The sequence below is a fragment of the Eutrema salsugineum genome, unplaced genomic scaffold (genome assembly GCF_000478725.1).
Source record: "Eutrema salsugineum unplaced genomic scaffold, Eutsalg1_0 scaffold_23, whole genome shotgun sequence".
Classification (NCBI taxonomy): Eukaryota; Viridiplantae; Streptophyta; class Magnoliopsida; order Brassicales; family Brassicaceae; genus Eutrema; species Eutrema salsugineum.
Window position 1 is genome coordinate 1370855 of NW_006256805.1, and position 72089 is coordinate 1442943.

Genomic DNA, 72089 nt, shown 5'->3' on the forward strand with positions numbered 1-72089 from the left:
CTTGTCTCCCACTAGAACTTGTAGATCATGAATTCCCCCTTCAGTATCTTTTTGAGATGGATCTCCAAAGATAAACTTAACCGTCGATGTCCTTAAGGTTTTTATGCCCAATTTTTTGGCAAATGTCTTTGACATGATGTTGACATTGGCTCCGGAATCGCACAGGCAGTCTGTGAACTTGATTCCTGAAATGAAACATTGGAAAACAAAACGCCCCGGATCGTCGGCTTTTGTAAGCCTTTGAAACGGTGATCGTTGAGGTACGTTGAATGGTGGCTGCTTGGCATCGACATCCTTGTAAACTGGTACAAAGATTGGGGTTTCTTCTTTCTTTCCATCGGTTCTGGCCTCTTCTTCGGGCAATGTGGTTATGGCATTGCAAAACCTCTTAGGGTATTCCTCAACTCTTCCTGGAAGAACTCCACTTTGCCTCTTCATAGAGTCGGCTGTTTGGGCAACTTGTACGTCTAGCTTTTTGACGTGCAAAGATAAAGCTTCAAACTTCCCGTTCAGGACATTGTACATGCAGTCAACCTTCATGCTCATGTCTTTAGATGCTTTTTCGTTCTTCATAACGAGCTGTTGGGTGGACTGTTCAAGTCTACCGATTTGTGAAGCTAGCTGGTTCGTCGTGACTCCTTGCTGTTGTTTAAATTGATTGTTAAAACCCGTACCTTGGTAGTTATATGGCTGTCGCGGTTGATAAGCTCCTGTCCCTTCGAAGTTTCCACCTTGGAACTTGTTTTGGAAGGATTTTTGCATTGGTGGGTAGTACTGATCTTGAGGATTCTCCACATTTGGATTGCGGTAAGAGAGATTGTTGTAATTTGCATTCCGGAAGTTGTTGTTGAAGCCATTGTTGAAGCGATTTGGATATGGTGCTTCTGCTCCTACATAGTTCACCTCTTCTTCTTGAAAGGCTTGATTAATGTGATCGATATCACTAGGCCCTTCATCTTCTGCGCCATTGTTGGTCTCACAAGCATGGATTGGGCGATTGTTGCTCTTCAAAAGCTGGCTCATCATCTTCTTCAACTCGGTTATCTCCTTGTTGTCTGTTCCGGTTTGCTTCGTCGAGCGATTGTATTCAGGACAATCATTGCTATTGGCTTGAGCCAAATTCTCGATGAGGGCTCTTCCTTGTGCTATCGTCTTTTGTCCAAAATCTCCATTGCTAGCGAAAGTTTGTATTTTGGTTGCAAACCTCGGTAAAAGGTGCTCAGCAGGCTTGATCCAGGAAATCCATGGTGGGGGCAATCACTTTCATACTCCTTAAAACGTTCCCAGGCATCATAGAAAGTGATAACTTAGAGTTTTCAAGGCTCTAAATGAGGGGTTATCAATCCCTTTTGTCACTTTGCAGTACAAAGGGTATCAATCCATCATGTGTAGACACTAAGATGCAGTATCAGTTCTTAATTCAAGCCAAATGAGTGAGGTTTTGATGATTAATTACAACTAAGAACTCAAAACAAGGGTTAAAGCTAATGACCAACTTAAACAAGCAAGTAAATAAGCTAAATGAGATGAGAATGTATGTATGATGATGAGAAAGGTCTTAGACATGATAGTGGATTAGGGTGCCTTTAGTGTTAAACTAGTGAGCTAATGAATCATGTGATCAAGCAAACCATTCAACTTAAACATCATTAATTAAGCTAATGCTCTCATGAAGGTATTAACTTCTATGCTAAAACAGTTTCTAACCTAATCATCATTAGTGAGACATGAATCAACAAGCATTAAGAACCAGTTTAATCTGTCATTTAAGCATATAAACAATCATTCCCATGATGAACAATACTTAAACCTTTAACAACCTTGGTTTAGACATTTCATCAAACACTCTTGGTGCATGAAATGCCCAGAATCTAGACCACATATGATGTGTATGGATAGCATTAAGAACAGGTTGTAGAGAATGGAATATGAATTATCTAACCCCTAAGCTCACTAATCTACCACTTAAGCATCCTAATCTACATATCTAAGACCTTAATATGGGGATTACTCACTAATCATGCTAATCTCTCTTAAACCTTTGCAAGTTGAGAAAATTGGTATGATTAATGATGAGAAATGTAGATGGAGAAGATAGATAATGATGGATTTGCAGCTTTTAAACACAAGATCTCTCAAACTCTCTTGATTAAAACGCCCAAAATCAGATATTTCTCTTCAAAAGGAGTTTTCTTACACAAAAGAGGCAAAGAGATTATGGAATAAAGCTTAAGTCCTTGGGATAAAACCCTAAAAACTATATATAGGTCTTTAAAACGGACCGGGTCAGCCCGGAACAAACCGGGTCCTGACCCGGCTTTAATGGGTGAAATGACGACTGTGCGAGTTGGTCAGGAGCTTCCCAAGTCGCATGCCCGAGTCGCACAGCCAGAGAAGCAGTTTTTTGAGCCTTAATGTGTCAGCCGCATGCCCATCTAGGTGTGTTTTGCGAGTCTTTGTGCGATTCAGTCTTCTTCCTCTTCAACTCGCATGACCAAGACAAAATCTGGGGAGAATATGTGTGCGACTTGGTCCTCCTTTTGTCCCATGTTGCATGCCTAACTCGCACAGCCAAAGAAAGAAGCTTGAACGAGATAGAACCCATGTAAGCCCGGCCGCATTACTCTCTCGGTGTGATTTGCGAACCTTCATGGGGCTCAGTTCTCTTTGCTCCTTAACTCGCACGACCATGTGCGGGATGGTGCCCATCACTCCCAATTCGCATGCTCAAGTCGGTGTAAATTGCGAGTCTTCATGCGGCTCAGTTCCAAGCTTGGCCTACTCGCATGCTCAAGTCTCACGGTTGTGGACTTAGTATTCTTCTTGCTCGGGAACCTTAGACCTTACCCAGTGATACCTTACTCGCACATCTCAACATGCAGCTCAACCCCCAGGCATTAATCTCCAGGAATTACGAGTTAACCAAGTCGCAAGACCATCTCGCAGGCTTCGGATCTCCTTGGACCACTTCACATTCGTGGGAGAGTAACTCCCAGGATACTGATCCAAATGGTGCGATTCCAACTTCAGTGGACAGAACACTTAGACATATTCAACTTTTGTGAAGGAACCTTCGGCCCCTGGGAAGTGGAAGGTTCCCTGGAGGGCTCATCTTCGCAGTGCATTGACACGGTCAGAAAGAAGCTCCTAGACATGCGTCCATTCCAGAAACGTTATCTTCTTGCTCATAGCTCCAAATTAAATGATCTCAAACGTTCTGGAAAGAGGACTCAAATATCTCGGATCGTTATGAAGGCCTTGTAGACTGAATCGGTCTGGAAGTGCATCGTCCTTCGCATTCTTTGGAGCTCATTGGGTCGGTCCAAAACGGCAGCGAGATGGGCGTGCCTTCCAACGAGCTTTACTCTCTGCTCACGGCTCCAAATCATATGATTCTACCTGCTCTGGAACCATGATGTAATCCTCTCCAACTTTGATGAAGTACCCAACAACTGAATTGACCGGAAAGACCTTCGGGTAACGCGATTTCTGAGATGTGTCTTTACCCGGAAATTTTGGCCGAGAAACCTTAGCAGCGGTACGCGTTTTGGCCGAGGGGCTCACTCGCGGTACATGAAAATCGCCGATAAAAGTTGCCTGCGGTACGTGAGAATCGCCGAGAACCTCCAAAAACCCATTTTCACCATCTTTCAAGTCCTGATCGCCATTCCTCTTCCTGGATCCACCTTTTCAACTCCAAATAGCTCCAAATACACCTGATAAACACTCCAAACATGCAAAGACTCATTGGGACCTAATGCAACTCCTAAGTCCTAAAACAAACCCTAAAGACCTAAAATGCATGAAATAAGATATGATTTGAAATGAAATATACAACCTAAATGATGCAAATTATGAACATATCAACTCCCCCACACTTGTCCTTTGCTTGTCCTCAAGCAAAAAGAGCAAATGAGAGAAAGAGGTTGGATGCACTGGGAGTTCATATTCCTTAATGAGAGAGTGTATCACTAAAAGAATTCAAGGCTCACTGTCCTAGTTGCTAATTCTAAGATGCATTGCAACCAAGATTACTCATAAAACTTTAGCCATATTTATCAATAAATGAATCAAGCTCAAGCTTACGTTTTCACAAACAGCCATAGTTCCAACCTTTTGACATTCATTAAAGCTCATGTGAATCATGCATATGCAAAACATGTGAACTCACTTGTCTTGGGACAGGGTCGTGAGACAAAGATGATCTCATTTAATGTTTATGGTCCATGCAGCTCAAGGGATCACTCAAGAAGGAATAAACTTTAACAGAATGCTAAGGGTAAAAGGCAACTGGTGCATACAAGAGCAGAATCCCATCTACCCAATGCCCCAAATCGGTCTTTCACCTTAACTATACTCCCATGAAGATCACATCCTAGCTACTCCTCTCTTAAGACATTCATTGCCTTATCAAGCCTCTCCTCACTTCACTCTCATTCTTTTTCTCACCAGGGGATTCATCTTTTCATTTCTAAACTCAGGCTTTGGGGTCTGAATCTTCCACTTAGCTCTTTCTCACATAACACTATCTAGCCTCTTTTCTTTTCTTTTCAAACACTTGAGCCTTTTGGCTTCTTTTCTTTTCTTTTTACTTAGAGGCTAGACTTTTCTTTTCAAAACACAAGAGCTTTTCTTTCTTTACACAGCAGACCCCAAACTGCTTTCTTTTCTTTTCCATCCCCTGGTTCTCATCTCAAACTTTCTCTTTTCCACTCAGTGTCTCTCAAGATCTCTTCCTAGCCTACTCTAGACTCATGATGCTGAGCCAGATCTACATGAGACCCTACTCTTGTCACCCTAAACCCAACACTTTCTGTCAAGTTTATTCAGAAAAAGGCCTCACATCTCTCACTATAGTGTTTCAGGCTTCAAGGAAGGTTTGGTTCAAGGCAGGGAACTGTCTCAAGGTGAGAGAACAGCTATTTGAGCTAGAAAAGAGTGGTAAAAGGGATACGAGAGCTCAAATATTTTAAGAGTACCCATGAGTTCACAATGACATGCACAAACAATGATAATTAGATTGTCAAATTATGGTTCTCACTTAGATAAGGCTGGAACTAATCCAAGCTTGATCCACTCAACAAGTTCAAAGCATGGATCAGTCTTGATTTCTTTCTTGTTTACATGCATCAAAGAACTAGAAACTATGGCAGTGAACCGAATTCTTAAAGTGATATTCTCTCAAGGAAAAACCTATCATCACTCCCTTGCATTTATGCAGCCTACATGAATATGCAACTAGACTCAATCCTAAAAATGAGAATGCAACTACATGAACATTTTTTTGTGAAAATTTTTTGATTTTTCAACTTTTTTTTTTTTTTTTGGTTTTTTGTATATGTACTTAGATAAAACTACATGAATGCATGCAAGAATGTGAGTCAAGACTCAAAGTATAAAATAAGAACAGAGAAAACATGATTAGTGAAAGATGAAACTCCTCCCCCACACTTAAATAACACAGTCCCTTGTGTTATAAAAGCATAAAGGAGAAGTGCAAAGCAAAATCACAAAATGCAAAGAGAAAACAAGCTAACTACATGCATATATACAGAGATGGAGTGTTACCTAAGAGCTGTGGAAGTCTGACCTCAAAGAATAAGAGGGGTTTCAAGTGTGACCGGATGGTGTCTCCCAGGAGTGATGGCTTGCCTCATCAGAACCGTCTTCAAGATCCACCCATGCTGTGCCATATGGGACCAGGGCCGTGCAGTTGATGTAACTCTCTCCAACCTCTTCTCTGTTCCTTGGTGAAACCGGTGTTGGAGATCCACCTTTGCAATGGTTCTCAAGCTTCTTGATCCTCTTGTTTATCTTCTTGATGCACTTTGCCATCTTGTGGATTGTTTTATCCTGGTACTTGCACCATTGTTGGAGAACACCAATCTTTTGTTGAGTTCTAAACCCTGAAGTGCCTGGCTCCTCCCAGTTGTAATCATCAAAGTGATATATGTTTCCACCATAACGTTTTTGAGGTGGAGGCAGACCATCATCTCCAGCATCAGCAGCACTTGTGGTAGCATCTTCAGCGGTTGCTTTTCTTTCCTTGGAGGCTTCTTCTCTGCAAGCTTTCTTGTACTTGAGGATTGGTGGATCAGTTTGGACATTGTACAGCTCTTCCTTCAGCAAGTAGAAGTGAATGTTCCTCTGTACTTGGACTGTGGTGATGGATGTATTGGGCAGGAGAGTTTGGACTGGCTTATCAATGAAGGACTTGAAGTTGTAAACCAGCTTGGCTCCAACTCTTCCTTGAAAGAAACCGATCTTACACAAATGGGCTTCATTAATCAGGTCAAACCTTGCCTTGTTCTCCTTGAACCTGTAACCCCTTGCCTTCAAGATCCTTGTTACAACCCATCCATGGGCCAGCTCTGCATCCTTCTTTGTTGAACCCCAAATGCACTTTTTGTAGAACATCAAAGACCTTGCTAATTGAGAGGCAAGGCAAGGTGTGTAAGCATATCCTTCATATGGCTTCCCATCTTCATAAGTTGGCATCAACTGTTTCAGCCCCACACCAAGGAGATTCAGATCACCCTTATGAACTCTCCCAACATCAAGTTTGAAGAAGAAGCTGTGAGAGAGGATCTTGTGGACATATCTCAGCACTGGATTCCTTATCCAAGAGGACTTAGCTGCTCCAGCTGTGTACTTCCCAGAAGCTATTGATCTCCATAGAGCCTGAATATCTTCCTTTCTAAGACCAATCTGGTTGGAGAGAGGAACGTTTTTAGGCACAGAAAATCCAAATATCTCATTCAATTCCCTGAATGACACTCTGTAGTCCTTTCCTTTCACCGTAAACTCCATGTGTCCAAGACCATCCCCATGAAGAATCCTTGAATCCCTTGGGTAGTACATAAAAGCATCAAAAGAAGCGAAGAACTCTTGAGACTCCTCTTCATATGCGGTCTCCCACATCTCCAAGAGTGATTCAATGCCCATGTTCCCAAGCAAAGTTTTGACATCTTCATAGATGCCAATCTTCTTCAGAAAGTCCACATCAGGGAACCTCCCTTGCTGGATCCCCATCTATTGAAACTTGGCCAGATAATCAGGTGTTTCTGGTTCAGTTTTCTTGATCCTCTTTGATGCCTCTTCAATGGTGCCTTGGGAACCTCCAGCTGAGCTGCTTGAGCCACTCTCAGTCTTTTCATCATCAGATACCACAGCCAATTGTTTCCCTTTCTTATTGGAACCAGAAGCAACCACCAATGCTTTCTCTTCATGCCTTGTCCTTTTCGGCGCTTGTTCACCTTTCCCTTGCTTTGTGCTTTTCTTGGTGCCTTGGCCTTTTCCTTTTGGCTGTGAAGACCTTGAGACTAAACCCTTGTCCTTGGATGCAGTGCCCTTCTTTCAGTCATCTTCCAATAAATTTCTCAAAAACAAGATGAGCACAAGATCAAGTTTCACAAAGTTCTCAAAAAATGTTGCAAAAAGTGATTTCTAAAGTACATGAACAAGTTTCTCAAGCCAAACATCAGTCCAATGAATTCATAGCAATGCAAAACAAAAGTGCAAAGCAGAAACTCAGCAAGAAACATGTTCATCACTTTTTTTTTTTGTCAAGAAGAATCGATTTTTCCATGAATTACTTTGCAACAAATTTCAAAATTAAAAAACAGTGAATCACCAAGAAGGAGCTCTGTTTTCCATGATAATCTAGCACTCTAATATTTATCAAAATAATCCCAAGGTCTAAAACAACCTATCAAATTCGATTCCACACTTTGAAGTTCAAAAATCACCATTTGAGAACATGGAAAAAGATGAATTTTAACAGAGCGAATACCTTGGTATTATGATGCAAACGAGTTCGAAATGCTATCAGGATGATGTTAAGAACTCAAAAACGAGCTCAGAGCACTTTGAATCAACGAATTTGGTGGAGAAATGAGAGAGTTATGATGAAAACAATGGAGAGAAATGGGGTAAGAGAGCAAACTCGTGGTTTTGGTGAGGAAGAGAGAGTGTGGGACGAGGTTCAGCCTCTGGACTGGTGGTAATTTGATCCACTTTGACCAGTCTAGGCTTTGACCTGTCCTTTTTGTTTTTGACCAGACTCATTTTTCTTCCTTTTTGCGCCTTGGACCCGACCTTTCTTATCCCGCATGACCGACTTGGTGTAAAACGCGAACTTGTGTGCGCCTTGGGGCCTTCTTCTTCCTGTCCCGCACGCCCAAGTCACACACAAAACCCTCCTGAGTGCTTTGGCTTCCACGGCTGTCCTGCGACCTGGGGTGACCTTTTGATGACCCGCAAGCCCGTCTCGGCTTAAAACGCGAGTTCTTGTGCGACCTGGTACCTGGTGTTGACTGTCTCGCATGCCCAGGTCGCACTAAATCCTCTTCTGCACGGCCTAGTATCTTCTCTCATGCTGCGACCTGGCCCATCCTTCAGCTCACCCACACATCCAAGCCGGTGTAATTTGCGAGTTAACGTGCGACTTGGCCTTACGTGCGTCCAAGTCGCATGACCAGGTCGCACGTTCTGAACCTTAGACAATATCCTTGTTCCTGCTCAATGTGCGGCTTGGTTCTTCTTCTGAACCCACTCGCATTCCCAGGTCGGTGCGATTTGTGAACGTTCATGCGACCTGGGACCTCCTCGGTTTAAGCCGCACGCCTGACTCGCAGGCTTTGACACTTAGACGTTTCCGGGTCCTTCTTTTGGTGTGCGACCTGGGGTTCTTTTGCATCAGCTCGTAGGCCTGTCCCGGTGTGATTTGCGAATGTTCCTGCAGCTTGGTCCTTCCATTCTTCAAGCCGCACTCCTAAGTCGCAGGTCTGGCCACTTAAACGATTTCGCGTCCAGTTCTTCATGTGCGACCTGGGATTCTTTGGACTGTCTCGCAGCACCAGGCCAGTGTAAAACCCAAATCTTCGTGCGACCTGGTCCTCTTTTTATCCAGGCCGCACGCCTATGTTGCACATTTTCTCACTTGAACACCTCGGTCATTTCTCCTGGTGTGCGGCTTGGTCTTCTCTTGATCTTTCCCGCACGCCTAAACAGGTGTAAAACCCGAATCTTCGTGCGACCTGTTCCTCCTTTTATCCGGACCGCACGCCTAACCCGCAGGTTTTGACACTTAGGCGTTTTCTTGCTCAAATCTCTTGTTGCCAGGTAAATAACCCACAGATCCAAGTAGGACTAAATTGCGAGTTCTGCTGCAAGTTGGTCCATGGCTTGACTGAGCAGCACGCCCAGGTCGCAGGTTCTGACACTTAGGCGTCCTTCAAGTTTTCATGCCTTAACTCCTCTCTCAGCCTTCTCACATGCTCCATTCCACTTTGTCCCTGAGCCACAGCCTCTAAAACTCACCTAGAACCTGAGATCAACTCACAAAACCCATCAAAAAAGTTCTAAAACATAAAAAGAAAGAAAAGAAAAGATCAAAAGCATATTTACAAAGGATAAGCTTGGGATGTCTCCCAAGAGCACTTTGTTTAAAGTCTCTAAGTTTGACTTTGAAAATCTGTTTAACAGGCTGGTGGTGGATCAAGAAAGGGAACTGATGTAGCTTCCTCCTTCCTTTGTGAAACTAGGTAGTGCTTGATCCTTTGGCCATTGACCACAAACTCTTGACCATCCTTGTCCTCTAATACAACAGCTCCATATGGCCTGACTTCAACAACCTTAAAGGGACCAGACCATCTAGACTTAAGTTTTCCAGGAAACAACTTAAGCCTAGAGTTGAACAGCAACACCAGATCACCTTCCTTGAACTCCATTTTCAGAATCTTTTGATCATATAGAGCCTTGGTCTTTTCTTTATAGATCTTGGAGCTCTCAAAAGCCCCCAGCCTGATCTCTTCAAGTTCATGGAGTTGAGTGATCCTTTTCTCTTGAGCTGTCTTGATATCAAAGTTCAGCAACTTCACAGCCCATAAAGCCTTGTACTCCAGCTCAACAGGAAGGTGGCAGCTCTTCCCATATAGCAGATTGAAAGGAGATGTCCCAATTGGAGTCTTAAAGGCTGTTCTATAAGCCCACAATGCATCATCCAGCCTTTTGCTCCAATCTTTTCTGCTTGAGCTAACAGTCCTCTCAAGAATGGCTTTAATCTGTCTATTAGATACTTCAACCTGGTCACTAGTTTGAGGATGATAAGGAGTAGTTACCTTGTGTTTCACTCCATGCTTTCTCAGCAATCCCTCCAAGGTCTTGTTCACAAAATGAGATCCTCCATCAGAAATAACAACCCTGGGTACTCCATATCTTGGGAAGATAATGTTCTTGAACAACTTGACCACTACCTTGGAATCATTGGTAGGGGAAGCAATAGCCTCAACCCACTTGGACACATAGTCCACAACTACTAGTATGCACTGATTCCCATAAGATGAGATGAAAGGCCCCATAAAGTCCACTCCCCAGAAATCGAAGATTTCAACCTCTAGTATTGGATTTTGAGGCATCTCACTCCTCTTTGAAATATTCCCATGCCTCTGACAGGCATCACATGCTGAAACAACCATCTGAGCATCCTTGAACATTGTGGGCCACCAAAACCCACTCTGAAGAACCTTGCCCAGAGTCTTGAATGCTCCCATGTGACCCCCAAAAGCTGAACCATGGCACTCTTGCAACACAGGTTGCATCTCCTCTTCAGCAAGACACCTTCTATACAGCTGATCTTTATTCAGGACATACAGGTAGGGTTCATCCCAATAGTATCTTTGGACATCTCTGAAGAACTTCTTTCTGTGGTATGCATCAAGTTCAGGTGGTTCCACTCCACAAGCAAGAAAGTTCACAATATCAGCAAACCAGGGCATTCTCTTCTCTTGGATGCTATCCACTTCCTCAAACTCTAAATAAGAGTTGAGCACCATCAATGATTCCTCAGGAAGACTGTCATTAAGAGGGACGTCAGAGTCCGCTCTTAACCTAGAGAGATGGTCTGCAGCTCCATTCTCTATACCCTTCTTGTCTTGTACTTCCATATCAAACTCTTGAAGTAAGAGGACCCATCTCAATAGTCTAGGCTTGGCATCTTTCTTGGTCATCAGATACCTGAGGGCTGCATGATCAGTATATACAATTACTTTTGATCCCACCAGGTAGCTTCTGAATTTATCAAAAGCAAAGACTATTGCCAACATTTCCTTCTCAGTGGTAGCATACTTCTCTTGGGCAGAATCAAGGGTTTTACTGGCATAGTAGATGACATGAAGCTTACTGTCCTTCCTGTGGCCAAGCACAGCTCCAACTGCATAATCTGATGCATCAGTCATAACCTCAAAAGGAAGGGACCAGTCTGGAGCCTGGACAATGGTTGCACTGACTAAAGCATCCTTGATCATCTTGAAGGCTTCTTCACACTCAACATCAAAGACAAAGTCAACCTCTTTACACAACAGCCTTGTCAAAGGTCTGGCTATTCTTGAGAAATCGTTGATGAATCTTCTGTAAAACCATGCATGCCCAAGGAAACTCCTTATCCCTTTCACTGAAGTGGGAGCTTGCAGATTCACCATCACTTCCACCTTTGCTCTGTCAACCTCTATGCCCTTCTCAGAGATTTTATGCCCAAGTACAATCCCTTCCTGCACCATGAAGTGGCATTTCTCCCAGTTTAACACCAGGTTATGCTGCTCACATCTCTCCAAGACCTGTGACAAATTAGAGAGACAATCGGAGAAGGAGGAGCCATAGACAGAAAAATCGTCCATGAACCCCTCCACATTCTCTTCAATGATGTCAGAGAATATATGTATCATGCAACGCTGGAATGTGGCAGGGGCGTTACAAAGACCAAAAGGCATGAGCCTGTATGCAAATGTCCCATAAGGGCAAGTAAATGTTGTCTTCTCTTGGTCTCTTGGATCTATGGGGATTTGAAAGAATCCAGAGTACCCATCTAGAAAACAAAACAAGGGATGGTTTGCAAGCCTCTCTAGCATCTGATCAATAAAAGGCAAAGGAAAATGATCCTTCCTAGAGGCTGCATTGAGCTTTCTATAGTCTATACACATTCTGTGTCCGGTTATAGTCCTAGTAGCTATCAGCTCATCCTTCTCATTTCTTATTACTGTCATTCCCCCCTTTTTGGGCACCACATGGACTGGTGAAACCCATAGAGTCTGAGATTGGGTAAATTATCCCAGCCTCTAGGAGTTGAGAATCTCTTTCTTCACTACCTCTTTTAAGTTGGGATTGAGGCGCCTTTGGTGCTCTATGGATGACATTGCTTCTTCTTCTAAGTGAATCCTATGAGTGCATAGGGAGGGTGAGATACCCTTAATGTCATCCAGAGAGTAGCCAATGGCTCCTCTATGTTTTCTCAACTCTCCTAACAACCTATGCTCTTGGTCCTCTAACAGCATATCATTGATAATGACAGGATAGGTGATAAATAAGGTTTTCAAGGCCTTAATAAGGGTTATCAATCACTTAGCTGTTGCAGCATAAAGGGTATCAATCCATAAGTGTGGTTGCCAGACACTAGTTTATGTGATAAAATCTTAAGTCAAGTGATCAAAGATGAGTTTTGGTGTGAACAAAGTAACAAGAAAGCATAAAACAAGGAACAAGAAAAGCAATGATTAATGAACTAAACAAGGCAACAAAACAAGATGATGGTGCTTAAGCAAATGATGGAAGATAAGCCTCTAGGTGTGATCGTTGATTAGGGTGCTTTCAATGCAAACTAATGATGCTAAACAACAATGCAACACTTGCTAATCTTTAGTCTAGGCTTCTTAATCAGATTAATCCACTATCATGACAGAAATCTCTTTGCAAATCACTTAATCAAGACTAATTCCCATTAATTAATAAGAAGTTAACAAGCATAAGGTTCCAAGTCTAACATGACCAAACAGCCTCTTTGTGCATCAAAATAAGAGCTAAGAAAGACTGAATCTTATACAGAAAGATAAAGCAAGCATCACATGATCTCAAATTCCAATCAACTTAGAACTCAAAGCAAAACCATTTCATCCCAATACAATGATCACTATTCTAATCAGCATTCAAACCTAACTCTCATTAGTAGTAATGATGATCAATATGCATTAATAAACAGTTCTAATATGTCATTTGTGCTTCAAACAAACATTCCCATGACATTTAAAACATAAACCCTTAAGTTAGCTCATTCAAGCATTTCATCAAACACCTTGTGGATGGAGAAATGCATAAGTTCTAGATCAAGCTTATAATGAGAGATCTAGCATTAAGAGCAGCTAACTAAGGAAAGGAAATGAGAATCTAGAACCTAAACATCATAAATCAAACATCAAAGCACCCTAATCTACACATCTAGAAGCTTAAAAGAAGACTACTCACTAATCATGCTTAACACACCTAATCTTTTGCAAGAGATGATGTTAAACATGATTAGGAGCAAAGATAAGAAGATAAGATGATAAATTGATAAGAAACAGTTTTAAGATGATTAAATCTGCTAGATATCTCTTGATCAAACTCGTTTTTACACTGAAAAGGAAAGAAAACAAGAGAGAAAACTAAGAGAGAAGATAACATTTAGGGTTTTTCTCCCAAAAAACTATTTATATTAAGGGTCTTGGACCGGGTCAACCCAGGAAAAACTGGGTACTGACCCGGCTCAGTTGGGTCTGGTGGCTGGTGTGCGAAATGGTCACGTCCATGGCTGACCCGCACACCCATCTCGCACCAAAAGAAGCTCAAGAATCCTAGATGGTCAAGTCCTTTCTCAGCCGCACATCCATATAGCACTTCATCTTGCATGTTCTTGTGCGGCTCAGTTCGGCTCCTTCCCCACTCGCAAGACCAGGTCGCACACTCCAGAATGTATATGTGCAAGATGGTCACTTCCTTGCCCAACTCACAGGCCAAGTCGGTGTAATTTGCGAACACATGTGCTACATGGTTTCACTTCACTTTCTGGAAGTCTCTACCTTTCTCAGAGTCTCCTTACACTCATATCTAAATTCTAAACTTGTTTCCAGAGCGTTGAAAATTCATGGGTGCTAGTTAATCAAGTGGCAGTACCGTATCGCACAACCTAAGCCTTCTCGGACCACTTTGCATTTAGGGGAGAGTAACTTCCAGGATATGGATCCAAATGGCATGATTTCAACTAAATTGGAAAGAGACCTCAAATATATCGAACATTGGTGAAGGAACTCTCAGCACTTGGGAAGTGAGGTTCCCCGGAGGGCTCATCTTTGCAGTACATTGACACGGTCAGAAAGAGGCTTCTAGACATGTGTCCATTCCGGAAACGTTATCTTCTTGATCATGGCTCCAAATTGAATTATCTCAGACGTTCTGGAAAGAGGACTCAAATATCTCAACTCTTCATGACGGACCTGTAGACTGAATCGGTTTGGAAGCTCATCTTCATTCGCAATCTTCGGAGCTCATCGGGTCCGTCCTGAAACTGTCTCGAGACAGGTGTATCATCCGGTGCGCGTAACTCTCATCTCACGACTCCAAATCCAATGATTCGACCTGTTATGGGACCGTGACTCGATCATCTACAACTTGGGTGAAGGGTTCGTGTTCAGGTGACATCGGCAAGGGCTCTGTTCCACTGGTTCTTTGATGCGCGTTGCTTTGGTCCTTTATCCGCTCCGAGACATGTACTGCTTCTTATCGCCGTAACTTTCAGCTCAAAACTGAAACTAGGACGATCTAAAGTGTTCTGGAAACTATACTCGACGGCCTTGATTCTTTATGAAGACTCCGGAGGCTGAATCCTGGTGAAAGTCCTCCTTCTCAGGTGATCAAGTTGAGGGATCGTCGGCTCCATAACACTTGTCCGAGTATGATGCACATAAGGTGATGGTCTCTGCATGGCTTTTGTCCCAATTGCACCCAATTAGCTCCAAATGACCTTTAAACACTCCAAAAGTGCAAAACTCTCTAGGACCTAATGTAATTCCTTACTAAAGACAAAAGCAAAGACAAATATATGTAAAACTACCTAAATGTATGCATGAGACTCAATATTTGGACAAAAATGCAATCCTAAATATGACAAAATATGAGTATATCAACTCCCCCACACTTGTCCTTTGCTTTTCCTCAAGCAACCAAGAACAAATGAGAGAGAGAGGTTGAATGCATGGGAGTTCATATTTCCTTTGAGAGAAGTGACCACTAAGAGAATTCAAGTTCATGCTCAATATGCAATGCAAAACCATACTTTAGTGTATCAACTCAACAGTAATCTCCACAAGTTCTCCTATTCCTCAACTCTTTAACATTCATTAAGCTTTTTACCAAGTGGATCAAATGATGCATTGTTTAAACAAACAGTGTTTGGCTAGGGTGAGGTTATGAGACTAAAATGATCTCATCAATGCCTGAGTGGGTTCAATGCAGCAAAAGGATCTCTCTATGAATGACCAAACTTTGGCAGAATGCTAAAGGTAAAAGGCAACCTATGCATACAAGGGCAAGGACTCATCCCACCCCACACTCTACTCAAAGTTTCCTCACTTGCTTACTTTTCACACTCCTTCTTCTCTCACTAGGGGATTCACTTTTCCTTTTCATACACAAGTCTTGGAGTTCAAACTTTCCATAGCTCTTTTTCACTTTCTTTTGTAACCTCTAACCTCTTTTTATTTCTTTTTAAAACATTTGAGCTTTGGCTTCTTTTCTTTTCTTTTCACTTAGAGGCTAAACTCTTTCTTTTCAAAACACTAGAGCTCACTTTCTTTGACTCAAAACTCCAAGACTGATTTCTTTTCTTTTTCTATCCCCTATTTCTCACCATTCTCTTTTATTTCCACTCATCTCTCCTTTTTCCACTCACCAACAAGTATTCCCCCACACTTAGTTCTTGCCAAATCTCTCAGCTCCTTGATGATGGAACTTAGCACTCAATGAGACTTGGCCTTGTCGCCCTAAACCTAACACTTTCTGCTAAGTTTGGTCCAAGGTGGCCTCTCAATCACACAAACAATTGGCTTGAAAGAAGGATGGGTTCAGGGTGAGGAAAACTGATCTATTATGCAGATTCAGCTATTTGAGCTAAGGAAGAGGATGGTAAAAACAGGATTCTAGCTCAAATATGTATATTGGTATCCAAAAGCTTATTCAAACAATGCACCAAATTATAATTTCAAGTCAAGTTCAGGGTTTTCACTTATTAGAGTTGAGTTCAATTCAAACTTGCTTCTCAAATGCAAATCATTTCAAGCCTTGCAAGGACAGAAGTCATTTCACAAGCATATTTAATCCAAATTCTCAAAGTGATGTACTCTCAAGAAAAAAAAACCTATCATTACTCCCATGCACAATGCAACCTATATGATGCAACTAGACTCAATCCTAAAAATGTGAAATGCAACTACATGATCATTTTTGTGTTAAAATTTTCAAATATTTCAATTTTTTTGGTTTTTTTTTTATATGCACTAAATGCTATGCATGATCAAATGAGACTCAAAAAGGCAAAAGAGAAAATAAGAACATAGAAAACATGATTAGTAAACACAAAGCCTCTCCCCCACACTTAAATAACACAGTCCCTTGTGTTATAAAAGCATGAGAAAGAGGAAAAATCAAACATGAAATGCAAAAGATAAAGAAAAATGTTAAATGCTCATTTAGAAGTGTTTGGAGTGATACCTGGTGTGGTTCTTATGCAAATTGGTAGTCAGTATCTGCACCAGATGAGGCCAGACATCACTGGAGTTGGGTTTTGCTTGGACAGAACTCCCTTGTGCGGCATGGACTTGTCTTGGACCAACTCGCACACCCAAGTCGCACATAAAGCTTCTTGAAAGTTCTGGCCTTCTTTGTTGCTGCTACATGTCCCTAGAAGACACCAACCTGCACACCCATGTAGGTGTGATTTGCGAACAGGTGTGCTACTTGGATAAGGGGAGAACTGACTAGCACACCCATGTAGGTGTGATTTGCGAACAGGTGTGTTACTTGGATCAGGGCAGAACTGACTAGCACACCCATGTAGGTGTGATTTGCGAACAGGTGTGCTAGATGGGACCTGACCTTGTCCAACTCGCACACCCAAGTAGCACACCAGGCGGCTCACCAGTTTTCATTCCTTAAGTCCTTCCTCAGCTTGTTCTCAGACTCCTTTTCACTTTGTCATTGGACCACAGCATCCCTAAGTTACCTTAGACCTGAAAACACTTCACAAAACCCATCAAAATATCCTAAAACATGAAAAAGAAGAGAAAAAATTAAAAAAAAAAGAATGTACAAGGATAAGCTTGAGGTGTCTCCCAAGAGCACTTTGTTTAAAGTCACTAAGTTTGACTTTGAAAAACCTGTCTTTAGCTGGGGTGAGTGATATATTCATAAATTGCATCATTTAGTGTACATGTTTTAGTCCAAATCATGTCTTATCTCATGCATTTTAGGTCTTTAGGCATTGTTTTAGGACTTAGGAGATTTCATTAGGTCCAAGAGAGTTTTCCATGTTTTGGAGTGTTAAACAGGTGCTTTTGGAGCCAATTTGGAGTGGAGGATATGATTCAGATGAAGAAATGGAGTTGGAATGATCAAACATGGTGAAAAGGAACAATTTTGGGTTTCTCGGCAAAATGGTGTACTGAAGGTCGAAGGTTCTCGGCCAAAATCCTTCCCCCGGGTAGCTTTCTCGGCCAAAAACACGTACCGCGGTCAAGTCTCTCGGCCAAAATCTCCGGGTGCAGACACGTTTCCGAAATCGCCCGTCCAGGGAACCTTCCGGTCAGATTCAGCTATCGGAGTCTTCATAAAGGTTGGAGATAATTGAGTCAAGAGTTCATAACAGTTGGAATCAAGGCATTTGGACCACAGAACTGAAAGATATGGTAATCGGAAGACGAACAGGTCTCGCACTCGTTCCGGAGCAATCCGATACCCCTGAATGATCGCCTGTCCGGGGAGCCTTCCGGTCCGATTCAGACGGCGGGTGCTTCATAGAATTTGGAGAGCATTGCATCACGGTCTCTTAGCAAGTAGAATCGTGGAATTCGGACGCGTGAGCAGAGAGATAAGCTTGTCGGAAGGAACCCCAGTCTCGCAGGTATTCCGGACCGAGCAGATCAGTTCTAAAGGATGCGAAGGACGGTGCACTTCCAGGCCGATTTAGTTTCCGGGTCCTTCATGAGAACCATAGACATTTGAGTCTTCTTTCCAGAACGTCCAAGAGCATTCAATTCGGATCTATGAGCAGAAAGATACAGTCTCCGGAATGGACACATGTCTAGACGCCTCTCTCTGGTCGTGTACATGCACTGCAAAGATGTGCCCTCCAGGAAGCCTTACACTTCCCAAGCACCGAAGCTTTCTTCACCAAAGTTGGAGATAAATGAGTCCTCTGTCTTCTGCAACCGAAATCATTCAATTCGGACAAGTCTCATAGGAGTTACACTCTCCGGAATGCGAAGTGGTCTAAGCTGCTCTGGATGCTGCGAGTTGGAGAGGAAGGAGACCAAGCCGCAGCAACACTCGCAAATCACTCCGACTTGAGCCTGCGACCTAGGTGCAATAGAGACCAACCCGCACAGTTTGTACATTCCCCAGAAACCGCCTTAGCCCTGCGAGTTGGAGAGGAAGGAGACCAAGCCGCAGCAACACTCGCAAAACACTCCTACTTAGGCGTGCGGCTAAGACAAGGCGATTCAGGCTTCACAAGACAAGTCTTCATCTACTGCGACTTAGGTGTGCGACCTGGGACATACTGGACTGACCCGCAGGATTTCCACTTGACCCAACTGAGCCGGGTCAGTACCCAGTTTGTCCTGGGCTGACCCGGTCCATTAGCACTAGGTATATATAGTTTTTTGGGAGAAAAACCCAAGGAGGATGTTATCTTCTCTCTTAGTTTCTCTCTAGTTTTCTTTCCTTTTTAGTGTAAAAACGTTTTTGATTAAGAGAGATCTCAAGGATTTAATCAATCTAAGTCTGTTTCTCATCATCTCATCATCTCATTTCTGCTTCTAATCATGATTAACATCATCTCTTGCAAAAGATTAGATGTGTTCTTCATGATTAGTGAGTAATCATCTTTTAAACTTCTAGGTGTGTAGATTAGGGTGCTTAGATGTAGATTAATGATTGTTTAAGCTTAGATTCTTTTCTCCTTTCCTTAGTTAGCTGATCCTAATGCCAGATTTCCTTGGGAAAGTGAAATCTGGGTTCATAGGCATTTCATGCACCAAAAGTGTTTGATGAAATGCCTGAAAGAGCTAACTAAGGGTTTATGCATTAATGTCATGGGAATGATTGTTAAATGCATGAATGGCATATTAGAACTGTTTCTTAATGCTCATTGATTCATATTTCACAAATGATGATTTGGTTTGAAAATGGATTAGTGTAGAGGTTAGTGCCTTCATGAGAGGATTAATCTAGATTAGAGTTCTAAGTTGAAATGTTTGAGATCATGTGATTGCTTGTTATGTCTTTCTGTATAAGATTCAGTCTTCTTGGTTGAGAGATTGTTTGGTCACTTATTAGGCTTGATGCATTATGCTTGCTGATTGCTTGATTACTATCAATTTGGCGCCGTTGCCAATTGGAGAGTTCATTCTAGCATTAGGACTTTGGATCTTCTTGAGATCAAGTCATTTTCTTTTGTTTTACTGATTACCTTTCAAGTGCTGTCTTTGTTTTCAGGTGTATGAACACCAGAAGTCAAGCAAGGAGACAAAGAGAAAGAGCTGAGCACATTGAGAGGTTGGGTATGGATCAAGGGCAACAGGCTCATGGTGGTAATGGAAACCACCAGAATCAGGAAGAGCCACCACCTCCACGTCCAAGACAAGTTGTGGGAGCTGGTGATGAGGCCAATGCTCAGGGTCAAAGACATGGGATTCAAGCCCCAACACCTGAAAACGATTTTGAGATCAAATCTGGCCTGATCAACATGGTGCAATCAAACAGGTTCCATGGCTTGGCATTAGAAGACCCATTAGATCACATTGACAACTTTGATAGAGTTTGTGATCTAACTAAGATGAATGGAGTGAGTGAGGACAGTTTCAAGTTGAGGCTATTTCCTTTTTCTCTAGGAGACAAAGCTCATCAGTGGGAAAAGTCTCTACCTCAAGGATCAGTCATAACTTGGGAGCAATGCAAAAGAGCATTTCTAACCAAGTTCTTCTCTTCATCAAGAACAGCAAGGTTACGAAATGAAATCTCAAGTTTCATTCAGAAGAACCATGAATCGTTTTGTGAGGCTTGGGAAAGATTTAGAGGGTATACCATGCAATGCCCTCACCATGGATTCTCAGATTGTCAGCTGCTAAGTACATTCTACAGAGGTACTTTGCCACAGGTCAGACTTCTCTTGGACACAGCTTCTAATGGTAATTTCATGACCAAGGAAGTCAATGATGCCATGACCCTAGTGGAGAATGTAGCTCAGAGTGATGAGCTTTATGGATCAGACTTTGAAAGGACTTCAAGAGGGGCTGTGAGTGCTGAAGAGGAAAGGACAAGGAAAGCCATCAAGTCTCTCACTGAGAAGCTAGACACACTTCTCTTAGATTCTCATCAGTCAGCCAAATTTGTTAGAGATGTGAATCATGTGTTTCAAGACACATTTCAAAAGGAAGACATCACAGCTGAGGTGAACTTTGTAGGTGGCCAACAAGGTTACCAAAAGGGCTTTACCTACTACAAGAATCCCCCAAACCAGAACTTCTATCCTCAAAACACTCAACAACAAGGTTTTGTCCCTCCCCAACAACAAAGTCCCCAACAGAACTCAGAGAATAAGGATCAAGAAGTGCAGAACCTGCTCCAGCAAATCCTCCAAGGTCAAGCAAGTGGTGCCATGGACTTTAACAAGAAAATGGCAGAGATTAACAACAAGGTGGATTGCAGTTATTCTGATCTTTTATCTCAGCTTTCAACCTTGGCTTCCAAAGTCAAGACTCTAGAGAACAACAAGGGCCACTGCAGTTCTCAAGCTCAAAGATCTTTACCAGGGACATCAGTAGCACATCCAACAGAATACTGCAATGCCATCCTCTCAAATGATGAGAATCATGCTGCTGTCCAAGAAATTGAGGATCTTCTCCATGGCAATGTCTCAAGTGCAAAGTGCCTAACACAAGATGATGAGGACGCCATCATAGAGGAGTTTGACTTCCTGTTCTGTGATCTCAATGAGGACATTGAGAAAGAAGGTGGGGAGACAGCTTGTTTTGATATGAAAAAGAATGATTCTGAGATTGCTGAAGGAAAGGATCAGAGAATGGTTCAAGGAAGGACATCTGATGGAGTCTCTAGCACTGGCTCAACAAGGGTGAAACCCAAATCTATTCCCAAGCTAAGCAACCCAGGAAAGTTCTCCATCTCATGCTCTCTTGGAAATTTGAAAGTGGACAATGCTTTGTGTGATTCTGGATCAAGCATCAGTGTAATGTCTTTAGACATGGTGGAGAGACTAGGGATCAAGAGTCTTAAGCATCACCCCATGTCAATCACCTTTGGAGATTCATCCTCAAAGAAACCATATGGAATCCTTGAAGACTACCCATTGAAAATTGGTGAATGCACAGTTCCAACAGATTTTGTAGTTATGAAGATGAAGAAGACAAAAGAGCTACCTCTTTTGCTTGGAACTCCATTTCTGAACACCACAGGGGCAAGGATGGACTTTGATACTCAAAAAGTGGTACTTGCTAAGGTAGATGATGAAGTATCTTATCCTCTTAAGCCTCCTCTTGCTGGGTTTTGTGGAGTTATATTTGATGATTCTGATGAGTTGAAACATTATGGGATGATGTATGTGGGGAGTATTGGAACTATAGAAGAAGCTATACCCCTTGCATCTGTTGAGAAAAAGAAAGAATCCCTAATAAGACCTGATCTTGAGTTTGAAGGGGATTTCTTTAGTGATGATGAAGCTTGCTTGGAATCTCTATCTCCTACACCAAGTGAGAAGGAGATCAGCAGCAACAAAGGCAATGGCTCAGGGTCTCAAGACAAGAACCCACCAAGAACCAGACCATTCACTCTTCAGTCATCTTCTCAGGTCTTAACTCTCACTCCTTGGAAGTTTGTTGGTGGAGCTGTTGAATACAAGGTTAAAGGCAATGGAAGATCAAGACCATTTGCCAAAGTCAGAGCTATCCTCACACCAGAGCCACAAAATTCAGCCAAAGGAGGTGTAACAGGTGAAAAGACATCCTTATCCACCTTTGAAAGCACCACTCTTTGAGTATCAAAGTCAATCATTGCACCAGTGGTGTTGAGAAATGAAGTTCCAAGTAATAGGGGAAGCTCTTTGGTCTTCTTTATCTTCATGATCACAAAATCAGTGGGAACTATACATTCACCAACCTGTAGTGGATAGTTTTCCAAAAACCCAAATGGATTCTTGGAGTAGGAATCTCCAAAGGTGATAGAAGAAGCGTAGGACGTTATAGACTTGACCTTTAGCTTCTCCATCATGTCCTTAGACATTATACTAACACTTGAGCCTGAATCACACAAAGCATTCTCAACCCTAAAGTTTCCAAGAGTGCAAGATATAGTGAATTTCCCTGGATTGCCTAGCTTTGGGAGGGAGGTGGGTTTCATCTGAGTTGATTCAGAGGTGGAGGCACTATCTGTTGGCTTTGCTTGACCAGTTGGCAGCTCCTTTGTTTCAATAGACACTGAATCATTCCCTTGCTGAACAGAAAAAACTGAACCGGCTGCCCCCAGACTTTCATTCTCAATGTCCTCATTGAGTTCATGTAAGAAGCCCATGAAATCCTCTATAATGACATTCTCATCCACATGAGTTTGTGCAGGTTCACTAGAGACTTGACCATAGAGAAGGTCTTCTATTTCTTGCACATCAGCTGAATGGTCATCATTGCAGTAGATGGCATTGCAGTAATCCTTTGAGTTTTGAAGAGCTTTACCAGGAAGAGAGACTTGTGGTTCAGAAGTGCAGATGCCCTTGTTCTTTTTAATAGCCATTATTTCAGCTCCTAGTGTCTCCAAGTCGGATACCATCTTTTGTTGTCCTATTAAGAGCTGTTGGAGAACAAAATTGAAATCAGGACTTTGTTGAACAGGTGGTGGGGCAAAACCAGGAGGTGGTGGCCTTTGTTGCTGGAAGCTGAGTTGGTTATTGAGGCTGTTCCCTTGTGTCTGAGCTGTTGGCTACTGAAAAGCTTGTTGACCTTGGAAGTTACCTTGGAACTGATTCTTTTGAGCAAAGCTTTGTTGACCTTGTTAGGGAGGGTATACTTGATCTTGGGGATTGGCTACATTGGTGCTTCTATAAGACAAGTTCTGGTTCTTGTTGAAGTTATTGTAACCCTGAAACTTGTTCTGATTACCTATGTAGTTCAGCTCCTCTTGTGTAAGGCCCACTTCATTGATGTTCTCAAAGCAACACCTCTCTTGAGACTCACCTACATAGTGTATAGGCTTTTGAGAGGCAACCAGGGCTTTGTCAAGCTTGATATGCAGCTCTTTGATCTTCTCTTCCAACCTTTGTTGGGTACTAGAGTCCTCACATCTGTTGGCTCTATCAAAGTCTTCTCCATAGGTGTCTTGGCTCATGGCTAAGTTCTCAACAAGTTCCATGGCTGCAGTGATTTCTTTTGCCAATAAATTCCCATTTGATGCTGTGTCCAACTGATTCGGGATCTTGGGAACAGATCCTCTATACAAAGTGCTAAGGAGAGAGGCTTCTGAAAAGCCATGATGTGGACACTGATTTGTGTAGATTCTAAACCTGTCCCAAGCTTCTCCAAAGGTGTCATTAGAATGCTGAGTGAAGTTTGAAATCTGGTTCCTTAGCTTGGCAGTCCTTGAGCTTGAGAAGAACTTAGATAAAAAGGCAAGCTTGCATTGCTCCCAAGTTTGGATTGATCCTCTTCGAAGGTTCTTCTCCCACTGGTGTGCCTTATCCCCAAGGCTGAATGGAAACAATCTCAGTTTGAAGCTGTCTTCAGATACCCCATTGATCTTTGTGAGATCACAAACTCTGTCAAACTGATCTAGGTGCTCCAAGGGATCCTCCATAGGTAAGCCATGGAACTTCTGATTCTGCACCATACTGATCAAAGAAGCTTTGACTTCAAAGTTGTTGTTCTGCACAGGAGGTGGCCGGATTCCTGCTCCATACTGGTGTGCATAAGCTCGGTCATTCTCACCAACAAAGACTGGTGGGTTTGGGTGGGGCTGTGGTGGATTAACCTGAGGTCGGTCTTGGTGCTGGTTACCCTGAGCTTGTCCCTGATGGACCGGAGCTTGTTGAACCTGAATTCCAATCCCATTACCAGCTCTTTGACCGTGATCAGCTTCTTCAGCCTGATGCTCATTCCCAACTTTCTGATCCATTCCTAACCTTTCCAAGTGAACAATTCTTTCTCTTTGTCTTCTTGCTTGGCTTCTTTTGATCATAAACCTGAAAACAAAGACAGAACTTGAAAGGTGATCAGTAAAACAAAAGAAACTTGATCTCAAAAACTATATCAGAAACTAATGCTAACAATACCCACACAATATGGCAACGGCGCCAACGGAGAAATGCATAAGTTCTAGATCAAGCTTATAATGAGAGATCTAGCATTAAGAGCAGCTAACTAAGGAAAGGAAATGAGAATCTAGAACCTAAACATCATAAATCAAACATCAAAGCACCCTAATCTACACACCTAGAAGCTTAAAAGAAGACTACTCACTAATCATGCCTAACACACCTAATCTTTTGCAAGAGATGATGTTAAACATGATTAGGAGCAAAGATAAGAAGATGAGATGATAAATTGATAAGAAACAGTTTTAAGATGATTAAATCTGCTAGATATCTCTTGATCATAATCGCTTTTACACTGAAAAGGAAAGAAAACAAGAGAGAAAACTAAGAGAGAAGATAACATTTAGGGTTTTTCTCCCAAAAAACTATTTATATTAAGGGTCTTGGACCGGGTCAGCCCAGGAAAAACTGGGTACTGACCCGGCTCAGTTGGGTCTGGTGGCTGGTGTGCGACAAGGTCACGTCCATGGCTGACCCGCACACCCATCTCGCACCAAAAGAAGCTCAAGACTCCTAGATGGTCAAGTCCTTTCTCAGCCGCACATCCATCTAGCACTTCATCTTGCATGTTCTTGTGCGGCTCAGTTCAACTCCTTCCCCACTCGCAAGACCAGGTTGCACACTCCAGAATGTATATGTGCAAGATGGTCACTTCCTTGCCCAATTCGCATGCCCAAGTCGGTGTAATTTGCGAACACATGTGCTACATGGTTCCACTTCATGTCCAACTCGTAAGCCTATCTCGCACAGCATTGTGGACTTACTCAAATTTGATTCTGGAAGTCTCTACCTTGCTCAGAGTCTCCTTACATTCATCTCTAAAGTCTTAACCTGTTTTCAGAGCGTTGAACATTCATGGGTGCGAGTTAATCAAGTCGCAGTACCATATCGCACAACCTAAGCCTTCTCAGACCACTTTGCATTCAGGGGAGAGTACCTTCCAGGATACGGATCTAAATGGCATGATTTCAACTGCATTGGAAAGAGATTAAATATCGAAAACTTTGGTGAAGGAACCCTCAGAGCTTGGGAAGTGGAAGGTTCCCCGGAGGGCTCATCTTTGTAGTACATTGACACGGTCAGAAAGAGGCTTCTAGACATGTGTCCATTCCAGAAACATTATCTTCTTGATCATGGCTCCAAATTGAATGATCTCAAACGTTCTGGAAAGAGGACTAAAATATCTCAAATCTTCATGACGTACCTGTAGACTAAATCGGTCTGGAAGCGCATCTTCATTCGCAATCTTCGGAGCTCATCGGGTCGGTCCTGAAACTGTCACGAGACAGGTGTATCTTCCGGTGAGCTTAACTCTCATCTCACGACTCCAAATCCAATGATTCGACCTGTTCTGGGACCGTGACTCGATCATCCCCAACTTGGGTGAAGGGTTCGTGTTCAGGTGACATCGGCAAGGGCTCTGTTCCACCGGTTCTTTGATGCGCGTTGCTTTGGTCATTTTTCCGCTCCGAGACATGTACTGCTTCTTATCGCCGTAACTTTCAGCTCAAAACTGCAAATAGGACGATCTAAAGTGTTCTGGAAACTAGACTCGACGCTCTTGATTATTTATGAATACTTCGGAGGCTGAATCCTGGTGAAAGTCCTCCTTCTCAGGTGATCAAGTTGAGGGATCGTCGTCTCCATAACACTTGTCCGAGTCTGATGCACATAAGGTGATGGTTTCTCCATGGCTTTTGTCCCAATTGCTCCCAATTAGCTCCAAATGACCTGTAAACACTCGAAAAGTGCAAAACTCTCTAGGACCTAATGCAATTCCTAACTAAAGACAAAAGCGAAGACAAATATATGTAAAACTACCTAAATGTATGGATGAGACTCAATATTTGGACAAAAAATGCAATCCTAAACATGACAAAATATGAGTATATCAATAAGACTCATTGAGACCTAAGAAAGCATACCTGAGCCCCTTGAGAAGAGGCTTGATATCCAGCTGAGATGCCTTAGACTCATCCCAATCAGCACTGAAGCTGTCTTGCTCAAACAGCCTAGCATGCTCCTTGACCTTAGAACCCATGGCCATAACTGCTTGGACTGCTCCTTGGCTTGTGTCTGATCCTCTGATATCCAAGACCTCAGGGCCACTTTGTTCCAGTTCCAAAAACCTTGTCTCAGGACCAAGTTCTCTAGCATTGTCCAAATACAGCTTGTACCCTTCACTTTCTTCTGCTAAGAATCCATGGTCTCCTTGTTCTTGGGTTAAAGCAGCTTGAAGAGGGTCATCAGTATTCAGTTCCTAAAGCAACTCATCAGCCAACTGATCCATTGTCTCCACATAGAAGCATTGACCTTCTATGGTGGGCTTCTTCATCATCTTATTCACATCAAAGTTAAGCTTCTCAGACCCAAGTTGAAACTCTATGATGCCACCTCTTACATCAATAATAGCTCCTCCTGTGGCCAAGAATGGCCTGCTCAAGATAAGAGGATCAACTGGTTCCTCATCCATCTCGAGCACAACAAAATCAGTTGGAACCTCAAAACCACCTATCTTGACAGGCAGATCTTCCAACATCCCAACAGGTAACCTAACTGATCTGTCTGCAAGGACAAGAGAGATCCTTGCAGGTTTGAACACTCTAAAGCCAAGCTTCTTTGCTATGGAGAATGGCATCAAGCTGACAGATGCTCCCAGATCACAGAGGCCTCCAGAGAATAGTAGAGGCCCAATGGCACAAGGGAGTGTGAAACTCCCTGGATCAGTCAGCTTTCTTGGAATGGACTTTCTTTGAATGATGGCACTGCATTCATGACTCAGTACCACCATACCTTGAAGCTCTTTAGTCTTGTTCAGAATAGCATCTTTTAAGAACTTACCCATCTTTGGCATCATTAGAAATGCATCAATGACAGGCATTGTGAGTGGTGTCTTATTGAGCGCCTTCTCAAATACAGCTCTGGCCTTGTCTACAAGTTGCTTCTTGAATCTCCCTGGAAATGGGAGCTTGGATTGGTATGGAAGTGGTGGGACATATATCTTTTCTGGTTCAGGTTCCTTTTCCACCTCTTTACCCTTTTCTTTCCTTGGTCTCTCAGCAACTTGATCATCTTTTAAGGCTGCCACCCCCTTAGTTTGATCATTGTCCTCAATGATCACATTGTTGTGCTCAATACCAGGTAACTCCTTGCCACTTCTCAGTGTAATGGCTTTAGCATATTCCTTGGGATTGGGTTCACGCTTTCCAGGTAGTTGGCCTTGGTTCCTTGAGCTAGATGCCTGGTTTTGCTTCAATTCCTTGATGTCCTGCTGCATGGATGCATACTGGCTTGCAAATACCTGTTGACCCTGAAGCAGTTGTTGCAGAATCCCAACCATATCTGACCCCATCTGTGGCTGCTGCTGAACCGGTGTTTGCTAAAACTGATGTTGAGCCGGCGCTTGTTGTTGGAACTGTGGTGGACCAAACCCTGGTGGTGCCTTTTGCTGTTGATGTGAACTGAAACCAGAACCCTGAAATGGTTGCTGTTGCTGACTAAAACCCTTATTCTGAGAAAACTGATTCTTGGGTTGAAAAGACCCTTGAAAGTTGTTCTTGGGAACAAAGTTCTGTGGAGCTTGAGAAGTAGGGTAGACTTGGTCTTGTGGGTTTGCTACATTGGGATTCCTGTAAGAGAGGTACCAAAAGATTAATGTTGTTGTTTAAGAGGAAAGGTGGACCACAGCTTCTTGATCTGGACCTGGTGTTCATGCACTTGAAACTCACAAACAGAACTTGAAAGAAATTAGAAAACACAAAATAAAATGCTTGATCTCAAGAAATGACACAAAAGAAATGACACACTTTGGCAACGGCGCCAATTGATAACTTAGAGTTTTCAAGGCTCTAAATGAGGGGTTATCAATCCTTTTTGTCGCTTTGCAGTACAAAGGGTATCAATCCATCAGGTGTAGACACTAAGATGCAGTATCAGTTCTTAATTCAAGCCAAATGAGTGAGGTTTTGATGATTAATTACAACTAAGAACTCAAAACAAGGATTAAAGCTAATGATCATCTTAAACAAGCAAGTAAATAAGCTAAATGAGATGAGAATGTATGTATGATGATGAGAAAGGTCTTAGACATGATAGTGGATTAGGGTGCCTTTAGTGTTAAACTAGTAAGCTAATGAATCATGTGATCAAGCAATCTATTCAACTTAAACATCATTAATTAAGTTAATCCTCTCATGAAGGTATTAACTTCTATGCTAAAACAGTTTCTAACATAATCATCATTAGTGAAACATGAATCAACAAGCATTAAGAACCAGTTTAATCTGTCATTTAAGCATATAAACAATCATTCCCATGATGAACAATACTTAAACCTCTAACAACCTTGGTTCAGGCATTTCATCAAACATTTTTGGTGCATGAAATGCCTAGAATCTAGACCACATATGATGTGTATGGATCTAGCATTAAGAACAGGTTGTAGAGAATGGAATTTGAATGATCTAACCCCTAAGCTCACTAATCTACCACTTAAGCACCCTAATCTACATATCTAAGATCTTAATATGGGGCTTACTCACTAATCATGCTAATCTCTCTTAAACCTTTGCAAGTTGAGAAGATTGGCATGATTAATGATGAGAAATGTAGATGGAGAAGATAGATAATGATGGATTTGCAGCTTTTAAACACAAGATCTCTCAAACTCTCTTGATTAAAACGGCCAAAATCAGATATTTCTCTTCAAAAGGAGTTTTCTTACACAAAAGAGGCAAAGAGACTATGGAATAAAGCTTAAGTCCTTGGGATAAAACCCTAAAAACTATATATAGGTCTTTAAAACGGACCGGGTCAGCCCGGAACCAACCGGGTCCGGAATAAAACCCATTTCTTTCCTTGGTCTCTTAGCAGCTTGATCATCTTTTAAGGCTGCCACCCCCTCAGTTTGATCATTGTCCTCAGTGATCACATTGTTGTGCTCAATACCAGGTAACTCCTTGCCACTTCTCAGTGTAATGGCTTTAGCATATTCCTTGGGATTGGGTTCACGCTTTCCAGGTAGTTGGCCTTGGTTCCTAGAGCTAGATGCCTGGTTTTGCTTCAATTCCTTGATGTCCTGCTGCATGGATGCATACTGGCTTGCAAATACCTGTTGACCCTGAAGCAGTTGTTGCAGAATCCCAACCATATCTGACCCCATCTGTGGCTGCTGCTGAACCGGTGTTTGCTGAAACTGATGTTGAGTCGGCGCTTGTTGTTGGAACTGTGGTGGACCAAACCCTGGTGGTGCCTTTTGCTGTTGCTGTGAACCCTGAAATGGTTGCTATTGCTGACTAAAACCTTTCTTCTGAGCAAACTGATTCTTGGGTTGAAAAGACCCTTGAAAGTTGTTCTTGGGAACAAAGTTCTGTGGAGCTTGAGAAGTAGGGTAGACTTGGTCTTGTGGGTTTGCTACAATGAGATTCCTGTAAGAGAGGTTCTGATTGGCATTGCCATACTGATATCTTTGGAACCTCTGATTCCCAATGTAGTTAAGCTCTAACTGAGTAAGACCCTCTTCACTGATGTTCTCAAAGATTTGAGAAGGTTCCTCATACTCTCCTACAAAGTGCATTGGTTTTTGTGTGGCCAATAACACCTTGTCCAGCTTGCTTTCAAGTGTTTTAAAGTCCTTCTCATACCTTTGATCCCTGCTTGAGCTCTCACTCCTATTGGCTCTATCAAAGTCTTCTCCATATGTATCATTGCTCATTGCTAAGTTCTCAACCAGCTCTAAAGCAGCATGAATCTCCTTTCCCAGAAAGTTTCCATTGGAGGCAGTATCCAGCTGGTTTCTAATCTTTGGAAGAGCTCCTCTATAAAGTGTGCTGAGAAGTGAAGCCTCACTAAACCTATGGTGTGGGCGTTGGTTGGTGTAGCTCCTGAATCTCTCATATGCTTCACCAAAACTCTCATTGCTGTGTTGAGTGAAGCTAGAGATTTGGTTTCTCAGTTTAGCTGTTCTGGAGGTGGAGAAGAACTTGGATAGAAATGCCTGCTTGCATTGCTCCCAGGTTTGAATGGAGCCTCTTGGGAGGTTCTTCTCCCATTGGTGAGCTTTGTCACCAACACTGAAGGGGAATAATCTGAGCTTGAAACTGTCCTCAGAAACTCCATTTATCTTTGTCAAGTCACACACTTTATCAAATTGATCCAAGTGTTCCAAGGGATCTTCCATTGCCAATCAATGGAACTTTGAGTTCTGGACCATATATAACAAGGATGCCTTCACTTCAAAGTTGTTGTTTTGCACAGGTGGTGCTTGAATTCCAGCTCCATACTGATGAGCATTGGCCCTGTCATTCTCTCCAACATAGACCTAAGGCTGCTTATATCTCCTTTTCTGGTGTTGGAAGGGCTGTTGGTGGTGCACCTGTTGTCTTTGCTGTATATTGGCCTGATGCTTCTGCTGATGAACTGGAGCTTGTCCCTGGTGGACATAAGCTCGCTGTTGATGCACCTGTTCCTGATGAACATTACCCTGATGTGGCCCTTGACCAGCTCCATTACCATGAGCCTGGTGCTCCTGAGCCGGTTGTTCCATGTCAACCACATGCTCTTTTTGATCTTCCATATCAGCCTGATCAATCTGTCTTCCACGCCTGCCCCTTCTCCTCCTTGGTACCAAAAGATTAATGTTGTTGTTTAAGAGGAAAGGTGGACCACAGCTTCTTGATCTGGACCTGGTGTTCATGCACTTGAAACTCACAAACAGAACTTGAAAGAAATTAGAAAACACAAAAGAAAATGCTTGATCTAAAGAAATGACACAATCTTAATGCTATCACACTTTGGCAACGGCGCCAATTGATAACTTAGAGTTTTCAAGGCTCTAAATGAGGGGTTATCAATCCCTTTTGTCGCTTTGCAGTACAAAGGGTATCAATCCATCAGGTGTAGACACTAAGATGCAGTATCAGTTCTTAATTCAAGCCAAATGAGTGAGGTTTTGATGATTAATTACAACTAAGAACTCAAAACAAGGATTATAGCTAATGATCAACTTAAACAAGCAAGTAAATAAGCTAAATGAGATGAGAATGTATGTATGATGATGAGAAAGGTCTTAGACATGATAGTGGATTAGGGTGCCTTTAGTGTTAAACTAGTGAGCTAATAAATCATGTGATCAAGCAATCCATTCAACTTAAACATCATTAATTAAGTTAATACTCTCATGAAGGTATTAACTTCTATGCTAAAACAGTTTCTAACATAATCATCATTAGTGAAACATGAATCAACAAGCATTAAGAACCAGTTTAATCTGTCATTTAAGCATATAAACAATCATTCCCATGATGAACAATACTTAAACCTCTAACAACCTTGGTTCAGGCATTTCATCAAACATTTTTGGTGCATGAAATGCCCAGAATCTAGACCACATATGATGTGTATGGATCTAGCATTAATAACAGGTTGTAGAGAATGGAATATGAATGATCTAACTCCTAAGCTCACTAATCTACCACTTAAGCACAATAATCTACATATCTAAGATCTTAATATGGGGATTACTCACTAATCATGCTAATCTCTCTTAAACCTTTGCAAGTTGAGAAGATTGGCATGATTAATGATGAGAAATGTAGATGGAGAAGATAGATAATGATGGATTTGCAGCTTTTAAACACAAGATCTCTCAAACTCTCTTGATTACAACGCCCAAAATCAGATATTTCTCTTCAAAAGGAGTTTTTTTACACAAAAGAGGCAAAGAGATTACGGAATAAAGCTAAAGTCCTTGGGATAAAACCCTAAAAACTATATATAGGTCTTTAAAACGGACCGGGTCAGCCCGGAACAAACCGGGTCCTGACCCGGCTTTAATGGGTGAAATGACGACTGTGCGAGTTGGTCAGGAGCTTCCCAAGTCGCATGCCCCAGTCGCACAGCCAGAGAAGCAGTCTTGTGATCCTTAAGTCCTTTTGTCTCAGCCGCATGCCCATCTAGGTGTGTTTTGCGAGTCTTGTGCGATTCAGTCTTCTTCCTCTTCAACTCGCATGACCAAGACGAAATCTTGGGAGAATATGTGTGCGACTTGGTCCTCCTTGTGTCCCATGTCGCATGCGTAACTAGCACAACCAAAGAAAGAAGTTTGAACAAGATAGAACCCATGTAAGCCCAGCCGCATTACTCTCTCGGTGTGATTTGTGAAACTTCATGCGGCTCAGTACTCTTTGCTCCTTAACTCGCACGACCATGTAGCAGGGGCCTTCATAGATATGTGCGGGATGGTCTCCATCACTCCCAAGTCGCATGCTCAAGTCGGTGTAAATTGCGAGTCTTCATGCGACTCAGTTCCAAGCTTGGCCAACACGCATGCTCAAGTCGCACGGTTGTGGACTTAGTATTCTTCTTACTCGGGAACCTTAGACCTTACCCAGTGATACCTTACTCGCACATCTCAACACGCAGCTCAACCCCCAGGCATTAATCTCCAGGCATTGCGTGTTAACCAAGTCGCAAGACCATCTTGCAGGCTTTGTGTCTCCTTGGACCACTTCACATTCGTGGGAGAGTAACTCCCAAGATACTGAGCCAAATAGTGCGATTCTAACTTAAGTGGACAGAACACTCAGACATCTTCAACTTTGTTGAAGGAACCTTTGGCGCTTGGGAAGTGGAAGGTTCCCTGGAGGGCTCATCTTCGCAGTGCATTGACACGGTCAGAAAGAAGCTCCTAGACATGCGTCCATTCCAGAAACGTTATCTTCTTGCTCATAGCTCCAAATTGAATGATCTCAAACGTTATGGAAAGAGGACTCAAATATCTCGGATCTTGATGAAGGCCTTGTAGACTGAATCGGTCTGGAAGTGCATCGTCCTTCGCATTCTTCAGAGCTCATTGGGTTGGTCCAAAACGGCAGCGAGACAGGCGTGCCTTCCGACGAGCTTAACTCTCTGCTCACGGCTACAAATCATATGATTCTACCTGCTCTGGAACCATGATCCAATCCTATCCAACTCTGATGAAGCACCCGACAGCTGAATCGACCGGCAAGACCTTCGGGTAACTCGATTTCTGAGATGTGTCTTTACCCGGAAATTTTGGCCGAGAAACCTTAGCAGCGGTACGCGTTTTGGCCGAGGGGCTCACTCGCGGTACATGAAAATCGCCGATAAAAGTTGCCTGCGGTACGTGAGAATCGCCGAGAACCTCCAAAAACCCATTTTCACCATCTTTCAAGTCCTGATCGCCATTCCTCTTCCTGGATCCACCTTTTCAACTCCAAATAGCTCCAAATACACCTGATAAACACTCCAAACATGCAAAGACTCATTGGGACCTAATGCAACTCCTAAGTCCTAAAACAAACCCTAAAGACCTAAAATGCATGAAATAAGATATGATTTGAAATGAAATATACAACCTAAATGATGCAAATTATGAACATATCAGAAAGGTTCAGTCGGTCTTTGCTGAAAGCTTGAGATCTTTGTTCTCAACAAGTTCGACCTTGACTTAGTATAGAAGATTCAGGAAAGCAGTTTTACACTCTTCCCAATTAGTAATCGATCCTGCAGGCAAAGATTTCAACCAACGGTGAGCTTTATCTGCTAGTGAAATAGGGAACAACTTACACTTTAAATAGTCTGCTAGAACTTGGTTTGTTCTCATCATGCTGCAGATTTCTTCAAAGATCTCGATATGGTCCATTGGGTGTTCAGAAGGGACTCCATGGAATTGGTTTTGTTTCACCAATGAGATGATTTGAGGCTTGACTTCAAACTCGTTCCAGTTCGGAAATGGAACTTGAATTGCAGATCGGTTTTGAAAGTTTTGAATAGGTGCATCGAATTCAGCTATGCAATGGTTCCTGGCTTGTCTACGGTGTTGATTTGCTTGCTGCACAGGGCGGTTAACGCGCCCATTTGGCTGCATTCCTTGGTGGTCACCATCGGCTGCATTGATAGGTGCATCAAGGTCTTCACGTTCTTCACTCTCGCGGTTCTGGAGGAACCTCATCCTCTTCTCCATCTTGTCGAGCATGATCACCTCCTCTGTGATCATTCTCTTCATTTTCTCCATGTTCAGACCCATCTTGGTCCATATTTAAAGCTCGGTTAATAGTTTCTCCATGCTGGTCGTCGTTGGCCATTCCTTGCGTTCGTCTAAGTCTTCAAAGTTCTCTTTCGTGTCTGCCTATCTCGTCTAGAATTGGAATGTTTTCTATAGGTCTGCGCCTGGTATTCATGCAATTCAGAGAAAAACAAAAGAACGGAAAGATAATTCAGCAAAACTTTAAGAAAGAACTAGAGATCAGGTGTCTAGAACAGAAGTTAAAACAAGAAAAATAACAAAAGGCAGCGAAACAAATCCCTGGCAATAGCGCCAAAAACTTGATGCGTGTCAACTGCGTGAGGGAACAAGTTTTACCCTTAACAAAAACAACTGAAAGCCGCAAGAACACACGATTTTCTCTAGAGCTAACATGGGAGGTGTTTTGAAGACTGAGCTCATTACACTTCAGATTCTGTTCATGGACGACCCACGACTTGCCTGTTTGGCCTGGATCATAGCGCAGAATATGGTGAAGGTGAAGCATGATTTACATGGTTGCGACGACACTACTCCAGCTTTCGGGAGTGCAATTACAGCAATACTACAGGCTGTAGGATTTGATTTCTCAGCTGATGATCCACTTCCAGATGTCTGGTATGATCTACTTTATCTCTCTCGCGATCACACTATCTCTCGTGCCGCTTTCGATCCAGACAGGTTCAGTTACAAGTATTGCACTGGCACTGAGGAGCACCGAGTCCGCTTACCTTCAGCATCTATCCCGAGATTGAGTAACGGAGGACGCCCTCGATGGACTCCGGAATCCGATGATTTTCTGCCATCCGTACCTCGTCTACCATTCACCATTGGCCAATACATAGTGGCCAAGGTGAGGCGTGATGCAGCTGCGGCCCGTGCTCATTTTCAGCCATCCATTCCGACCGGCCACACCTCATCATCTACATCATCTCACACTCATTCCGATCTGGAGCGCAGAGTTGAGAGACAGGGATGAGGCTTTGAGCGCGTTGTCACCTTCCTACAGGAGCAACACTAGTTCGCAGACGACACTTCGGAGGATGAGTGATTGATCAGCACTTCACTACCATCACGGTTCTATCATCATTTTCTTATCTTTTATTTTATTTTATTTCGCTTTTATTCACCATCTTCTCATCAACTTTTTCACACTGGGGACAATGTGATTTAAGTCTGGGGGAGGATGTCTATCCGTACTAATCATTTTATTGCTTTGTTTTTAATTTTCACGTACTTTTTAAATTTAAGTATGTAACCTATTCGACATTAAGTATTTTTCAGGAATGTTTGACGCAAAACTATGATGATTTAGGCCTGCACACTTCTACACTATGCATGATAGCTCATTTGTGGTTAGCACTAGACTAGGCGGTAGCTAGAATACTTGCACCACGAACTCTCACCAAAGGACTTCTATTCATGGAGATTCTTTCTGACAGGATATACTAGCTTATTTTATTTGAACTTAATATTGATATCTAATTTTCTCATCATTGATTTTAGGCAGGCATCGACATACACATCTAGGACGTTTTTTACCATCACTTTTACCACTCTTTGTCGTCCTAGATGACCAGTTTATCTTTATCTGGTACCATACCCTAAACCCAAAACCCTTGTTTTCAATCCTCATGCATTCTCTCTTTAGTCTATATCAGCAGATATGTGCAAAAACGTCGGAGAGAAGAGGAGCGACGCAGTTTTCAGTCACTCACAAAGGAGACTGAATGGAATTGGGAAGGAAGAGTATCAGAAACATAATAAAGCTTTACAAGACAGATATTAACTGGTAAATTCGTGCTCTCTAAGACTCTATATCTAAAGGTGTTCCCATCTCTTTAAAAAAAAAAAAAAAACGTGAAAAGAGAAAAAGGAACAAAAAGCCTAATGAGTCTTAGATTGTCGAAATTTGTGGGGAAATAAGCAACCACTATTCATTTAAGGAGTTATTGTTTTGAAAGATTTACAAAAATCTAAGTCTGGGGGAGTTTGGAGAGAACCTGAGGAAGAAGACCATGAATCTATGTCAAGAAAAAGTGACTGAAAACTGTGGATACCAACACCTTCACTCTCTCTTGCGGTTTAGCATAATGTCCTGCCAAGAATTTTCTATGATGAGAACCACCGAGATTTTTAATGAATGTTAAGAGATAGTTGACTGGAAGTTAGATCTTAGTGCATAGATTTCTGCATGATGGATTAACGGACTAGTTATGCCTGTATTGCTAGTGAGAATTTTCTAGGCTATTCCCGATTGATGCATACTGATTGATATTGGTCTAAAAGTTTGGTCTCTGAGATTTTGTTTAGTTCCTGCGTTTTCAAACCTCTCGCCAAGATTAGCCTTTGTTTTGTTTGAGGACAAACAAAAGACTAAGTCTGGGGGAGTTGATAACACCGGATTTTGACCATTTTTATGGATCACTTTAATATCTTTTACAGGTGTTTTTACTCCATTTTCAATGGTTTTCAAAGGATTTCTATGTTTCCGGATTTTAAAAGACTTTTCAGGTAATTTGGGATAAAGAGGCATAAAATGGAACAAAAAGACTCTTTTGGATAAACGCAGACCGTCAGAACTCTCATAGAGAGACGAAGACCTTCTCACCGTCTGATCACCCTCAAAATTGGACAACTTATAGAAGAATCAACCGGCTTTCAAATGCACTTGGTTTGGAGACATTTGCAACGGTTGGATCTCAAGATATTCCATTAGTCCTGAAGCCACGCGGAGTTGGCCAGCAACTCACGCGACCGCGGCCAACAAGCTATTTGCCGCGGTCAGAAGCTTCCCGACCGCGGGAAACAAGCTGATGAGGGCATAGAACCACAAGCTCCACCTATACCAGCCGTGATACAAGGACCAAGAACAAGATCCGGAACTAGAGTCTTGAGAGAAGAGTTTAATCAAGCTATTGAAGCCTTACTTAGCATCCACGAGCAAGAAGACTCTTTGTACCCAAGCTTTAAGGCCACGGTCCAAGAAAGAAGCCTGGAAGAGCCTAATAAAGAAGAAGCCTATCTCATACAAGACGGCCCAACAGCTGAATTACCACTTCTCCGACCCAACAAAGAAGTGTCCTTATTCAGCATCAGCATCACGCCAACTTAAGACCATCCTAGCCGTCCAACCCATCAAGGTAAGGGAATGAATACGTTTATTTACTTGCCTAATATGGTTTTTCTGTCTTTGGTTTGTTTTACAGGTTCCATTCATAGTTTTAAGTCTTAGAATATTTCTTTAGTTATTGCACGAGTCTGTTCCTTTAGAGTCCCAGAAAGTTGTGTCCTTTTTATGTAATTTGCTTCAAGTCCCCAAGAAGGGCAAATCTGCATTGGACTCTCTTATAAAGTCCCTTATAAGCAGCCGTGTATCTTTTACCTACTATCAATAAAATAACACAGTTCTTCAAGCTTTTGTCTTGCCTTTGAATTCTCTGAATTCGTTTGAGAGTTGGTGTTTGATCCTTCTCTTGAGAGTTGGTGTTTGATCCTCTCGCCGGTCTTATCAGAGTTCAGTCCATAGAGCTTTGTGGCGACCCTCGTTCCACCGTGTGCATCATCATTCGCTTCATTCCTTGACTCAATCAGAGAGAGTTACACAACCAATTGATCGAGTTCCATCCTCTTTTCATATCAAACCCATTCCTGTTCTTGTTGAGAGAGTTACACAACCAACAACAAGGATCCATCCTCATCTATAGGCCCGTGCCTATATCATCTGGTATCAGAGCCGAAAGGTTCCAAAACCAGGTTTTATCTTTTCATACCTTTCGGTTAAATCTCCTTTGCATCTTTGTTTTCTTGTCGCACACTTCTTCAAAAAAAAAAGAGTTCTATTCGGTTGCATACATCGCATATCATCTTGAGCATTCATCTATATATCTAAAATCATTCTCCTTAGCATCATTCATAGCATCGACTAGTTGCGGCTCATTGTTAGAACGAAAATTTTGTCAAAAGCCCTAGTTAGCCAGAAAAGGAAAGTTTTCATAATCACGTACAAAAAAAAGGGAAAGAGTTTACATTTCTTTAACATTGCACCATCGTTTTTATTGCATTAAAAAAAAAAACAAAAGAAAAGGAAAGAACCAAAACAACATTTAGTCGAATTTCTATTTCTCTTTGCACTTGATCTTTGTTTGCTCTTGAACGTAGACACCAATCATGGGAGACAATGCCGCACCGCTACCAGAAGTCATGCAGCAACTACTTGACGGTATGAGGACTCTGAGCAACCGTCTTAACTTGATGGAACAACGGTTGCCACCACCAGCCCAACCCAAAAACAATGGGAACCAACCAAGGCAACAACATGACCACGATGGAGAAGAGACTGATGATGACATGCCTAATCTCGAAGATGAACTCCCACCTGACCCAAATCACCGGCGTGGCAGACGGGATAACCATGGCCAAGGCCAGCATTAGCGCCGTGAAAGACGGAGGAGCCGAGAGAGAGATAGAGAAGACGAGAGACATGGGGGCAAAGATCTTAAACTTACACCACCTACCTTTGCTGGAAAGGTCAACCCCGAGGCTTACCTGGATTGGCAAAGAAGAATGGATCATATCTTTGATTACTACCAATATTCCGAAGCCAAGAAGGTGTCTCTAGCCGTCGCACAGCTGACCGACAATGCTCTCACTTGGTGGGACCGAGAAGTCTCTGAAAGACGAAGGCTAAGACGTGGCCAGATCACCACTTGGGAGGACATGACATTCCACCTAAGGAAGAGGTATGTACCCGCTTATTACTTTAGAGATTTACAGAAACGTTTTCGGAAGTTGTCTCAGGGAAACAGGCCCGTAGAAGAATACAACGAGGAGTTTGAGACCATCAGATATCGATTGGAGCTTCAAGACTCGGAGGAGACATTGATGGCCCAATTCGTTGATGGCCTCCAAGATAGAATAACGAGAAAAGTAGAGTGGCAGAGCTATGAGCACATGGAGGATCTACTGCACTTTGCTATACAAGCCGAGCAGCATTTCAAGAAGAAAGCAGCCACTAACCGAGGAAAGTCTACTTGGACTCAACCCTTCTCTAAACCGATGGACAAAGGCAAATCCATAGAAGTGGAAAGTCGGTTCAAGAAACCAGCTTTTGGGCCATCAAAGCCGGCTCCACATGAGCAAGGTAAGGCCCCTAATCAAAGGTCTCGAGATATAACGTGCTTTAAGTGTCAGGGAAAAGGCCACTTTGCAAAAGAATGCCCGAATCAAAGAGTAATGGTATTGAGAGACAATGGAAAGTATGAGTCACAAGATGAGGCCGAGCTAGAAGCCACTGACTCAGAAGAAGAGGTAACCGATTTCCCTGAGGTTGGAGAGATGTTGGTAATCAGGAGATCTCTTGGTGCTCTAAGTGACCCCGAGACACTCCAAAGAGAAAACATCTTTCATACAAGATGTAGCATTGGAAACAAGGTATGTAGTCTCATTATAGATGGTGGCTCTTGTACTAACGTGGCTAGCAAGTATCTTGTAGACAAGTTAGGTCTTGAAAAGACAAAGCACCCAAGCCCATACCGATTAAGATGGCTCAATGATACCACGGAGATGAGGATTGCGGAGCAAGTTGTTGTGCCATTCAGCATTGGAAAGTATAGTGATCAAGTCACGTGTGATGTTGTACCCATGCAAGCCGGTCACCTGCTCCTTGGGAGGCCATGGCAATTTGACAAAGAAACCGTACACAATGGTCGCACTAACTACTACTCTTTCACTCACAACAACAAGAAGCACAACTTAGCCCCTCTCACGCCATCAGAAGTTCATGAAATGCAACAGGCCATGAACAAAGGGAAACAACTAAGTAAAACTAATCTATTTGTCTCACCGAATACAATTCTTAAAACTCTTGATCATAAACAACCGGTATTACTTATGATCTTTAGATAAAGTCTGTTTTCAGGTAATGAAGAAGGTCAAGAGCTCCCACACGAGGTGAATCAGCTATTGGATAAGTTCCAAGATGTCTTTCCGGAGGAGATACCAGCTAGCCTTCCCCCCATAAGAGGCATTGAGCACCAGATCGATCTAGTACCCGGGGCACCTTTGCCTAACCGAGCCGCATATAGAGTTAACCCAACAGAGGCCAAAGAGCTAGAGGCTCAAGTCCAGGACTTAATGTCTAAAGGATACATAAGAGAGAGCCTCAGCCCGTGTGCAGTACCCGTCTTGCTAGTACCCAAGAAGGACGGCTCTTGGTGGATGTGTGTGGATTGTAGGGCCATTAACAACATCACTATCAAATACAGGCACCCAATTCCGAGACTAGACGACATGTTGGACGAGTTAAGTGGAGCTACTATCTTTTCAAAGGTGGATCTAAAGAGTGGTTATCATCAAGTGAGAATGAAGGAAGGAGATGAGTGGAAAACTGCCTTCAAGACCAAGCAAGGTCTATACGAGTGGCTTGTGATGCCTTTTGGCCTCACAAACGCCCCAAGTACCTTCATGAGACTCATGAACCACGTCTTAAGAGCATACATCTGTAAGTTTGTAGTGGTTTACTTTGATGATATTCTGATTTACAGCCAATGCTTAGAAGATCATATTAAGCATCTTGAACAGGTTCTAGAGACACTTAGATTAGAGGGTTTATATGCAAATCTTAAGAAATGTATCTTCTGCACTGATCAATTGGTATTTTTAGGATTTGTTGTAAGTTCTCAGGGTCTTAAAGTGGATGAGGAGAAGATTAAAGCCATCCAAGAATGGCCCACACCATCCACGGTTGGACATGTTAGAAGTTTTCATGGTTTGGCAAGCTTTTACAGGCGCTTTGTCAAGGATTTCAGTACCATAGCAGCCCCACTGACATCGGTGATCAAGAAGAACACTACTTTCACTTGGGGGCCGACTCAAGAAGCCGCATTCAACAAGCTAAAGGAGAGCCTCACACAGGCACCGGTTTTAGTCCTTCCTAACTTTGATAAAATGTTTGAGGTTGAGTGTGATGCATCAGGTACTGGCATAGGAGCTGTTCTAACTCAGGGAGGGAGGCCAGTAGCCTACTTCAGTGAAAAGCTAAGTGGAGCAACACTTACCCAACCTATGATAAAGAACTCTATGCTTTAGTGAGATCACTAGAAACGTGGCAACACTATCTGCTTCCAAAGGAGTTTATCATTCACACAGACCACGAGACCCTCAAGCACTTAAGAGGCCAGACCACACTTAAGAAAAGGCATGCCCGATGGTTAGAGTTCGTAGAAACCTTTCCATATGAGATTAAGTACAAGAAGGGGCAAGAGAACGTTGTAGCCGATGCACTTTCAAGGCGTTACACTCTCATCTCTACAATGGAAGCCAAGATCATGGGTTTTGAGCACATCAAGGGTGGATATGAATCTGATCCCGACTTCTCAGAGGTCTACAAAGAAACTACAAGGGCCGCATTTGGAGTATTTTACCAACAAGATGGATTTCTATTTAAGGAAAAGCGGCTATGCATCCCACAAGGGTCCATGAGGGAGTTGATCACTAGGGAGGCTCATGGAGGCGGGTTAATGGGACACTTTGGCCGAGACAAGACACTGAGCGTGCTGATGGAGCACTTTTACTGGCCACACATGCGAAGAGATGTGGAGAAGCTATGCACCAAATGCATCATTTGTCTTCGAGCTAAGTCCAGGTTACACCCTAATGGTTTACATATGCCTTTACCTATTCCTAACGCACCCTGGGTGGACATTTCTATGGACTTTGTTCTAGGCTTGCCTAAGATACACAACAAAGACTCCATTTTTGTAGTAGTAGACAGGTTCTCAAAGATGGCGCACTTCATACCATGTAACAAGACCAATGATGCAACTCAAACAGCTGATCTCTTCTTTAAGGAGGTTGTGCGTCTTCATGGAGTGCCCAGGACCATTGTTTCAGATCGAGACACAAAGTTTTTTAGCCATTTTTGGAAGACATTGTGGAAAAAGCTTGGCACCAAACTTTTATTCTCCACCACTTGTCATCCCCAAACAGATGGACAAACAGAGGTAGTAAACCGTACACTCTCAACCTTATTGAGAGCCACGGTTGGTAAGAATCTCAGGAATTGGTTATCTTGTCTACCTTTCATTGAATTTGCTTATAATCGTTCCAAACACTCCGCTACTAACCAATCTCCTTTTGAAGTTGTCTATGGGTTCAACCCTCACACGCCTTTAGACCTTATTACTTTGCCACCAGCCATCTATTCAAGCGCAAAAGGACAAGCTAAGCCCGATTTTGTGAAGAAGCTGCACCAAAAAGTTAAAGAGAAACTGGAGAAAAAGAACGAAAAGGACAAAGCAAGAATTGATAAAGGGCGCAAGGAGGTTACCTTTGAACCAGGAGAGTGGGTGTGGTTCACATGAGGCAAGAAAGGTTCCCACAACAAAGAAAATCGAAGCTTGCTCCAAGGGGAGATGGGCCATTCCGAGTCTTGGAGAAGATCAATGACAATGCATACAAGCTGGAGCTGCCAGGTGAGTTTAACATATCTCCTACTTTCAATGTTACTGACTTGTCTCCTTATGTTGCAGATGAACCTGTTCTGAGGTCAGAACCTTCTCAAGAGGGAGGGGATGATGAGGGCATAGAACCACAAGCTCCACCTATACCAGCCGTGAGACAAGGACCAAGAACAAGATCCAGAACTAGAGTCTTGAGAGAAGAGTTTAATCAAGCTATTGAAGCCTTACTTAGCATCCACGAGCAAGAAGACTCTTTGTACCCAAGCTTTAAGGCCACGGTCCAAGAAAGAAGCCTGGAAGAGCCTAATAAAGAAGAAGCCTATCTCATACAAGACGACCCAACAGCTGAATTACCACTTCTCCGACCCAACAAAGAAATGTCCTTATTCAGCATCAGCATCACGCCAACTTAAGACCATCCTAGCCGTCCAACCATCAAGGTAAGGGAATGAATACGTTTATTTACTTGCGTAATATGGTTTTTCTGTCTTTGGTTTGTTTTACAGGTTCCATTCATAGTTTTAAGTCTTAGAAATTTCTTTAGTTATTGCACGAGTCTGTTCCTTTAGTGTCCCAGAAAGTTGTGTCCTTTTTATGTAATTTGCTTCAAGTCCCCAATAAGGGCAAAGCTGCATTGGACTCTCTTATAAAGTCCCTTATAAGCAGCCGTGTATCTTTTACCTACTATCAATAAAATAACGCAGTTCTTCAAGCTTTTGTCTTGCCTTTGAATTCTCTGAATTCGTTTGAGAGTTGGTGTTTGATCATTCTCTAGAGTTGGTGTTTGATCCATCTCTAGCCGGTCTTATCAGAGTTCAGTCTATAGAGCTTTGTGGCGACCCTCGTTCCACCGTGTGCATCATCATTCGCTTTATTCCTTGACTCAATCAGAGAGAGTTACACAACCAACTGATCGAGTTCCATCCTCTTTTCATATCAAACCCATTCCTGTTCTTGTTGAGAGAGTTACACAACCAACAACAAGGATCCATCCCCATCTATAGGCCCGTGCCTATATCACAAGCCAATTGCCGCGGTCACAAGACTCCCGACCGCGGCATTCAAGCTCCGACTTAAAGCCCACTTATCTAAAGCCCAAAGTCATTCTCAGCCTCAATTCCGGAACCCTAGAGACCATGGAGTATTGGAGACTATAAATACATGTCATTTAGGTCGTTTTTAGGGAGAGCAATTCATACTTTACAGAAACCCTTTTCCTTTAGCCGTTTTTATGAGATTTTTGTAGAAGATTGTTCAAGCCCGAGTTCTTCAATAGAGAAGCTTTCTTTATCTCTTTTCTTTACTGTTTTTCATTACTTTTATTAAAACCAATGATGATGTCGAACTCAGCCATGTCTGAGTAGATCCCGAGTTGGGCTTAGGGTTCCCGAAAGGGGCTCTCATAATCGATTAAGACATCTAGGTTTATAGATCTGGGATTTCGACCTGTTCTCTGTTTATTCTTGTTCTTATTGCATGTATGCTTGATTGATCACCTAGTATCTGATCTAGATAGTTAGTGTTGCGAAAGTTTTCATTAAGTATCAGCCCTAGAATGAAACAGGCGATTTTTCCGTAGGAGTGGAAACCTACCTGCGGCGAGATCGTGAGTATTGACGAGTCTTGTGCAGCTCTTGCGTTCTCTCCCTTCCAGGGCCAGAGTGGAAACCTACTGGTCAGGGTTGCGAGAAACAGTTGGTTATGATCACGACAGTGACGTAGTCATACCGCTGACTCTAGCTCTAGAACCCATATATTGTTATCTGTCAATCCCAATCTATCTACCTTAATGTTAAAACCGATTATGATCCCTTAGAGTTCCCAAAAGCTCAGCGTTTTTAGCCATAGTTTACAATTCCATCGATTTTTACTTGCTTTCTTAGACCTGCATTTCAATTTCCTTAGTTCATTATTTACTTGCTTTATTTACCTTTCATTCGATATTTACTTGCCTTATTAGTGTTTCATTCGATATTTTACTTGTTCTATTGCCTCTCATTCGATTTCTTTACTTGCTTTTTAGGATAGATTTATTTACTTTCTTTTGTTTTAGTTTAATTTGCAAGAAAAACAACCAACCTTTAAAACCAATTTAGTCTAGACATAAAGTTAAAAACCGTAGAAGAATACAAGGCATACAAATCTCTGTGGATTCGATCCCTAAATACTGCAACTGATTAGCTGTGCACTTGCGGCTTTCTTTTGTTTTGTTAAGGGTAAAACTTGTTCCCTCATGTAGTTGACACACTCAGCACCGCATCATAAACCCGAGACCACCTATGTATCACCTACCTCACCAAATCCTCCAGCAGGATGAGAACGTCTAGATCAGTAACCGTTTGGAGCAACTTGAAGTCACAATGAAGCAATTCATTGAAGCTCAGGCTGTTACTACAGCCGCTCTAACGAGAGAATCGATGGCATATCGAAACTTTTCAACGAGAAAACTAATGACCTCACTTCCCAGGTCAAATCGATAGAGGAACGAGCAACAAAAGATGCAGCCATGGTCACTAATAGGTTTGACAGCATGGAGCAAGAACAAGCAAAGCACGCCTACGAACTTCACAACACTAAAAACAAAATCATGGACCTGGATTTCAAACTCGATAATGTTGACAAGGCCCTCAACGAAGCTAAGAACGAGTCTTATGACTTCACGGTTGAAGTTTCGGAGAAGGTATACAAAGTCATTGACAAAACCCAAGAGCTTGATTCAACCATATTTAAGGTTGTTTATGCTCTTGATGAAGTTAAAGAAAAGGTTGAGGAGATCAAAAAAGGACTTGGAGAGCAGAGTCCAGCACCCGAAACTAAAGTCTTAAGCCAAGAGAGGAAGTATACTAAGCCGGAAGACCCATGAGATCATTCTGGAAGCCAAGGAGCAAGCAATTGAAGCAACTCAACTCGGAGACACTCTCCCGCAGTCGTGTCACCTGTGACCGCAGCCAAGAAACGTCGTCCTGGGGTCGTGCTTGGCCTACCCCGGCCCATAGCCGGTTTCCCACAGTCGCGTTCCCTGCAGTCACGGCCAGCCGTCAAAACGTCCCAAAACAGCCCTGTTTGGCTCATTCACCCAATTGTTCGTCTGATGCACCTTCTGAAGTAGCTAGACCCCTCTTTCAGCAACTAATTTACTCCATCAGCACTCAAGAATCTGAAGACGAAGACAAGCCACTACCCTGCAACATGGCATTTTCTTGCGAAGATGAGTATGAAGAACAATACTCTGAAGATGAAGAGTATGGCTTGTTCGTAGAAGATCCAGACGCAGGATACTCCTCAAAGGGCAGTACAGCAGAAGTAAAATGGATTACCAGCAACATCAGTAGAGAAAAGCTCATAGAGTTTAACAACCTCTTGAAGACACTCCCTGCTCATCTAAGCTTTGATGATGTCTGGAAGCTTGGTTGTTTGCAGGTGTTTTTCAGATACTGTAAGGTGTCTAAAGAGGACATCCATAAGTAGTTTATGCGAGCTTGATACCTAACAACACCAGAAGCATCTGTCTATGCAATTTACCTTCATAAACATGAAGAATGCAGCTACTACACCAACAAGATCAACAAAGAAAAGCTTGATGAGTTCAATGATGTAGTTCAAAACTTGCCTGAAGGAATCACCTTTGCCAGAGCTTGCAAATACTTTATGAGAGGCCATTACTTCTGTGAGAGCAAGGAATCCATTCCTGAAATAGAAGACTTGTTCAATCATGCCAGAAGAGGTAGACCTTTTCGAACACTTCACAAAATCGAAGGTCAAAGTCAGTTTCTCATCTCTTGTTCGATTAGAGGTGAAATTTTTAACAATGTACTTTGTGATTCTGGAGCTTGTCTTAACATGATGTCCAAGGAAATTGCTTTGAGACTTGGTATTAAGCACCAGCACAGGACTAGGGCGAAGATTAGTCTAGCTGATGATTCCAATGCAACACCTAAAGGAATAGCCCATGATATTCCTTTGAGGATAGAAGATTGCATTGTGCCTGTCGACTTCTACATAGTCGAAACAAGAGACGTAACATATCCAGTGATTCTCGGATGGTCCTTTCTAGCAACTCCCGGAGTCATCATGGACTGGCCAAACCTGAGGATCTCATTTGCTAATATCGACAAAGATGTCTTTACAGAAGCAGGAAAACGTCCTGCAACAGAAGAGTTTGAAGAAGAGCTTTGGAGTGACGAAGAACCTCTTAGGCAAAACAAGGAGATTTCAAAAAAACATGTCTTAAAAAAGGTCTTCTTCAATGGACGAAGTCACGTCCTACACCAAAGCCGAATCCTAGAACTTTTTCTTCTAAACTTATTTATAATGCATGGGAGTAGCATCATGAACTACAATCTGATCTAGGTCTTGGGTGTTGCGAAAGTTTTCATTCATGGCCAGATCTAGTTCGAGAAGAGAAGATCGAGCATAGGAGTGGAAACCTACCTATGGCAGTGATGTGTGCTGTCGTGTGTTGAGAGGGTTGTCAAGTTTAACCCTAATTGAAATCAATAGCCGCAAGTGCACAGCTGATCGATTGTAGTACTTAGGGATCGAATCCACAGGGAAGGAGGATCTTTTCCTGCAAAAAGCCTTTGAAATAAGTTAAAGTAAGGAAGTGTAGAACAAAAACGGTTTTGTAGGGGTTTGGTAGTGTGTTTATCATCTAAAAACGAAATCTTAAAAGAGAATACGGAAATTAAATGGCGTAATAACTAAACTTAACGAAAATGAATAAAAATGAGAAAACAGATATTCTAATTGCTTAAATGAAAATCTACTAAAAAGGAAAGACAATATTGAACTAAATCTTGAAAGAAAATCGGTGTAAATCAATGGAAAGAAGGCGTTGGGGTTCAGGGAAGTTTTCTCAGGGGTACGAACGATTCAAAACATTGCTAGAGAGGAAATTTGATAAGATCTTAGCTTAAACTTTTCGAACTGGAGTCACGGACGTATGAATACGCCACTGTCGTGATCATAGACAACTATCTCTCTCTACCCTGACCAGTAGGTTTCCACTCTGGCCCTGGAAGAGAAGAGATGCATTATGTTTAAGACTCGTCCTAATTCACAAATTGCCCATAGGTAGGTTTCCACTCCTATGTTTGTTTTGCTCTCCCAAACTAGATCTGATACCTGATGAACACTTTCGTGTCACCAAGCATCTGGATCAGATTGTAGTTCATGACGCTACTCTCATGCAGTAAAAACGAATTCAGAAGAAAAAGTTCTAAGATTCGGCTCAAAAGCTCATGGAATCGTCATCGAACATATAAATCCCCATCGAAAATCCCTTAATCCCAACAATAAAACTACTCAGACATAATGAACGAGATCAAAGACATAGTATTAAGAAGAAGAATAGAAACCGAAATTGAAAAAGAAAGAACAAGGGTTCAAGAGAACAAATCTCTCTCTCCCTAAAAGCTAAAGCAAAAACAATAAGAATATGAAGTAAATATTTTGGTGGTCTTGAGGTTACACCCTCTTCTACGGCTCCTAAGACATGTATTTATAGTGCTCAAGACCTCTCTTGACGTCACTTAGGGTTTCTCCAAATGTGGGCTTCAGAAATGGGCTTTTTGGCTCGGAGGTTGATGGCCGCGGTCGGGAGTGCTGTGACCGCGGGGAATGGGTGGTTTGCCGCGGTCGGGAGTGCTGTGACCGCGGGGAATGGGTGGTTTGCCGCGGTCGGGATGCTCCTGACCGCGGGAAAATGCTTTTTGGCCGCAGGTGGAAGTGCTTGCCGGCTGGTTTACGGGACATCTTGGTCTTCGCGTATCTTTTGATTGAACCGTTGGATTGCCTAGCTGTAAAGTGCACTGGAAAGCTGATACTTCCATCTTTAAGGTCTCCAAATTTGAGCTGGATCAGTCGGTGAGGAGGCCTTCAATCAGGGGTGAACTTCTGACGGTTTGACTCTGAGGTGAAATCTGGTTTTCTATCCATTTTGTTAAGCTTTTCCTCAAATTACCTGAAAAGAGTCTTGGAACTACAAATACTAGAAAAACGTGATAAAAGTACTTAAAAGCAATTAAAAACATAGAAAAAGCATTTCAAAAAGATCCATAAAAGTGGTCAAAATATGGTGTTATCAACTCCCCCAGACTTAAACCTTTGTTTGTCCTCAAACAAAGCAAAAGCCTAAACTGGTTAAGTGAAAACAAATATAGGGAATGCACAAATCTCATAGACATGAACTCGTAAACTAGGACCAAAGATAGTGCATCAATCCACAACTTAGTCTAGAAAATTCTCACCAAAGCACAAGAGATACTAGTCCACTTTTTCCGTCATGCAAAACTTAAACAATCTAAATCTTGATTCCAGTCAACTAGCTCTCTACATTCATTAAATTCAATAGTGAGTTCTCATTAAAGACATCATCCAGGGTAGACGGCGTTTGGCATTAAAGGGCTATTTAAGTGGTGGAGTTAAAGTGTTTTGGGTTACCTGAAGATCTGGAGGATGCAAGATAAAATGCAAAACCGCAAGAGAGATAAGGACCTGTTGATGACCACAGTTTTCAGTCACTTCTTTTTGCCAAATGTTGTTGCATAATCCTTCCTCCTTTGTTGTAAACAGCTATTCCCCCAGACTTAGATTCTTTCTGGGAATCAGAAAACAATCTCCAAAGCTCCATAAAATCGAACTCCAGTTGCCTTGGGACTTAAAATTTGACCTCTCTAGACTCTCTAAAGCTTTTATTTCCTTTCTTTTCTTATTTTCGGATTTTTTTTTTTTGGAAAGGAAATGCCTTTTAAAGAGAGAGAGACTAGAGGACGAGATTGTACCAAAATTTGAGATGTTTCTAAGGCAAACTGAGCTTCCTCTTGTGTTGGATCCTTCCGGGAACTCTTCCGGCAAATTGCAGGTCTCTGTCCTTGGTGACTGAAAACTGCGTCGTTCCACTTTCTCTCCAACGTTTTTGCACTTATCTGCATATAAGACATTAGAAAACAAGAGTGCATGTGGTTTGAAAGAGGATTGGTTAAGGTGGGGAACTAGCTAAAGATGAACTAGCCATTCAGGATCAACAGAGAGTGGTAAAAGGATAAAGGAGTCCTGAATGTATGATTCGTTTCCCTGGTCTAATGCTTCAATGAGAAAATTAAGTTCAAATTAAGTCCAAATAAAACAGAGCTAGTGTATCCCTTCATCTAAATCGAAATTATTCAAATTCTTCTGGGGTACTTCGTTTAAAATGTGCTTAGCTACCGCCTAGTCTAGTCCTAAATCATGAATGAGCAAGTCACTAGGAACAGTCTAAAGCACACAGTCAACTATCATTGATTCATGTTCACCATTCCCTTTAAAACGTATTTTGTTTTGAAAACCGATTTTGAAAAACTTTAAGGAAAATGCAAAAAGTGTAGATAATGCAAGACTCATGAAAGAAAGGTGGTTAGAAAGGGATGAAATCCTCCCCCAGACCTAAATCACACTGTCCTCAGTGTGAAACAAGTCGAGATTGGATGAGAAAAATGCATAGATAATCGAATTGGTAAGGCTAAAGAGAACTTACCTGGATCCGGGATGCTGGTGGAGATGAACCGGATTCATTCGAAGGGGTTTGGGAAGGTGGTTGGGTGGTGATGAAGGTGGTGGAGGGTGATGAATGAGGTGGAGGGTGATTGGTGAGGTGGAATAGGGTGAAAGGGGTGGTTTGGGTCGGGTTCGGATGTCAACGACCAAGTGCCGCGGTCAGGGGCTGCACGACCGCGGCAACCAAGCACTTGGCCGCGGTCATATTCACGCGACCGCGGTCGATGAGTAGTTTCCCGTGGTCCGAACACCTGCGACCGCATGGGCTTATATCGCAGCCTCTTCCTGCTTCTCCTTGGTTCCTACTGGGCCGAGCAGTCAGGTACCATCCTTTTTTTTGGCTTTTTTGTTTTATAAGAAACACCTGAAACTAAGAAAAAGAAAAAGATCAAAAGAAAAAGAAAGAAAAATTCTAAAGAAAACAATACCTAAATGGGTTGCCTCCCATTAAGCGCTTCTGTTTTAAGTCGTTTAGCTCGACTTTTGGTGTTGGACGTGACTTATTCCAATGAAGAAGACCTTGCCCTGAGACAAGTCTTTTTCGACATCTTCTTGCTTTGCTTAGCAGGTTCTTCGTCACTCCAAAGTTCTTCTTCAAACTCTTCTGCTGCAGAACGTTTTCCAGATTAGCTGTTATATGGGACAGCTTCTGTGAAGACATCTTTGTCGATATTAGCAAATGAAATCCTCCGGTTTGGCCAGTCCATTATAGCTCCGGAAGTTGCTAAAAAAGACCATCCGAGAATCACTGGATAAGTTGCATCTCTCGTCTCGACAATGTAGAAGTCGACAGGCACAATGCAATCTCCTATTCTCAAAGGAATTTCATGAGGTATTCCTTGAGGTGTTGCATTGGAATCATCAGCTAGGCTAATCTTTGCTCTAGTCCTGCGCAGGTGTCTAATACCAAGTCTCAAAGCAATTGCCTTGGACATCATGTTAAGACAAGCTCCAGAATCACATAGCACGTTTTTAAACATTTCTCCTCTAATAGAACAAGAGATAAGAAACTGACCTGCACCATCGATTTTGTGAAGTGTTCGAACAGGTTTACCTTTTCTGGCATGATTGAACAAGTCTTCTATCTCAGGGATTGATTCTTTGCTCTCACAGAAGTAGTGGCCTATCATGAAGTGTTTGCAAGCTCTGGCAAACGTGATTCCTTCAGGCAAATTTCGAACCACATCATTGAATTCATCGAGCTTTTCTTTGCTGATTTTGTTGGTGTAGTGGCTGCACTCTTCCGGATTTTTGAGGTGAATCGCATAGACAGCTGCTTCTGGTGTTGTCATGTATCGAGCTCTCATAAAGTATCTATGGATATCCTCTTTAGACTCCTTGCAGTACCTGAAAAAGACTTGCAAACGACCAAGTTTCCAGATTTCATCAAAGCTTAAATGAGCAAGGAATGACCTGACTACGTTGTTGAACTCCATTAGCTTCTCTCTGCTGATGTTGTTGGTGATCCATTGAATTTCTCCTGAGTCGTCTTCTGAGGAATATCCTGCGTTTGGATCTTCTACAAACAACCCATACTCTTCATCTTCAGAGTATTGCTCTTCATACTCATCTTCACAAGACAAAGCCATGTTGCAAGGCCATGACTTGTCTTCTTCTTCAGATCTTTGGGTGCTTATGGAGCAAACGAGTTGTTGATGAAGTGGTTTAGTCATCCCAGGGGGTGTACCAGACGTACAGATGCTTGTATGAGCTGAACGGGACTATTTTGGAACGTTTTTACGGTTGGCCTTGACTGCAGGTGACGCGACCGCGGGGAAACGACCATGGGCCGCGGGTAAACCCATCACGACCGCGGGGGAGCGCTTGTTGGCTGCGGTCGGAGCCAACGCGACCGCGGGGATTTGCCTCCGAGTTGCTCTGCTGCTGTTGCTTCCTCCTTTGCTTCCTGGATGGTATCCCGGGTCTTCTGGCTTGATGTACTTCCTCTCTGGACTTGACTCTTTAGTTTTGGTTGCTGGAATATGATCTCCAAGTCCTTGCATGATCTCCTCAACCTTTTCTTCAACTTCATCAAGAGCATAGACTACTTTGTCCATGGTTGAGCCAAGATCTTCGGTTTTGTCGATGACTTTGTAAACCTTCTCTGAAACTTCGACTGTTCTTAGCTTCGTTTAGGGCTTTGTCCACGTCATCAACTTTGAAATCCAGGTCCATGACTTTGTTTTTGGTGTTGCGAAGCTCATAGTTGTGCTTTGCTTGCTCTTCCTCCATGCTGTTGAACCTGTTAGCAATCATAGCTGCATCCTTGGTTGCACGTTCTTCTATTGAATTGACTTGTGAGGCTAGGTTATCGATTTTTTCATTGAAAAGTTTTGATATCCCATCAATCCTTTCGTTTAGAGCACTTGTAGCGGTTGCTTGAGCTTCTATGAACTGTCTGATCACGCCTTCGAGCTGACTCAGTCTGTTGCTGAGCTGGACGCTCTCATCTTGCTGGAGAACTTGGTGAGGTAGGCGATACATAGAGTATCTAGGGTTTGCCATTTGAGGTGCGTAGGGCTCTTTCTGGGATGTTATGTAGTCTTCGCTTTGGGTTTTTTCGTAGAGATCGCGTAGATGCTTCTCTCTGCGTCTGGTGGCTTGAGGAGTGTTATAGAAACCTTCCTCATAGTGTATATTTTGATTTATAGGATCCATATCTTCTGAAATGGAAACAAAATAACTGAAATGGAAAGTTGCAGAAAAGGGGGTTCTAGAGTCGATTTACTAACCTTTCACGGGGTTTTGCAGAAAAGAAAACGCGTGTCTTCCCCGGCAACGGCGCCAAAAACTTGATGTGTGCTGTCGTGTGTTGAGAGGGTTGTCAAGTTTTACCCTAATTGAAATCAATAGCCGCAAGTGCACAGCTGATCGATTGTAGTACTTAGGGATCGAATCCACAGGGAAGGAGGATATTTTCCTGCAAAAAGCCTTTGAAATAAGTTAAAGTAAGGAAGTCTAGAACAAAAACGGTTTTGTAGGGGTATGGTAGTGTGTTTAAAATCTAAAACCGAAATCTTAAAAGAGAATACGGAAATTAAATGGCGTAATAACTAAACTTAAAGAAAATGAATAAAAATGAGAAAACAGATATTCTAATTGCTTAAATGAGAATCTACTAAAAAGGAAAGACAATATTGAACTAAATCTTGAAAGAAAATCGGTGTAAATCAATGGAAAGAAGGCGTTGGGGTTCAAGGAAGTTTTCTCAGGGGTACGAACATTCAAAACATTGCTAGAGAGGAAATTTGATAAGATATTAGCTTAAACTTTTCGAACTGGAGTCACGGACGTATGAATACGCCACTGTCGTGATCATAGACAACTATCTCTCTCTACCCTGACCAGTAGGTTTCCACTCTGGCCCTGGAAGAGAAGAGATGCATTATGTTTAAGACTCGTCCTAATTCACAAATTGCCCATAGGTAGGTTTCCACTCCTATGTTTATTTTGCTCTCCCAAACTAGATCTGATACCTGATGAACACTTTCGTGTCACCAAGCATCTGGATCAGATTGTAGTTCATGACGCTACTCTCATGCAGTAAAAACGAATTCAGAAGAAAAAGTTCTAAGATTCGGCTCAAAAGCTCATGGAATCCTCATCGAACATATAAATCCCCATCGAAAATCCCTTAATCCCAACAATAAAACTACTCAGACATAATGAACAAAATCAAAGACATAGTATTAAAAAGTAGAATAGAAATCGAAATTGAAAAAAGAAAGAACAAGGGTTCAAGAGAACAAATCTCTCTCTCCCTAAAAGCTAAAGCAAAAACAATAAGAATATGAAGTAAATATTTCGGTGGTCTTGAGATTTCTTTAAGTGCTGTGACCGTGGGGAATGTGTGGTTTGCCGCGGTCGAGATGCTCCTGACCGCGGGAAAATGCTTGTTGGCCGCGGGTGGAAGTGCTTGCCGGCTGGTTTACGGGACATCTTGCTCTTCGCGTATCTTTTGATTGAACCGTTGGATTGCCAAGCTGTAATGTGCACTGTAAAGCTGATACTGCCATCCTTAAGGTCTCCAAATTTGAGCTTGATCAGACGGTGAGGAGGCCTTCAATCAGGGGTGAACTTCTGACAGTTTGACTCTGAGCTGAAATCTGGTTTTCTATCCATTTTGTTAAGCTTTTCTCTAAGTTACCTGAAAAGAGTCCTGGACCTACAAATACTAGAAAAACGTGATAAAAGTACTTAAAAGCAATTAAAAACATAGAAAAAGCATCTCAAAACGATCCATAAAAGTGGTCAAAATACGGTGTTATCAGGGAGAGATGTGAATGTTGAGGAGTCTTAAGCATACTCTATGTTTTCTCTTCCAGGGCCAGAGTTGAAACCTACTGGTCAGGGTTGAGAGATATAGTTGGTTATGATCACGACAGTGGCGTATTCATACGTTTGTGACTCGAGTTCTAAAAGTTTTAGCTAGGATCTTTAGATTTAATCTTTAGTAATTTTTTGAATCATTCATCGCCTAGAGAGAATTTCTCTGAAAACCCAACGCCACTTTTCTATTGATTTACAATGATTTTCATTCAAGTTTTTAGTCTGGTATTTTACCCATTCAGCCGATTTTCATACAAACAATTACGTCTAGCTGTTTTCTTGTTTTAGTCGATTTCTTTAAGTTTAGTTATTAGGTCATTTTAATTCCCGTATTTTCTCTTTAGGATTAGGTTTTACGTTTTTACGACACCACCAAAACCCCTACAAAAATCGCCTCGTTCTACATTTCCTTACTTCACATTTCTTTCGAAGGCTTTTGCAGGAAATATCTTCCTTCCCAGTGGATTCGATCCCTAAGTACTACAATTGATCAGCTGTGCACTTGCGACTCTTGATTTCATTTAGGGTAAAACTTGACACACACCCACACCGCATCACATGTCTCTGAGAAATAGCAAGCATTAGATGAAATCTTGTTTAGCTAGCAATGGAGAGAAAAGTGCATGTCACTGTTGTGGTGATTATGGCTGTTGTGTCTCCGACCATGACAGTGATGAGTCTCCATGTTGATTATATCCTAAACATACTTAAACTAATTGACATTGCCAAACAAAATTATTTGACCGACATGTTGATGCGAGTCAACTGCGTGATGGAAAAAGTTTTACCCTTAACAAAAACAAATGAAAGCCGCAAGTGCACAGCTAATCAGTTGTAGTATTTAGGGATCAAATCCACAGAGATTTGAGTGCCTGGTATTCTTCTACGATTTCTAACTTTATGTCTAGACTAGATTGGTTTTAGAGGTTAGTTGTTTGTCACGGATTAAACTAAAACAAAAGAAAGCAAATAAATCTATCTTAGAAAGCAAGTAGAAAAATCGAATGAAAAGCAAATGAAGCAAGCAGAATATCGAACTAAAGTAAATAAAATGCAGATCTAATTAAGCAAGTAAAAATCGAATGGTTCGTAAACTATGGCTAAAAACGCTGAGCTTTCGGGAACTCTACAGGGATCATAATCCGTTTTAACATTAGGAATGATAGATTGGGATTGACGAATATCAAAATATAGGGTTCTAGAGCTGGAGTACGGCGGTATGACTATGTCACTGTAGTGATCATAACCAACTGTCTCTCGCAACCCTGACTAGTAGGTTTCCACTCTGGCCCTGGAAGGGAGAGAACACAAGATCTGCACAAGACTCGTCAGTACTCACGATCTCGCCGCAGGTAGGTTTCCACTCCTACGGAAAAATTTCCTGTTTCATGCTAGGTCTGATACTTAATGAAAACTTTCAAAACACTAACTATCTAGATCAGATACTAGGTGATCAATCAAGCATACATGCAATAAGAACGAGAATAAACAGAGAACAAAGTTAAAATCCCATATCTATAAACCTAGATGTCTTAATCGATTATGAGAGCCCCTTTCGGGAACCCTAAGTCCAACTCGGGATCTACTCAGACATGGCTGAGTTCGACATCATCATTTGTTTTAATAAAAGTAATCAAAAACAGTAAAGAAAAGAGATGAAAGAAAGCTTCTCTATTGAAGAACTCAGACTTGAACAATCTTCTACAAAAATCGCATTAAAACGGCTAAAGGAAAAGGGTTTCTGTAAAGTATGAAGGTGGTGTCTAAAAACGACCTTAATGACAAGTATTTATAGTCTTCAATACTCTATGGTCTCTAGGGTTCCAGAATTGACGCTGAGAAATGACTTTGGGCTTCAGAAATATGGGCTTTAATTCGGAGTTGGCCGGCCGCGGTCGGGAATGACGTGACTTCGGGAAATAGGTGGTTGGCCGCGGTCGGGAAGCTTGTGACTGCAAGGAATGGGCTGGTGGCCGCGGTCGCGTGACTTGCTGGCCGTCTTCGAGTGGCTCCGGGGCTAATGAAATATCTTGTGATCCAACCGTTGGAATGTCTCCAAACTAAGTGCATTTGAAAGCTGGTTGATTCTTCTATAAGTTTTCCATTTTAAAGGGTGATCAGACGGTGAGAAGGTCTTCTTCTCTTCATGAGAGTTCTGACGGTCTGCATTTGTCTAAAAGAGTCTTTTTGTTCCAATTTGTGCCTCTTTATCCCAAACATTTAATACAGATAATCCGAAGTTGATGGAAACACCTGAAAAGTCTTTTAAAATCCGAAAACATAGAAATCCTTTGAAAACCTTTGAAAATGGAGTAAAAACACCTGTAAAAGACATTAAAGTGATGCATAAAAACGGTCCAAATCCGGTGTTATCAACTCCCCTAGATTTAGTCTTTTGTTTGTGCTTAAACAAAACAAAGGCCAAATCTCGGTGAGAGGTTTAAAAACACAGGAACTAAACAAAATTTCACAGACCAAACTTCTAGACCAATATCAATCATTATGCATAAATCGGTAATAGCCTAGAAAATTCTCACTAGCAATACGGGCAAAACTAGTCCGTTAATCCGTCATGCGGAAATCTATGCACTAAGATCTAACTTCCAGTCAACTAGCTCTTCAAATTCATTAAAAATCTCGGTGGTTCTCATCAAAGAAAGTCTAGGCAAGGCAATCTAAGCTAGGTGTCAAAAAGGGTTATTCTAGGAGTAAGGCTTAAAGTGTTTACGGGTTACCTGAAGATCTGGAGGATGCAAGATATTATGCAAAACCGCAAGAGAGAGTGAAGCTGTTGGTATCCACAATTTTCAGTCACTTTCTTCTTGCCATAGATTCCTTCCTGGTCTTCTTCCTCAGGTTCTCTCCTAACTCCCCCAGACTTAGATTTTTGTAAATCTTTCAAAATCATAGCTCCTTAAACGGATAGTGGTTGCTTCTTGCTCCAAAAATTTTGACAATCTAAGACTCATTAGGCTTTTTGTTTCCCTCTGTCTTTTCGTTTATTCATTCTCTTTTTTTTTTTTTTTTTTTTGAAAGAGAGGGAACACCTTTAGATATAGAGACATAGAGAGCACAAAATTACCAACTAAGATCAGTCTTGTAAAGCTTCATGAGGTTTCTGATATTATTCCTTCCCAAGTCCATTCAGTCTTCCTTGTGAGTGACTGAAAACTGCGTCGCTCCTCTTCTCTCTGACGTTTTTGCACATATCTGCTGATATAAACTAAAGAAAGAATGCATGAGGGCTGAAAACAAGGGTTTGGTTTAGGGTATGGTACCAGATAAAGATGAACTGGTCATCTAGGACGACAAAGAGTGGTAAAAATGAGGGTAAAAGACGTCCTAGATGTGTATGTCGATGCCTGCCTAAAATCAATAATGAGAAAATTAGATATCAATACTAAGGTCAAATAAAATGAGCTAGTATATCCTGTCAGAGAGAATCTCTATGAATAGAAGTCATCTGGTGGGAGTTCGTAGTGCAAGTACTCTAGCTACTGCCTAGTCTAGTGCTAGCCACAAATGAGCTATCATGCATAGTGTTGAAGCGTGCATGTCTAAATCATCATAGTTTTGTGTCAAACATTCCTGAAAAATACTTAAGGTCGAATAGATTACATATTAAAATTTAAAAAGTGCTTGAAATTTGTGAGCAAAAGCAAGAAAATGATTAGTACGGATAGACATCCTCCCCCAGACTTAAATCACACTGTCCCCAGTGTGAAAAAGTTGGTGAGAAGATGGTGAATAAAAGTGAAAAGTAAAATAAGATAAAAGAAAAGAAAATGATGATAGAACCGTGATTGCAGTGAAGTGCTGATCAATCACTCATCCTCCGATGTGTCTGCTTCGAACTGGTGCTGCTCCTGAAGGAAAGTGACAACGCGCTCAAAGCGTCGTCCTTGTCTCTCAACTCTGCGCTCCAGATCAGAATGTGTGTGTGATGATGTCGATGATGAAGTGTGACCGGCCGAAACAGATGGCTGAAAGTGAGCACGGACCGCAGCTGCATCACGCTTTGCCTTGGCCACTATGTATTGGCCGATGGTGAATGGTAGACGAGGAACAGATGGCAGAAACTCATCGGGTTCCGAAGTCCATCGCGAACGTCCTCCGTTACACAATCTCGGGACTGATGCTAAAGGTAAACAGACTCGGTGCTCCTCGGTGCCAGTGCAATACTTGTAACCAAACCTGTCTGGATCGAAAGCGGCACGAGAGATAGTGTGATCGCGAGAGAAATAAAGTAGGATCATCAGATGAGAAGTCGAATCCTACAGCCTATAGTATCGCTGTAATAGCACTCCCGTAAGCTGGAGTAGAGTCCTCGCAACCATGTAAATCATGCTTCACCTTCACCATGTTCTGTGCTATGATCTAGGCAAAGCAGGCAAGTCGTGGGTCGTCCATAAATGGCATCTGAAGTGTAATGAGCTCGGTCTTCAAAACATATCCCATGTTTGCTCTAGAGAAAATCGTGTGTGCTAAGAGTTTGTGCACAACTCTCACTGCAGGATGAGTAAAAAGGGTTGACTTGGATCTCCCGCTATCATAGACGCTATGACCATCTCTCTCCAAAAGTCAAAATCGAGTTCTTCTTCAAGGTGAATGTCATCAGTGTATGGAAGCTTAAGAGCTTCACAAAGTACAGAAATGGTGAGCGAGTAAGTCTGTCCGCGGATAGAGAACGACAGGGTGCCATCAGATGCTCTGGGGTTCCTCTTCTTTGTGTGGTGGAGTGTAACAGTTGCTAAGAGCTCGCGGACTAGCTCAGGATAAGTTGGAAGGTTCAGCTTCATGTAGGGTCTCAGCTTAAGTGCATCGATGTACCAGATTACATCTTCTTTGATTCCAAGCATCTCAAGTGTATGATAATCAATGCAAGGCGTAGGTTTGATGTTCAGCTTCTTGAAACGTCTTGCATAGTCTACTCTCGGGTTTATCTCTTTGCCAATGTATCGGATCTGTGGTGGCTCGGGAGTTGCTCGTGTTTCTCTTGAGTGCTGGAGCAGTCTCATCACGTAGTTTCTTCTTCTCGGTCTGACTTGCTTCAGCATATACTCTCCAAGAGTAACATCATCGAGAATGTCCTCAGAGCTGTCACCAGTGCGACGACTTCTTCAGGATCTGGTTTGTTCCATTTTCCTACAAGACGAGATGATTCTTGGAAAAAGAGTGAATATGGATGCTGATTTTAACACATTAACGATCAGTTATAGTAATCCTAGTATCAAGAGATTAGTTAAAACCATGAGCAATTGTAATCGACATTGAATTGAAGAAATCGAGAAGTTCATGACTAGATTCGGATTTTTTATGTTCTCAACATAGAAATCTTCTAAAAATCGGTTTTAATGAGCAATTTCCATGTCAAATCTATAGGTTACTTAATACTAATCACTAATCATACAAGACTTAATCAAATTCATCAGTTTTGCTGTTCCAAATTCCATTTTTATAAAGCATGTAGAATCCAAATTTCAAAAATCTCAATTCCTCTTAAGCTAGGTGTTAAAATCGATTTTCAGATAACCTAGAAGGATAATATATTGTTCTTAAGCTATTTTCACCATTAATAAACCAAAATTTGGGCTTTTTAAGAAAACCCTCAATTCTAAAATCAATTAAAAATGGCGAGTTTGAATTTCATACCTTCCTGGAAAGAGAGATTTGATGATAGATTTGAAATCAGCTTTGAAAAAGAGTGAGGTTTGGGCCAAGAATCTCTTAAAAAGCTTAAGAATTGAAAAATATGTTCTATCTCCTAAATCTCCAAGTCTTTTGGAAGAGAAGAGAAAAATGAGTTTTGATCCAAAAAGTGCATTTCCTTTCTTTAAAAAGCGTTTTTGTAGCGAAAACAGGAAATTTCCGGGAATTCATAAGTTTACGGGAACTTACCTTTCTTGTCTTATACGCAACGGAGGTTTAAAACTTACGGAAAATCTTAATGGGCTTTACCGAGAATGCTCCGGGAATCATCGGGAAATCACCGGGAATCACCGTGAATCACCGGGTAACACCAGGAATCACCGGAAAACACTAGGTAACACCGGGAAACACCGGGAAACACCAGGTAATACCAGGAATCACCGGGAAAAATTTGAAAAGAGGCAGAAGTCCGAGTTCCCGTCTCAACGACCAACGGCCGCGGGCAGGAGACCCGCGACCGCGGTGGTTATAGTCTCGGCCGCGGTCACATTCACGGTGCCGCGGTCACATTCACGGTGCTGTGGCCGTGGCAAAACGAAAATGAAATGTCCAAGGCTCGGGGTTTGACACTAGGAGTTGCCACGGGATAAAGACCTGGCCGTGGCAAAGCAAAGGTGAAGCGGCCAATGTTCGTGGAATGACACGGTCTACAAGACACGGGCTTAAGGATTGGCCGTGGCAAGAAACGAGAAGGTTTGACCGAGGTTTGACACTGCCACGGGGAAACAAGCAGACCGTGGTAAAAGAAGGGGAACGAGCACACATTCGGTGTTTGCCACGGTCTAGTTGCCACGGCCACACCAAGACCGCGACAAAGAAGAGATTCAAATGCCTTCTTGCCACGACCACGTGACACGGTCAACCAGGCGCGACCAAAATTTGAATTTTGGTTGACCGTACGGACGTTGACCGGTCAACACACGCGCCAAGCCAGCTGTTCCCCACCACTCCTTCTTTTTCATCGAGAGTTTGCTCTTTTCTCTCCATTCTTAAGCTTTAAACCTTCATATCTCTCTCGTTGCTGCATCAAATTGGGTGATTCCAACTGCATTGAACTCGTAATCCTGTCTAGTTTCTTGCTGCACATTCGTTTTTCACTCGAAACTTGAAGATTCCAAGGTATTTAGTCTGTTAAAACTCACCTTTTCCATGCTTTAGAGTACTGTTCATGAACAGAGAAAAAACAAATGGAATCGATTTCAATAGGCTTCTTGATACCTTGGAATCATTTTGTGAGTATTGTGCAAGTAGAATGGATAGGGATTTCATGAATCTTGCTTGAGAATAACATGTTCTTGGAATTTTTGAGAAATTTTCTTGAAAATCATCATGTGAATCAATTTTTTTTTAGAAGTTGTGTTTCAAGCTGAACTCTTTGTGTGCATTGCTTCTTGCCATTGCTTTGAGTTTAATGAGTTTTTAATCAGCTTGAAATACCTTCTTTTAAAGGGAAATCGATTGGTGCTGCTCATGAACTTGGTGAAGTTTTGAAAAAAAAAAACTTTTGTTGTTCTCTTGCTTTGGTGCTTACAATGGTTAGAGCAAATGCAGGATGGCAGGAACAAAAAGAAAAGCAGCCGTGGACAAAGCCAGAAAGGAGAAAGCTGGAGCTTCAGAGGATCAGATTTTGCCTTTTGGGCATAAGGTTTTCACGAAACAGAAAAGGCAAAGAAAGCCAAAGGATCCAGCTGAAAAGAAAACAAAGAAGGTTGCTGCACCAAAGAAGACAAAGGCCTCTACATCAAAAACTTCTGGTAACGAGTTGGCATTGGTTGAGGTCGTTCACAGGGCAGGAAAAGAGGTGGCTGTAGTTGAGGATGAAGAAGGAACAGAGAGTGATCCTGAAACAGCATTGAAACGGGTTAAGAAAGCAAAGACAAGTTCTGAGGACAGTGAACCAACTTTTGATGACTACTTTGCTATGTTCAGGGGTGCAAAAGTGCAGCAAACCAAGTTCCCTGATATGGAGCTGCTGAGGAAAATGGGTATTCTTGAAGAGGTTCAGCTCATTTTCAACAACATGGGATTTGGTGCATTCTTTGAGATGAAAGATGTGGCTCATGATGGTGTTACACAAGAGTTTCTTGCATCCCTTCAAGTTTGTGGATATGGCCCAAGAGATGAAAGAATCAATGAGGGCAATGGTCTTGGGCATATAGAGTTCACAATAGATGGTGCACAACACCATGTCAGCTTCAAAGAACTTGATGAGATCTTTGTTTTTCCAAGACCTGCACTAGAAGAGACAGTGAAGTTCACATACCCTGATCACATGATCACTGACTTGTGGGACACAATTGCTTTTGGAAGCTTCAGAGGAGGAAGATGCAAGAGCTCATGGATAAGAAACCCAGCAATCCGATATGCTCACAAGGTGCTTTGCCAAATGTTCTTTACCAAGCACAATGATGGAGTGGTGCATCTAGCTGACATGGAGCTATTGGGTATGGGTCTTCATCCTCTCATCAGTCACTTAAAGAGCAAGAGAGAATTTCGCCTCCCACATTACATCCCTTCTAGTGGTGCATTCTTAGCACGTCAAATGCTGATTTACAAGGACACTGCTTAGAGTGAGGGTAAAAGAAAGAAGCTCACTAAGTTGCACAATGGATGGCTAGTGACAAGGATTCTGAAAGCAAGAGGCTTTGTCTTTGATGATGTTGCAGTCAGACCTGGGTTGATTGATGAAGTTACCCTCACCAAGGTTGGGTTTCTGAAAGAAAGCAATGGTGAACACTTCTTGTACACCTTCAAGCTCTTGCAAGATGAAAAAGTTCATGTTCTGTTGCCAAACCCAGCCATCACCACTCTCACAGCAAGGCACAATGTCTCTTTTATTGTCCTAAAAGGTCAGCTCTACAACTCAGCCATTCACCCTCCAATTCCCAAATGCAAGAAGCCCGTTAATTCTAAGGGAAAAGGGCCAGTTGAAGAGCAGAGCACAACCGCCGGTTGTGAGTATGAAGAGACAAGAGATTTTGAAAGAAGGATGGGAGCAGGGAGGTATCACTTTGACCCTTACTTTTGGGGTGAGCCTGATTATCGCACAAGGAAGCTGTATTCCAGAGTTAACACCCTTCAGAAATGGTGCAAATGGCAAGACAAAACCATCACCAAGCTATTTGACTGTGTTAGGCAGCTTAAGAAGAAGGTTAAAAAGCTCACAGCTCCAGCCACCTCACCCAAACGAGATACAAGAGAAGAGGTGGGAGAAAGCTCAGCTGCTCATGACCTTGTGCTACCACCAGGAAAAGAAGATTGGGTGAACCCGGCAACGGTGTTCCAACCAGACTCACCTGAGAGCAGTCCACCTAGATACTCAACTCCATCATGTTCCACCTCCAACCCATCCCACTACTTGGGATCAGACCTCAGCGATTGAGGTAAACACTCAAAACCTTGTACATAGCATGTAGATTTTCTTTTCTTTTGCATTTTACTTGTTTACTTTGTTTTAACTCTTTTCTCATGCTTCTATAACACAAGGGACTGTGTTATTTAAGTGTGGGGGAGGAGTTTCATCCTTTACTAATCATGTTTTCTCTTTTCTTATCTTACACTTTGAGTCTTGAGTCACATTCTAGTTGCATATTCATGTAGTCTCATCTAAGTGCATATAAAAACAAAAAAAATGGATAAATCTGAAAAATTTACACAAAAAAAATGATCATGTAGTTGCATTCTCATTTTTAGGATTGAGTCTAGATTGCATATGCATGTAGGTTGCATCTTGCAGGGAGTAATGATAGGTTTTCTAGAGAATACATCACTTTGAGAACTTGAATTGAATATGCTTGTGAATCTTTTTCTGTGCTTGCAAAGTCTGAAATGATCTGAATCTGAGAAGCAAGTTTGAATTGAACTCAACTCTGATTAAGTGGGAACCTTGAACTTGACTTGAAAATATCTTGTGATGCATTGTTTGAAAAAGCTTGTGGATACCGATATACATACTTGAGCTAGAACCATTGTTTTTACCACTCTTTTTCCTTAGCTCAAGTAGCTGAATCCACATCATGGATCAGTTCCCTCACCTTGAACCCATCCTTCTTTCAAGCCAATGTTTGTGTGCGAATTGAAAGGCCACCTTGGATCAAACTTAGCAGAAAGTGTTAGGTTTAGAGCGACAAGGGCAGGTCTCATTGAGTGCTATGTTCCAACATCATGGAACTGAGAGTTTTGGCGAGGAATAAGTGTGGGGGAAAAGACTTGTTGGTGAGTGGAAAAAGGTGAGATGAGTGGGAAAGAGAGAGTGGAAATAGCTAGGGGAATGAAAGAAAAAGAAATCAGTCTTGGTGTTTTGAGAAAGTGAGCTCTGGTTTGTTGAAAAGAAAGAGTCTAGCCTCTAAGTAAAAAGGAAAGAAGCCAAAAGGCTCAAATGTTTTGAAAAGAAAGAAAGAAGAGGCTAGAGGTTGCAAAAGGAAAAGAGCTATGTAAAGTTTGTGTTCCAAGACTTGAGAGTGAAAGTGAAAATTAAATCCCCTAGTGTGAGGAAAATGAGAGTGAAAAGTGGGGTTTTTGAGCAAGTGAGGAAGCTTTGAGTAGAGGGTAGGGAGTGATGAGTCTTTGCCCTTGTATGCATAGGTTGCTTTTTACCTTTAGCATTCTGCCAAAGTTTGATCATTCATAGAGAGATTCCTTTGCTGCATTTGACCCACTTGAACACTGATGAGATCATTTTAATCTCATAGCCTCTCCCTAGCCAAGCCAGCTTGTTTAAACATTGCATCATGAGGTTCACCTGATAAAAACTTAATGAATGTGAAAGAGTTGAGAGAGAGAAGAACTTGTGGAGATTCCTTGCTGAGTTGATATATATCTGCGTATGACTTTGCATTGCATAATTGAGCATGAACTTGAATTCTCATTGTGATCACTTCTCTCAAAAAGAAAATGTGAACTCCCATTGCATACAACCTCTTTCTCACATTTGCTCTTTTTGCTTGAGGACAAGCAAAGGACAAGTGTGGGGGAGTTGATATGTTCATGATTTGCATCATTTAGGTTGCATAAATCATTCCAAATCATGTTTTATTTCATGCATTTTAGGTCCTTAGGGTTTGTTTTAGAACTTAGGAGATGCATTAGGTCCCAATGAGTCTTTGCATGTTTTGAGTGTTTATCAGGTGAATTTGGAGCTGAAAAGATGAATCCAGGAGGTGGAATGGTGAGCAAGCTTGAAAAGTGGCAAAAATTGGATCTTTGGAGGTTATCGGCCATTCTCGCTGACCAGGAAGGTTTTCTCGGCCATTTTTATCTACCGCGGGAAGAGTTTACCGGCCATTTTCATGTACCGCGAGTAAAGTGTATCGGCCAAAATCTCTGGGTGCAAACATGTCTCAGAAATCGCCTGTCCGGGGAACCTTCCGGTCCGATTCTGATGGCAGGTGCTTAATAGGAGTTGGAGAGTACTTGATCACGGTTTCATAGCAAGTGGAATCACGGAATTCGGACGCTTGAGCAGGAAGTTAAGCTCGTCGGAAGGAAACCCTGTATCGCTGTTGTTTTGGATCGAGCCGACGAGTTCTGAAAAATGCGAAGGACGAGGTACTTCCAGGCCGATTCAGTTTCCGGGGCCTTCATGAGAATCAGAGACACTTGAGTCCTCTTTTCAGAACATCCGAGATCAGTCAATTCGGAGCTTTGGGCAGAAGGATACGGTCTCCGGACTGGACGTATGTATAGACGGCCTTCTCTGATCGTGTAAATGCACTGCAAAGATGACCCCTCCAGGAAGCTTTTAACTTCCCAAGCACCGAAGCTTCCTTCATCAAAGTTGGATTCAAATGAGTCCTCTGTCTTCTACAACCGGAATCACTAAATTCGGACAAGTATCCAGGAAGTTACACTCTCCGGAATGCGAGATGGTCCAGATAGCCCAGAATGACTAAGTTAAACATGCCGCGATGGAATGCCACGGTCCACATTTGGCCGTGGCAGCTTTTGCACACCCTCGGTTAATGACGCGATCTTCATGCCACGGTCTACACTTGACCGTGGCAAACGCACACTTGGCTGAGAGGAACTTTTGCACACCATTCGGCGATTGACATGGCCCAAATGCCACGGTCTAAGGCTTGACCGTGGCAACTTTTACACATCTTCGGCGTTTGACACGGTGACTTGCCACGGGTTTCAGACGAAGCTTGATCAGACCATGGCATCAAAAGGAACCAACAACACAAGTGAAGGCTTTGACACCGTCAGGATTGCCACGGTCACACCAAGAACACACTAGACAGTGGCAAACCCATACTTGCCCATCAAGGTCGGGTCAGTACCCGGTTTGTTCCGGGTTGACCCGGTTCACCCAAGCCTTCTTTATAAGGTTTTTAGACCTAATTTGTAGAGAATTTTTAATCCATTTTAAGTCTTCTTTCCCCTTTTGTGAAAACCCACTTAATACACTTTGTTTTAGAGAGCTTAATATCGATTTGCAGTTCCTTTCCATCTTGTTCATCATTTCTTATCATCAAATCAAACTTCTAATCATGATTAACAACACATCTTGCAAAGGATTTAGTGTGTTGATCATGATTAGTGAGTAGTCACCTTAATGAGGTTCTAGATGTGTAGGTTAGGGTGCTAAAGTGTTAGATTAGGAGTGCTTAGGGCTAGATTCATTGATTCATTTCTCTAAACAACTGTTCTCTATGCTAGATCCTTGATAATCACTTGAGATCTAGATTCTGGGATTTTCATGCACCAAAAGTGTTTGATGAAATTCCTGAAAGAGTTGTATTAGAGGTTTAAGCATTTTTCTGCATGATGATGTATTGTTATTTGCCTGAATGATCATTGAGAACTGTTTATTAATGCATATTGATTCATATTTCACAAATGGGAATTTGGTTTGAAAATGGATTAGTATAGGGGTTAATACCTTCATGAGAGGATTAACCTATATTAGAGTTCTTAATTGTTTGAATCATGTCTCATCATTGTCATTAGCATTTCTAGTTTAACACCAAAGCACCCTAACCAACTTTCATGTCTAGAATCTCATGCCTCCATCATATCATATTCACATCATTTGTCATTGTCATTTGTTTTTAAACCTGTTTAAGTTTGTTAGTTGTTATTAGTTAATCAAAACTCACTCTTGTTTACTTGAATTAAGAATTTGATCATATAGCTTAGTGTCTATCACCACATTCTTGGATTGATTAACCTCTTTGTGCTACTTTGACAAGGGGATTGATAGCCCTGAGACCATAAAAAGTCTTGTCTATCAGAGCCAAATTCTCGATAAAGGCTTCAGAAATATGGGCTTTAATTCGGAGTTGGCCGGCCGCGGTCGGGAATGACGTGACCGCGGGAAATAGGTGGTTGGCCGCGGTCGGGAAGCTTGTGACCGCGGGGAATGGGCTGGTGGCCGCGGTCGCGTGACTTGCTGGCCGTCTTCGAGTGGCTCCGGGGCTAATGGAATATCTTGAGATCCCACCGTTGGAATGTCTCCAAACCAAGTGCATTTGAAAGCTGGTTGATTCTTCTATAAGTTATCCAATGTTGAGGGTGATCAGACGGTGAGAAGGTCTTCGTCTCTTCATGAGAGTTCTGACGGTCTGCATTTGTCCAAAAGAGTCTTTTTGTTCCAATTTGTGCCTCTTTATCCCAAATCACCTGAAAGGTCTTTTAAAATCCAAAAACATAGAAATCCTTTGAAAACCTTTGAAAATGGAGTAAAAACACCTGTAAAAAACATTAAAGTGATCCATAAAAACTGTCAAAATCCGGTGTTATCACATGTGTTCCTAGTGAAATGACCAGACCGAACTCAAGATCTCCGAGCAAGTATCTGTGCCTTTTAGTATTGGAAAGTATCATGAGACGTGGTGCCAATGCAAGCAGGACATCTTTTACTCGGTAGACCGTGGCAGTTTGACCAAGCCATAAACCATAATGGCCGCACCAGCGATTATTCATTTATGCACAAAGCGCGTAAATAATCTTGCACCTCTTTGACCCACCGAGGTACATGAAATGCAAGTGCATATGAAAAAGGAGGCCGAGATAAGTAAAATTAGTATTTATTTATCATTTAGTGATATTTGTAAAACCATGAGAGCTAAAGGCACCGTGCTACTGATGATGTTTAAAGATTGTTTGAGCGCATATATAGGTCTCCGAGATCTCACCCGAAGTTCAAGCCATCTTGAATAAGTTTAAGGATGTATTTCCTGAAGTAATACCCTCAGGCTTGCACCCACTTTGTGGAATGGAGCACCAAATCGACTTAGTCCCCGGATCAGCATTGCCCAACAAGCCGGCTTATAGAATAAATCTTGAGGATACTAAAGAGTTGAAGAGACAAGTGCGAGACTTAGTGGACAAGGGCTATATCCAAGAGAGTCTCAGCCCTTGTGCTTTTTCAGTTCTCTTAGTGCCAAAGAAATATGGCACATGGAGAATGTGTGTCGACTGCCGTGCCATTAACAAAATTACCATCAAATACCGGCACCCCATTCCACGCTTAGACGCCATGTTGGACGAGTTAAGTGGATCCACTATCTTCTCAAAGGTGGACTTGAAGAGTGGTTACCACCAGGTTCACATGAGAGAAGGAGACGAGTAGAAAACCGCCTTTAAGACCAACCAAAGTTTGTATGAGTGGCTGGTTATGCCATTTTGCTTAACTAATGCACCAAACACCTTTATGCCCCTTATGAACCAGGTTCTTCGAGCTTATATAAGTAAATTTGTAGTTGTTTACTTTAATGATATACTTATATATAGTAAAAACCTTAATGATCATCTACAGCACTTCGAACTAGTGCTTAAAACACTTCACAAGGAAGGCTTATATGCTAACCTTAAGAAGTACACATTTTGTACTAACCGACTTGTTTTCCTAGGTTGTGTAGTAAGTGAACATGGATTACAAGTAGATGAAGAGAAGATCAAAGCTATACGTGAGTGGCCTACACTAACTACGATCGGTCATGTCAGAAGTTTTCATGGATTGGCAAGCTTCTGCAGGCGGGTTTTACGTGATTTCAGCCCAGTAGTAGCACCACTCACCGTGATGATCAAGAAAAATGTGCCATTCTCATGGGGTCTAGCCCAAGATGCACCATTTGAAGCAATGAAGAAGCGTTTGACACAAGCTCCGGTTCTAGCTCTACTAGACTTTGAAGAAATGTTTGAAGTAGAGTGTGATGCATCAGAAGTGGGAATTGGAGCTGTGTTACATCAGAGAAAGAGACCGGTGATTATCCCACCTACGAAAAGGAACTATATGCCTAGGTCTGATCATTGGAGACTTGGCAACATTACCTGTTGTTTAAAGAATTCATCATCCATACTGATCACGAGACTTTGAAGTAGTTGAGAGGACAGACGACACTTAAGAGACGCCATGCTAAGTGGGTGGAGTTTATAGAGACCTTTTCCTATGTGATCAAGTACAAGAAGTGGCAAGAAAATGTAGTGGCATATGCACTCTCTAGAAGACATGCATTGATCTCTACCATGGAAGCAAAGGTGCTCGGGTTTGAGCAGATCAAGGAGCTCTACAAAGATGATCCAGAGTTCGGAGAAGCTTATTAGTCCCACCGAGGTACATGAAATGCAAGTGCATATGAAAAAAGAGGCCGAGATAAGTAAAACTAGTATTTATTTATCATCTAGTGATATTTGTAAAACCATAAGAGCTAAAGGCACCGTGCTACTGATTATGTTTAAAGAGTGTTTGAGCGCATATATAGGTCTCCGAGATCTCACCTGAAGTTCAAGCCATCTTGAATAAGTTTAGGGATGTATTTCCAGAAGAAATACCCTCAGGCTTGCACCCACTTCGTGGAATGGAGAACCAAATCGACTTAGTCCCCAGTTCAGCATTGCCCAACAAGCCGGCTTATAGAATAAATCCTGAGGATACTAAGGAGTTGAAGAGACAAGTGCGAGACTTAATGGACAAGGGCTATATCCAAGAGAGTCTCAGCCCTTGTGATGTGTCAGTTCTCTTAGTGCCAAAGAAAATTGGAGAATGTGTGTGGACTGCCGTGACATCAACAAAATTACCATCAAATACCGGCACCCCATTCCACGCTTAAACGACATGTTGAACGAGTTAAGTGGATCCACTATCTTCTCAAATGTGGACTTGAAGAGTGGTTATTACCAAGTTTAAATGAGAGAAGGAGATGAGTAGAAAACCGCATTTAAGACCACTCAAAGGGTTTGTATGAGTGGCTGGTTATGCAATTTTGCTTAACTAATGCACCAAACACCTTCATGCCCCTTATGAACCAGGTTCTTCGAGCTTCTATAAGTAAATTTGTAGTTGTTTACTTTGATGATATACTTATTTATAGTAAAAACCTTAATGATTATTTACAACACTTCGAACTAGTGCTTAAAACACTTCACAAAGGAAGGATTATATGCTAACCTTAAAGAGTCCACCATTTTGTACTAACCGACTTGTCTTCCTAGGTCTCTGCTACTCTCCGTGAACATGGATTACACCCCACTTTCCCGAGAAGATCAAAGCTATACCCGAGTGGCCAACACCAACTACGATCGGTAATGTCAGGAGTTTTCATGGATTTGCAAGCTTCTGCAGGCGGGTTTTACGGGATTTCAGCCCAGTAATAGCACCACTCACCGTGATGATCAAGAAAAATGTGCCATTCTCATGGGGTCTAGCCCAAGATGCAGCATTTGAAGCAATGAAGAAGCGTTTGACACAAGCGCCGGTGCTAGCTCTACTAGACTTAGAAGAAATGTTTGAAGTAGAGTGTGATGCATCAGAAGTGGGAATTGGAGCTGTGTTACATCAGAGAAAGAGACCGGTAATTATCCCACCTACAAAAAAGAACTATATGCCTAGGTCCGAGTATTGGAGACTTGGAAACATTACTTGTTGTCTAAGGAATTCATCATCCATATCGATCACAAGACTTTGAAGCAGTTGAGAGGACAGACCACACTTAAGAGACGCCATGCTAAGTGGGTGGAGTTTATAGAGACCTTTCCCTATGTGATCAAGTACAAGAAGGGCCAAGAAAATGTAGTGGCATATGCACACTCTAGAAGACATGTATTGATCTCTACCGTGGAAGCAAAGGTGCTCGGGTTTGAGCAGTCAAGGAGCTCACAAAGATGATCCAGAGTTCGGAAAACCTTATTAGCCCCACCGAGGTACATGAAATGCAAGTGCATATGAAAAAGGAGGCCGAGATAAGTAAAACTAGTATTTATTTATCATCTAGTGATATTTGTAAAACCATGAGAGCTAAAGGCATTGTGCTACTGATGATGTTTATAGAGTGTTTGAGCGCATATATAGGTCTCCGAGATCTCACCCGAAGTTCAAGCCATCTTGAATAAGTTTAGGGATGTATTTCCTGAAGAAATACCCTCAGGCTTGCAACCACTTCGTGGAATGGAGCACCAAAACGACATAGTCCCCGGATCATCATTGCCTAACAAGCCGGCTTATAGAATAAATCCTGAGGATACTAAGGAGTTGAAGAGACAAGTGCGAGACTTAATGGACAAGGGCTATATCCAAGAGAGTCTCAGCCCTTGTACTGTATCAGTTCTCTTAGTGCCA

At 42.2% G+C, this 72089-nt stretch overlaps 3 non-coding genes and 1 pseudogene across 3 annotated transcripts; 3 read left to right on the top strand and 1 right to left on the bottom strand.

The window, feature by feature from the left end:
- Positions 1 to 1239: 1239 nt before the first annotated feature.
- On the top strand, positions 1240 to 1314 carry LOC112086174 (annotated as a pseudogene).
- An 18765-nt stretch (positions 1315 to 20079) lies between these two features.
- On the bottom strand, positions 20080 to 20187 carry LOC112086143. Its single transcript, XR_002899323.1, has one exon. It is a non-coding gene; the product is annotated as a small nucleolar RNA R71 (small nucleolar RNA).
- A 3418-nt stretch (positions 20188 to 23605) lies between these two features.
- On the top strand, positions 23606 to 23712 carry LOC112086151. Its single transcript, XR_002899331.1, has one exon. It is a non-coding gene; the product is annotated as a small nucleolar RNA R71 (small nucleolar RNA).
- Positions 23713 to 30300: 6588 nt separating this feature from the next.
- Positions 30301 to 30407, top strand: LOC112086141. Its single transcript, XR_002899321.1, has one exon. It is a non-coding gene; the product is annotated as a small nucleolar RNA R71 (small nucleolar RNA).
- The last annotated feature ends 41682 nt before the right edge of the window (positions 30408 to 72089 follow it).